This window comes from Nilaparvata lugens, unplaced genomic scaffold, assembly GCF_014356525.2.
Source record: "Nilaparvata lugens isolate BPH unplaced genomic scaffold, ASM1435652v1 scaffold2359, whole genome shotgun sequence".
In the NCBI taxonomy this organism is placed as follows: Eukaryota; Metazoa; Arthropoda; class Insecta; order Hemiptera; family Delphacidae; genus Nilaparvata; species Nilaparvata lugens.
The window spans coordinates 1-53396 of NW_024090297.1; the positions used below are offsets into that span (position 1 = coordinate 1).

Below are 53396 nucleotides of genomic sequence, written 5' to 3' on the forward strand. Positions count from 1 at the left end.
AGGTTTATCCACGTATACACACATTCATGGTTTTGTCAAGGCATACATTCTATTTCTAAATAAATTTTCCACAGAATATTTTTCATCATTGTGGAGATCGTTCCTTGGTGCTTTGGTAGAATAACTAGCTCACACAGAATTTTGTGATGACATATTGACCTATTATTCTCATTCTTCTTGTTTTGTCAGAAATGTTTGTTTTCTCATTTTCTTGTTTAGTCCTTGAGAAGCTCCTTTCTGTATACAATAGCCTACGGCATCATATTATATCCAACTCCCTTATAGCAAAAGTAACTAAGAGCCGTGAGAGTATAAATCTCTGGATTTTGACGGAAAAAATATACAAGGCTTGGTTGGCATGGCAACCAAACCCATTATAAATCCAACAATTGAGCTTTCAGAAGCCATGGACTCGTGAAGCACTCTAATGTATCTTCTCATGCATCGTTACTCAATGTGCTTAAAATCTCCCACTGAAATTTCGGAGTTGCTCTCGAGCTTTTAATCGCAAAAATGGACATTATAATCCACAGCTCTGACATCGAGCATTCTACTAGGTATGGCGATGGCGAATGCGCAAATCCTCGTTCGTGGATCAATCTCAACTGTGCACTTCTCAATATAAATGTCAGATTCATCGTTAGAATAAATCACAAAAGCAACGTTTTGAATAATATGTAATTCATAAATTGCAATTCTCATGGAATGAATGTCAATATCAATATTAACTAGGTAATCAATCAATCTTCATGAGATAGAAATGCCAAATAAATTAAAGTTCTCAAGAGCGACTATTGTTTAAAGCTGTGTTCATACCAAAAAAGTTATCAACAAAATGTAATATCTTAATCTATTATATAAAAGCGAAATGGCACTCACTGACTGACTGACTCACTCACTCACTCACTCACTCGCATAACTAAAAATCTACCGGACCAAAAACGTTCAAATTTGGTAGGTATGTTAAGTTGGCCCTTTAGAGGCACAATAAGAAATCTTTTGGCAATATTTAACTCTAAGGGTTGTTTTTAAGGGTTTGAAGTTCGTCCTTTAGCATGTATATTCTTCTTCTCCCAATCTCTTAATTATAATTGAAATTTCCATATCATATGTTACTATAGATAGAGTACCTCTTCGAAACAGTTGTTATCTTGCAACTAAATTAACAATTTTGTCAGGTTGGCATTAAGTTGAGTTGACTTTGTTAGGTTGGCACCAACTTGAAGATTTAATGCATTTATCGCGGAAAAATTGATTGGGCACTGCTACTTCAACCCTGGGAATATTATATTACTAGCAGTCATGCTCGCTTCGCTCGCCATATCCGTTTAGCCAGCCGTTTAGTCTGGACCCCCGACTGGATTGTCCTAACATATGATAAAAATGCCCAAATGAAAAATGCAGGCGAGCGAAGCGAGCCTGCTGATCTCATTCCTGGACGATCCAGTCGGGGGTCCAGGGGCGGAGCCCCCTGGCTAGACGGATATGGCGAGCGAAGCGAGCCTGACGGCTAGTCCTTATATAGATTCGATTAGATTGAACGGAACTTGACAAACACATATGTTCATCATGTGTATGATAAGTTATGTTCAATCTAATAGAATCTATAAGGATTAAGTAATTAACATTTTGTTAATAGCTTTGGTGTAAACGCAGATTAATGATTTATGATCAAGAATAACGTAGGTTCAGCCTATAATATAACAGATACCAATCGATGCATCATACATTCCAATATGAAACTTATTCTACAAATATTATAGAGTTTCCAAGTAACTTTTCACTGTGAGTACCTATCTTCGAATTGGAAATGTTTCATATTATAAATAGCATCTACATTATCATGAGAACACAAACCGCATCCGATTAAGAAAGATCGGAGGTAGTAATTAATTTGAAATTGTGAATTATATAATCTGAAAATAGTAAATTTTATAAATATTTGTAATTTAGGAAAGTAAATCTACCTCCCATGAAAAACATGAATGTGTAGTAACGAAGCTCTTCGAATATGATTTAATACATTGTTATCCGCAAGGGTACTATTTAATGGTATCCGCATTGGTATGAATGAGCATGAATGAGCACCACTCTCGATGTGAACATTCCTCTCCTTTTGTTCTGCACAGTTCCTCTCCAATTACGCACTGCACTGTCACTCATAAAGCTTTCACCATATACTCGTTTCATTCTACATGAATTTCTGCTGCTGATAACCCTTCAGCTTGCAAAAATGAATTACACTTCACAACTCAAACTTGGCGGGAGATTCTATCATATTAGCCATGTTTATGTGTCGCTAGATGAACTGGTAATGACGACAGATGGCCGAAAACGAGTGAGGTTATAGTGTGAGATGTGCATAGTCAGCTGCCGCGCATTGTTGGCCAATGCCGCTCGCATTGCCATCTAGCGGCACGATCGGAAGTTGAAAAAAAATAGCCCTCGTAATTATCAAGTATCGTTTTCAAGAACATTTCCATCCGCATAAAACTGGAGATCTTCAAGAATTCCTTGCTTCATAATCTATATAATTATATAAAAGCGAAATGGCACTCACTCACTGACTGACTGACTCACTCACTCGCAGAACTAATAATCTACCGGACCAAAAACGTTCAAATTTGGTAGGTATGTTCAGTTGGCCCTTTAGAGGCACACTAAGAACGGATTTGGAAAAAATTCCAAAGATACGCCCAAAATCTGCATTTTTCCACCGTTTTTAGCGCTTTCTCAGCTTTATCGAGAACAAATAAACAGAAAATGTTCAAATTTACTCCCGAAGCTCAGTTAGGGTGTAATAATGTTGTGTTAGAAGGAATTTGCAGTAACGTCAAAGATACGCCCAAAATTAGCGTTTTTCCAGCGTTTTTTTTTTCTCAGATTTATCGAGAACAAATGAACAGAAATTGTTCAAATTTAGTACAGAAGCTAAGCTAGGGTGTAATAATGGTGTGTTAGAAGGAATTTGAAATAACGCCAAAGATACGCCCAAAATTAGCGTTTTTTTGCGTTTTCTCAGTTCTTTCATCAAGTAATAGACAGAAAATGTTCAAATTTGGTACAGAGGTTTAGCTAGGGTCTGAAAATGTTGTGATGTGGTGACTTTAATATTTCTTCAAAGATACGCCCAAAATCAGCGCTTTTCTCAGCTTTTCTGCGTTTTCTCGGTACTTTGACTTTCTGATGGAAAGAAGCATGCTCAAATGAAAAATGCAGGCGTGCGAAGCGAGCCCGCTGATCTCATTTCTAGACGATCCAGTCAGGGGTCAAGGGGGCGGAGCCCCCTGGCTAGACGGATATGGCGAGCGAAGCGAGCCTGACGGCTAGTATTATATATTTCTATTGCTATAAATATACTATTATGGAGCAAGGAATTCTTGAAGATCTCCAGTAGCCTGTTTTATGCTGAATGAAATGTTCTTGTAAACGATGCTGTAAATATACTTCAATGATGACAATAGTATAGTAAATAATTATCAAGTATCGTTGCCAAGAACAATTCATTCAGCATTGCACTCCTACTAAATTCTAAAATTACTGGAGTAGAAACACACCATAATTATTGTTATTTGCGAAACCCGTGTAGGATGCAATCACCAATTGAAGTGGATTCACCCAACTAACAACGAGCCAACCAATTTGTATTTACTTTCTGCGAGCAAACTCGATAGAAAGGCAAAGGTGGAGTAAACATCAAGTATGTTTGGATGTGGTTTATTTACTTGTCGTCATTTGTCCCACTCTAATTGAGACAAGGCAGCTTGCTCCTGAAGGTACAACGGGTACTAATAAGTCAGAGCTCAGAAAAACGAACGTATGTAAGTTATATTATAGGGTATGCTATTATTTTGTCGTTGCTGGTTGTAGTTGACATAGTTGAATTTGAAGAGGAGCACTAATTTGTTGTACCTTGATGTTGACTGAACATTTATTTTCTCATCGGTTTCGAGTAGTGTGTTATTTGAAGTGACATAATGAATCATATAAATATATAAAAAAATAAAAATCTCAGTACCATTTTTATTTATATTACAAGTAGCCCTATACAGAAAAGAGACAATTAATCATATAAATCTATATGTACCGTAATTATTGCTCAACAGAATAAATGAATAGATTAAAAACAAACTCTTTTATTAACTGTCATGAAAAAAATTAAAATATTTTTTATTCAAAATCTATCTAACCTTGTATCATGGTCTCATAAAATAATACTAGCACTTTATCTTCGCCTTTGATATGCTATTAAATACCTGTGAAAGCTTTTTGATAGAAATCGAGAATCTCAAGCTTTTACCTATAATAATAATAATGTCCAGCTATTTGGATTAGTGCAGCTATTATTATACTTATATACTTCATTATAATCATAAACTATTACAATAAAATGTGTGAAGTATCGATATAAGAATTTTCTTATCCATATACTAGGCCTATATTTGGCCATCTACATAATAATATGTAGATAAAGTATTATTTTATTCATTTATTTTAGGAAACTTCACACCAAGTTCAATGAATAAATTATTGAAAATGAATGTTAAATTCAAAAAAATATTCCAGAAGAATAACAATTATTTTAATACCTATCAACTGTAATTCAATATTGGAATGAACACAGTGGCGTAACGTTTCCAAACCGGGCCCCCCCCCGCAAAAAAAATTCCGGGCCCCTCTTCTAAAATCGTACCACCTTTCTCCCCCCTTCTTACGTTTTAGCCCCCTTCTCCCTCAATCCCAAGCATTGAACTCTAATGTGAACGTACATCTTTCATGAGTGAATTACATGAAAAAATTAAACTTTTTCTCGATTGAATTCTACAATTCAAGTCAAGAATTATGTTTTAAGCTACAAATATAGAATCCAACCTTAGAGCTAGAACTAGAGTTAGTAAGAAGTAGGTACCTAGTCTTAAGATTCATGATTATTAGAATAATAAAGATAATAATAATTCATAAAAAACTCTGATTTGATGTCTCCTACAAGCCTCCAAGTTCTGCAATCACTGCTTTCTGGGTACAGTATGTAGCACCTTGGTTCTTTCTCCCACATGTCTATTTTCTCACATGTTTTTATTCTGATTCCTTGTTCGCGCTCTTAAAGAAGTTCAAGTTTTAGGTTTTGGTAAGAAGTTTAAATTCTTCAAGGTTTCAAATTAGAGTTCGATTGATAATATTATTTATTTTATTGATTTGAGAAAAATGTTCAGAAGAAATAGTAGCCTACCTTTGAGTTGTAGGATTTATACTTTTGATTTATTCTGTCGTCTTGCTTTTTGAGGTGCAAATATTCTGATAACTTCATCGAATTCTATTTCTACTTGTATTCTCTTTATATTAATTTATAATCAGACTGATAACATTGTTCTATGAAACCTGCTATTTTCCACAATAAAACTTCTGCTTTTTTGTCAAAAGTTACTTCCATGATTATTTAATTTTTATTTAAAGTATGCAATATGATTATCATTTCGGGCCCTAACCCGGGCCCCTAGACTGGGTAATTTTATTTTTTCAGAAAACCTATATTAGCCAACATATTAGCTGGGCCCTAGCCCGGGTTCCCCCGCGCCACGGGGGCAGCGGGGGTGTACGTTACGCCACTGAATGAACACAATTCGTTTCATCAATTTATATCAATATTTTTGGGAATTGCTTATTTTTTACTTATTCTTACCAGCGTTCATAACTCACTCACTCACCATTCATGTGAATTTTAATCAAGGAAGTTTTGATCATGAGCATTTTTTCCTCCCTATCAGGAAGGAAATCAAAGTAGAGATTTATTTGCAGATTATTATTTTTGCAATGATAAAAGGTTTCAATCATTACTTCATGAATAATGTGGAGGAACGATTTTCATATTTTGTTTTTACAGATTGTTTGCGGTATTTCGGAAGTGGTGATGGGAGCAGTTGCTTGCATAGAATCGAGGGCGGCATTCACAAGACTTGGGCTGGGAGTGCCGGCTGGACTTCTCACTGTCATAGCTGCTAGTGAGTTCAAAAAATCTATTTTCCTACAGATACCTTGAAAATTGACCATTTCTGCACTGATTGCAGGCCGCAAAGAATCACTTTTCCGCACTAGTGCGCAAAGTGAGTACTTTGCGTACTCCAGATTTGCAGCATGACAACACAAAATAGTTAGTAGGTTATATGGAGCATCAGTGCAGCAAAATCAAAATTAAGTTGGTAATACTCATAGTGGTATAGTGAGGCCCACGTTATAATGGCAGTGGAGAACAGCGTTGCCTTGCCATTATGTGCCTTGATTATAGTCATTTCAATGCTTGCATAAGATAAACCCCCTTCAAGCAGTCCGATGAATTTTCAATTGAATTACTAATCATTTTTATTCAATTATTATTATTCAATTTTAAATAAATTGAGGTTTCTATTAATAATAAAATTACACAGGAGAACATTTGATGGATTTCAGGGAATTTTACCCAAAATTACCCACTTTTCATATTCAATGGTAACTGTAGGAAAAATTTAATGTGAAATACAAGCGCAAAGTTCGTTTGCTGCACTCAAGAAACCATAATTCCGCACTCGCCTGCGGCTCGTGCATAAACGATTCTTTCGGTGCAGCAAACTGTCACATTGCGCACTAGTTCCACAAATAACTATTAATTCCTTCCTTATTTTCTTTTCAAAATAAAAACTTCATATATCTTCATACATTCAAGTGTAATTAAGTAGCCTATGTAGCCTATATTTTCGTCAATGTATAGTGTTTTCTACACTTACATAAACCCCTCAGTTCATGATTGATGTTACTTCCGAAAGTATACGGGGTTGAAAGCTTGGAATTGTTTGGAGCTCCATTGTTTGCAACTGCTGAGTGAGTCACTCAAGTACTGTGGTGCGGTAGTCCGCACTTCAATAGAATTCAACCCTCGAACCAGAAACTATCAATCTGTCCAAAATGCCAGGCTAAAATCGATGCATACTGTACGTATGTCAATACAATAGACCAGTGAGCTTTCCGAGCTTTTAATGAGAGTTCATTAGCTGCTGCAACTCATACATTCGTTGATCTGTTGTTAGTATAGTGACAGCTCTTTGCTTTTCGAAACAAAGGGGATCCATGATGATGGATTCATCTCCCAATCACAGTATGACAGAATCAGAACAGCGCTATTTTACATAGGCTACTAAAACCCGCAAAAGTCCTGAATCCTCCGGCTTTAGTTATCAATGTTTCTGTTGTGATAAGGTACAAACTTTTCAACGCATGTTGTGTTGATTTACTGAATTGAAATATTATATCTCTCAAGACCTATATAATAGAATAATATTTGCAATTTTATCTTTCCCTTTGTATGTTATTAAATACCTGTAGGAGCTATTTGATAGGGATCGAAAATCTCAAGCTTTTGCCTACCAAAAATTTCCTACTATGACCTCATTTTTGGTGTCATAAGCACTTTGAAAGTCCTCTATATAGGCCTATATAGTCTACTTTGGAGTAAACATCTGATGTATTGAAATTCATTAGAATTTGATTTCAATCAATCCTAGTTATATTTTAGCAAATTTTGTAATTGAATGTTGTGTTGAATGTAAGTTAATGAATTATTATCATTTTCGAAACTAGACTTTCCAGATAGATCAGTTATTCATAATCCATTAAGCTTACTCATTCATTGATTAAAATTCACATTATAGAGAAGAGAAATCAGGCTTTTCCTAAAACATCTTAATTCAAATTCTCACAATTTGATGGAAAAAATATGTTGAGCTCACCCAATTTATTCACATTGAAGCGGTGAATTTATCTCTAACATTTTTTATCAGATATATTTTTGTTGATTCTCCTTCAGTAAATGTGGGTGTTTAGTATTCCCATGAACGATGAATTTATAAAGGTTTCGTTCGTTTTTTTATTCAGAATCTAACGATATGGATTGAGACCAGAGAGTATAAAATGTCAATTATATTACGCATTCTATACAGCCTCTCATTGAGACTAATATGGCTCTCTTGCTAGAAGGATGAATACAAATAAACATTTCGTTCGCTTTTTTATTTATTTTTTAAAAAAGGCCAATTATATTATGCATTCTCTCTCTTGCTAGAAGGATGAATACAAATAAACATTTCGTTCGCTTTTTTATTAATTTTTTTACAAAATGTCAATTATATTATGCATTCTATACACCATCTCATTGAGACTAATATGGCTCTCTTGCTAGAAGGATGAATACAAATAAACATTTCGTTCGCTTTTTTATTTATTTTTTTATAAAATGTCAATTATATTATGCATTCTATACACCCTTCCATTGAGACTAATATGGCTCTCTTACTAGAAGGATCTATACAAATGAACGTTTCGTTTGCTTTTTTATTTCTTTTATTCGGAATCTAACGATAAAATGGATTGAGACCAGAGAGTATAAAATTTCAACTATATATATAGTATATACTATACACTCTCATTGAGACTAATATGGATCTCTTGCTATCATTTGATAAATGCTTACCCATCCAACATGGAGGAAAGAGATCAGTCAGTAATAGAATGAGGAGAGGAAAGTGTATGTTGATAGAAGAGTCTTGAGTTTATTTCCGTAGTGACGTCAAACGCGGAATTTTTTTGTCCTGAAGTTTGCACAGACAGTAAAGAATTTCTATTTTTATTCCCTCATCGGCGATATATCATCGGAATTGACTCATTCGTTGAGGCAAGAATCAACAACCATCAATCAATTTTCTCATCTGTTTGAATAAGCCACGCTTGACAGGAATGTTTCTCATCAGACATTTCGCCTTTTAGTCCTGCATACATTTCCGTGAAATACCGGTTTAAACTGAAGTTTCATAGATGTTACATCGAGAAAATGTGGTTGATGAATTGGAGGCTCTTTGTTGAAGAGCCAGCCAGTCTGAATAAATATTAGGGAATGATTGATTATCCAAGGAAACCATATAACTTTTGGCTTGTACGCTACCTTGTACGAGAGGTGTTTTCACTCTGGAAACAGTTCAGTACCCTAATTATAGGAGCAACCAATTTTACTCAATTTTAGATATAATTATTCACACTTGAAGGTAATAAACTATTATGATTTTTTTATTCAATTTATTAAAACACACAACATGACGAAGAATTACAAAACAAAAAAAAAATACAATAAAATGTTACAAATATAAAAAATCATGGGCTTTGTAGTTGGGTGTGTTGGAGAAGGGAAAAAAAGAGAGGAAAATACCTAGCCAACCATGGTTTCCCATGTAATAGGCAGGCAAAGAAGAGAAGAGAGAAGTGATGAGGAAAAAAGGGAAGGGAGAAATGGGGGAAAGGAAGAAAAACAGAGGAATAGGTACGCAAAATAAAGGTAAGCGAGTCCACTGAAAAATGAAAAAAAAACTAATGTAAAAACAATGCTGGAGCAGAAATCTTGAGTCTTCTATATCAAAATTGAAGAAGAAATAACTGTATGTCCAGTTTTTTATATCCAGTTTAATTTTTCCGCTGATCTTATTGTCCATGAGAAAGTGATTTGAAATAAGATTTATTATTTTAGTACCTATGTAAATTAACTGCCTCCTTATACATTCAATATTAGTGTTATAGGTTACATATTTGTTAGCAGTGGCCTTTAGATTACCTAATAATTAAGGGTAGAGTTTAATGTGAGAGGAAAATCGGATCTATATTTTAGATAATAATTTATTATTATCATCACATAATAATTAATCATGAACCATTGATAAAAATAATAAGTATAGACCTATATAATGATTTCTCTATTCTCTATTCATTTATACAATAAGTACATTATCAAATAATGGGGAGAGGAAAAGGTAACCTTTTGTTATTTCTCTCCCAGTTCTTCAATTCACAAAATGTTCAGTCCTCAAGTATTTTCACAAAGTAGATTTTCAAATTTATTTCTCTTATGATATTAATATTCTACTGGGCCAAATTAATATTCTTCTTCTTAAAATGTATGAATTGAGGGCTACTTATTTTTATTTATAAAATACAATTGTATTTTAAATCTATTATTTTATTAATTAAAAAAAGTACCTACTTATATAGTTCTATTTTATGAATAATATTTTTCTGCTTTCTGTTGCTCATTGGAGAATCAATGAAGAATGCTCCATTATATTTCAAGTTATTATTTATAAGTATTAAAATTAATATCAATTACCTATACTCGTATGCGATAGAAGAAATGCAATGACTCTAGTTATGTGAATTATTCACGGTACTTCTCTTTCCGAATAAATTTTCTTCATTTTCACAAAAACCAATAAATAATATATTGATGAAAATTTGCTTCTGAGAGTTTCCAAGAGTCATTGATTTATATAAAGTGGCCAAACTGAATAGTGCCATGATTGATTTTCTTCCATTTTTTTTGCTATTTGAAATTAAAATTGAAATATTCTTCATTAGGCGGAGAACCCGGAGAATTCCACGAGTTGTTAAAATCAAACAACATGAGTAGGTATGCTCTCAGAATTCCTCGTTCAATTGGAGCTGATTTGATTTTGGAATTGGACAGAAAAAAATCATCAAGCAACAATGGATTTTTCATGTCTGATGCAAATGAAAATGCAAATGTAGCATTCATTATCATTCATAACCTTTTTCCTAAGAGGCGGTAGCTCAATGGAGTGTGCGATTGGTTCGAATGCCAACTGAACTCATATTTTTTTTTAAAAAGCATGGCTTGACTAAAAAGAAAATGATGAGGAAGGAATATTCTGTTTCAACAAAGAATTATCAGTTCGTGCTGCTCTGATGAGACTTCAAACATGTCAGAATCGATTTCTAAAAATATTTCTGTTCGAAATTTCCATAGGATTTTTGTGGTCTTCATCTGAACATATTTTGAGGTTTTTCTTCCTCTAATAACAAAGCAAGGCAGAGATGGAAGAAAAAACTAACCAATGATAATCAAAATTCAGTTCGGGACTGAACCTTTCAATCAATCCTCTTGTCTTATGCCTGTAGGTATAGGCTATACCTATTAAACCTCGACTTTCATGAATATCCCAAGCGAACAGATGCGAAAAGACTGGTTATATTATAATAAAAATATCACGGTTATATAAAATAAGACCAAACCTTCACATTACTACTAAATCTGTGATGAACTGAATAATTTAACCGTTTCAAAGTAGCTCTGATCTTCCATAGTTTTCTTAGTTGCTCTTTCCTATGATTATTTGTTGCAATATTTTAAAACGAATATACAAAAATTCGCTTGAACAGTGAGGAATACTCTTCCAATTCTGAAAATGAAATTTCCCATGCTATAAAGCCTGCTCTTTTATAAGAACTGCTTTACACCTAAGTTGGTTACTTCTCATCTCTCACTCAAGCCCCGAGAATTGTATTGTGAAATATTCAAAGTATCCTAGAACAGGGAGTTTGATATAATGAATTTCAGTTCACGATCTTGAAGATCAAACTCCGCACATTGATTGCTGTCCTTATACATGTGTATATTTAAAAATATAATGTGAACTCAAAAAATAGAAGGAATTTCTTGATAGAAGGAATTTGTTCGCACACTTCTTAGTTATTTGCAATGATAATTATCTTAGGGAGCAATGTATGAATTTATTGAGAATATGGATATTTAATCAATCAATCATTTTATTCAGTAAAAATCATTACAAAATCGGTCCCGCTAAACCTAAAAGATTTTACAGCAGGTGCCTACAAATAATAAAATACATAAATAGAATGAATGCTAACTTTAACAATAAACTAAGGGAAAAAATTTCATGTAACTGGGATTTTAGGAATTTAAAAAGGAGTATGGGGTATTAGATGAACTAAGGATGATTAATGGGGTGGTATAGGGTTGATGGAAATATTGGAAAAAATTGAAAACTCAAAAACTTCAAATCATAAAACTAAATTAAATTTAAAATAAAATAAACTTGATACTCTATAGTAAGTAAGCATCAAAATATATTAATTAATCTTATTCAGAGTTAAGGATAATACTAAACAAAAAATACAATAAGTGATCGGGAGTCTCAACGTTAATTATCCATCCATATAGTATATGAAAATGTTTGATATATTAATATATATATATAATACAAAATTAGTTAGTCACTCTAATGCGGTGGTGTTTCACAAATACTAAAATTCATTTTACCAGCAAACTAATATTTATGTAGGTTTATTCAATAAGTTTATTTTTTGTTGAAAATTGCGAAATTTAATAGCTAATCGCAGTGGTCGAATAAAATGAGTTCATTCATACGCTTGACAGAGTTTGTATTTTAATGTTAATGAAGTGGAAATGGGAAAAGTAATTGGTCGAAATGCCAGCATGTGCAGATGAGTTGCTCGATGTTGACAGCAATGGAATTTGCTCAATGCGTCTGGGGTGAGGGCGGAAGGGGTTGGTTGTGCTAGGGGTGGTTGAGAGGGAGAATGTTGACAACCTACTGCCAATCAATTTATTCGTGTCGTTCCACATCGCTTACGATTTCCTACTGTAGAGGCTGAGGTTTTCCATCGGCTTCTATACTTCATGCATAATTATCGACGATTTGGCACTCGGAATGTTGGGGTGACTGCTCAGTATTCATCGCTGAAATTATTCTCGTTCATGTTGTAGTGCTTGTATGGTACTGCAGCAACTCAGCAGCCACCACCAGGATAATTAGGTGACACGATGTCAGTTCATTCAGATGTTAGCGTTGATTTATCATAGAGTTCTACTCTGATAAACCTGTCAAAAATATTTGTCCTCATGCTACAATTACTCATGTAAGAATGTACTTATCATGTGTAACCTTATCTAAATTTTGATTGATTGAGTACTTTATTTATGTAGATTACAATATTTACTGGCTTATACACTTATATACAATAGCTTACAATACAGCAAAATTATGGATGAATTTACAAAATATAAATTAAGAAAATAATTATTGAGCTGTATATAATATGAAAAAAAAAACAATTTGTAATAACTATACATAAAATAGATAATATTGTTATGCATCTACATAAATTGGCGGAGCTTTGGATACATCAATGTCCATTCTTTGGAGAGAATATTCGAAGTATTCTTCCCACTAACTCTCTACCAAAATTGGGAGAGGAATAGCAAAAGGTTACCTTATTTTTTCTCTCATCCCTGCCATTTTTGATGATGTACCGTAGCCTACTTATTGTATGAATCAATAAAGAATAAAGAATTCATTCAATAATATCCATAAGTAATATAATTAGATTTGTATTGCATAAATTCCAATATTTATTAAATTAACAATAGGCTACATTCAATTTGGGTGGAAACTGCAGGCATTTGACCAAACTGCTTCAAATTCTAATTTATGCCTCAAATTAACAATATTGGTAAGGGTCATTGTTAAAAGTCATTCTTAATTCTCGAGTTGCAACTCTATATGAGAGGTATTTTTGTTCTACTGAGAGATCATGTACTTTTCCATGAACGTACAATGTAATTTAACTTAATTTCAGTTTCTTCAATATTTCCCTTGAAATAGACTCATACTTTCTTATTAAGGTCTACTTGCACGATGCACGTAAACGTAAAAATTTGAAATAAAAAAGTTGGTACCCTATTGACTTCTATTTTTATACAACATTTTTCGAGCTTTTAAGTCATTTCCAAATAGTGTGAATGAGCGAAATAAACTATTAGTTCATGAATTATTCACCGTAGTTTGTTCATTCACACTTGCAAACGACTTGAAAGTTCAAAACATGTTTTGTAAAAATGAAAAATGAATGTTGAAAGGGTACTTTGATTTTAATTTTCATGTAAGTCATACTGTCTCTTAAATTAGACGTTTTAAATAATTAATTTGTCACTGCAGTTCTTTAGTCATAGATACCATACCTATTTCAAATCAAGTGAATTTCCATTCAAAAAAGGACGAATATACATTTGCAGGAATAAATTATCATTAATGTGAATGCTCCCCACAATGAGTTCAGTAATCCCATATATCCCATCTTGTCAGATTGAAAACGTGCTATCTTATTAGTTCTATTAGTTCAAGAATTTATGGATTGATTGAAATATTAGTGTGTATTACCAATACCTACTATTACTTAATAATAGTAGGTATTGGTATTACTATTAATATATATTTTTTAAATCATACATATATAGTATTGCAGATTGAGTAGCATAACTACAGTTATGTGTTTACAGCTAAAGACAAAAAATTGTGTCTGTATGAAATTTCCTATACAGTATTCTAAATTGAATACAGGTAGCCTACTTATCTACAACATTCATCCATTTTTTTACGCCTCTGCGCATATGTGATGAGTTGAGATAATTAAGGTGAAATAAATGCGATAATACCAAATCCAAATTATGTGTAGAGTTGAGATATACTGACGTATATATGTAGCCTACTGACTGATATATACCAATATAGAGTTGAGACGTATACTGACACTTGATGTAATACTTGATACTTGATAGACGAGTCTCTGAGAAACTTCACAGACTTGATAGTTGATAAAATTATCACTTTCTAGACTCTGGTGTTTAAGCAGATTGCAGATTAAGGGTTTCCTCTAGCCGATTGTATCTATTCTATGAAAGGTACAAATTTATTTGAGTTGCTGTTCGCATACTGATAATATGGAGATGCCGTTGAAATGGATTGAAAGAGTGTGACTAGAGACTGGCACTCAGAAAGTGCCAGCTTTGAATGCGCGCATGCGCAGTTAGGAAAGGAATCGCAGACTCTCCATTGTCCAAGTGGACGGGACTCAGGACTCGGCACAGTAGTGCACTTGCCAGCCTGATTCCCCTTCTATTGTGCTCAGGAATTGGTTTCTGTTGAAATCGAATTCCATCCAATCATTCCTTGTCCGCAATGAAACCGGAGAAGGGTCACACGCAGAGAGGCGCCTTTAAAAGAAAACTCGTCCAAAGAAACTGATTTTCATTCAAAACACCTACTTTTCGATTCTACACTTGTTTCTACATGTCAGCCTATTAAATTGATAGTCATGATTTATGTACTAAAGCTGCGTTTACACCAAAGTTATTAACAAAATGTTAATAACTAAATCCTTTTAGATTCTATTGGATTGAATATAACTTATCATATACACATGATGAACATATGTGTTTTTCAAGTTCCGTTCAATCTAATAGAATCTATAATTAACAAAATGTTAATAACTTTGGTGTAAACCCAGCTTTATATAATCTCATATATTCTATTTTATTGTCACAAAGAAAACGTGTTATTTTTAGTTCAAGTATTTATGTATTGATTGGAATCTTAGTGTTTGTTTACTATTTATTCTTAAATCATACATTGGATGATTGTGTTGTTTTCATTCTGAGAAAATAATTTTGATTATTTTTTATTTATACTGCTTTATCGCAGTTCTGTTTGGAGCCAAATACATGAAACCTGTATGTTAATATCATGTTTTTGATTGAAAGAATGTTTTCAAAAATCTATAATTTTTCCTCTCATCCAAAGATTTCTAAAATGAGCTACGGTAATTTTATCTAACTTAACAGTCATAACTATCTTAATTTGGAATATTTATAAACTTTTACAATATGTATTGATTTTGAAACAATCTTTATTAAATAACTATAAAGATTAATTACCATTTAGAAGAAATACATGTAACTTTAAAAAATAACGTAATTCAATATAGAAAATTAATCACGGTAATGCTCTTTTTTCTTCTTCGTATAGTATTTCATTCACAGAACATGCTTATAAAGTATTCCGAATTCTATAATCAGATAAGTGCGACTAAAATTTACTATATGAAGACTATTTTACTGTCAAGTAACATGTAGTACAGTTTCTCAATACAGTGAGTTGAACAAACCTGAATACTTTCTTTGGACGGTCTAAACTTCAAGGACCATTTAACTCAATTAGTAGAATAATAATTTTCTAAAGCTTTCAATGAAATAAACAACATTTATATTCTATTTTCTTCATCATGGAACAATTACACATCTCTGACAACAATGTTCAGTTCATTAAACTAATTAAGAGCTAGAGTGAAGTCTATTTGTATATTTTTTACTGTTTAGTTTCTTTTTCAATCATCCAATGGAAGCTTTTACTAAGGACTTCCACTAATGAAAATATTGGCTACTTCCACTACTGAAAAATAACTGATTTGAATAGAATAAGGAAATTTGAAGAATGAAACTGTCCAAAAACTGTGCCTAGACCGGGAATCGAACCGGCTTTATTTTCATTCTAAATATTGAGCATTGAGCTATTTGTAAAATATTACATGAATAAATGTGATGAAATAATGATACTCTTCATTGCACATTTTAAGGTGTGAGGTGATTAGGCTAATATTATCCACGATGGGTGGATGAATAATTAGTTTTCATAACTCGTTGGTTGATTTCAGGCTCGAGTATCCAAACAAGCAGAGGCTTTGGTGGCTATAGATCATCTAGTTGCGGAGAGGGATCCCTACTTCGTTTTTTGGGGCCCAACTTTGTTCTGGCAGTTGTCCTCACCCTGCTCTGGGCATTAGCATGTGGTCTGCAGTTTCTACTTCTCGTACAAGCTCTACTAACTGTTAAACATTCAAGGTGAGTTGTCTATTGGGTGAACTAATAATTATTTCATAGTACCGTACATTATTTTCTCAATACTGAAATCACCTCAGAGAAATCTTATAATAAAAAATGTATTGGTCGAATAAGGTTCCTCAAAGATTCAAATGTGGAACTGAATCAACGATTCAATAACTTGGAAGTTAGAATTCAAACAAAAATAAGAGTTTTGGAAAATAATGCTGATATGTAGAGGAATTTCTTTTTGAATTACAATAGGCTATTCTGAAATTCAAGTGATAGTAATCACTTATAAAACTCAACGACTTTCGTTTGCAGTTTCGGCTTGAATATTCCATGAATATTTTCTGTCATGTTGTCGAGCAATCGCCGTATTATTATGTTATTTTTTGAAAGTGTGGAAATTCAATAATATAAGCTCTATACATCACATACCTAACTTACACAAGAATATTTATTTATTTATTTATTAGAACAGTCACAAACACGATATTTGGAAAGAGAAACAGGCAATTGCCCAAAACTTCTTCAATTCCTTGATTTTTGCACATAAATAGTCCAAAGTGAGGTAAAGTTTAAAATTTCTGTTTTCACCAAAGATTAACACTCAGAGAATACGTATTCGAGATATGACTGATGAATTTTGAATTTCGAAGGGTTGATAAGAGCCGGAAATAACACTAAACAATCCGAAAGTTTCAATAATATTGAATTATTCATATTAATGATATTGAATATCACATTATTTGTTAATTCCTTGAAGCTCACCGTATGTCTTGTAAATCTATGGACCGCTATTAGTGCTCTAATATCTAGTCAAAAGTATGGTACCTGTAGCAACTGCCATACAGTATAATATATTTATATATATTATATTCACCAAAAATATTTACAGTACAATGTATATACAAAATTAAGCCACGGGATACACCCAAAACGGCTTACATAAACTTATCAATGAAATACCAAGGATATACTTCCCAAGGAAAGGGGGTCCGGGGTTTTTTCCACAAACATGTTAAAGATGTAGCCTAGTTCATTTTTCCTATTCAAAGTTTCAATACAAAAATGCTATGAGTGGTTTAAAATGTCAAGTTTTTCGAATTTTGAATAAAACAGAGAAAATACTATACTGACTGGAAAATGGGGAACCAAATTCTACACAGTCTATAAGATACTTGATTCGAGCATAATATGCTCTGTTGCCGTATCGTCTTTCAACAATGTAGAATTTATAATTAATTAAAAAATATTCTATCTTAATTATGAAAATTGATTATGAAATTAATTGAAAAAAATCATTTCTTGCTTAATGAAATGTATTTGATTATTTTAAACGAGAATGATCAGTTAATATTACATCAATAAACCTGTATCAGGTACCGTCTATAGAAGGCATTGTCAAGACAGAGGATCGGCAACGTTGTTCTATCCTTTTCCACTGCCATTATAACGGGATCTCGCTACAGTAATATTGCTCCAGATATACGATTGTTTGCCAAAACTTGGAGACTATCTATTATTATTTTTGAGTAGCTTATATCATCCGATTATTCCACATATTTTATCAAATTAATAACCAACCAATAACTTAATAACCAACCAATAAGATTATGGAATACAATGGAGGAATAAACTAATGTTTGTTTGCAAAGACAAGATATAAGCTACCTACAAAAGATCATACACTTGTATGAGCTACTTTATTGAAATTAATAAAAACCTACCTTTTCTATTTAAAACATTTAAGTACATTTAAACTTAAAATACAACATTTTAAAACTTCAAAATGTTCTAGATAAAAAGGGCTCTACATGTTTTTAATAAGCTACAAAAGCTATGAGACAAAAAGTTTCAATACAAAAATGTTATGAGTGGTTTAGGGCCGGTTTCCGAGCTCGGGTTTAGCTAAGTTCTAGACTTTTAACAGCTGGTGTCAGAAAATTGGCTTTCCAAAACGGGGCGTAGTCGTAGTCATTGTCAAAGTCACGTTTGAATTAAATTTCGAAAAACTAGAAAATCGAACACAAAATAAAATAAAGAGAAAATAGTGTAAAGTTTCAGCTATTTTGAATTATTCAGGAATGTTTAATTCCCTCGAGGAAAAACGTTTCCAATTATAGAAATGAGAAAATAAAAACTGCAACTACTGTTATGAAAGCTGCAACTACGCCCCGTTTTTGGAAAGCCAATTTTTTGACTCCAGCTGTTTAAAGTCTGGAACTTAGCTAAATCCCGAGCTCGGAAACCGGCCCTTAAAGTGTCAAGTTTTTTGAATTTTTATTTATTACACGTCGTTTCTGGTGAGCAATTCGTCCTTGAATAATGAACGAAAAAACTGAGACTGTATTATCCAATCATTTTACATAATTTATCTAGGCCTACTAAATAACCAACGAAGACTGTTGTTATTGACTGTTTTGTGTGTTTTGTTATTTTAATGTATGACGTTATTCAATGTATCTGTACATTTGTTGAATAAAAATATTTTGAATTGAATTGAACTGTGCATGAAAAGTACTTTGAAAGTATAAAAACGAATATAATGTATTTGTTGGCAGAGACAGTCACACGTCGTTTCTGGTGGCAGTGATACAACTAGTGCTGTCGACTCTGACGCTGCTAGCCGTGTTACTGGTGCTTCGCATAGATTGCATCTACGACCCTGACTGACCCGAGGCGATGGGCATTCACGCCGGCGAGTACGGTGGCTCGGCCACTGGTGTCTCCATGGTGCCACTAGCCTCCAGCTCCTCTGACAAGCCTGAGCGCAATGACTAGATGCAATCATACAGAAAATATAGCACAGGACTTATATGCTATCTTATTTCTATGGTGCAATATATAAACGAGAGAAATTCAAACTCACAATCTGTTCAATTCCATCAATTTTATTTTTTTTAAATCAATTTATTTTAAATAAATTATTTTTTTATCAATTTAATTCCATCAGGAACTGCGATTATCAATTGAAAATGTTTTATAACTGTTGTATAAATTAACAACTAGCAGATTATCTTAAAACTTTTTGGTTTAAAAGTCAACTTACTCACTTGGAAATTCAAGGTATGGTACTCAAGTTGTCAGAGTAACTTTGAAAAGTTCACTTTGAACAATTAATTACGATATAGCATTCAGTTATTTATATAAATAAAAGCTATTAGCTTCTACTTACATTAGTGTAGCGCTTTCGGACACTAGGCCCTTCATCAACACTGGCTGTCACTTCCGTTGTTGAATACATATGGTTAGTAAGCAGCAACAAGCTAATAGCTTTTATTTATATAAATACCTGACTGCTATGTCGTAATTAATTGCTCAAAGTGATTATTTAACAAGCAGTTCGTAATGGAATCAAACATTGAAGAGTTTGAAAAGTTGCTCAATATTGTCAAATTGAGTAGAATTTGAACCTGGAAGTTTGAAAAATAGACTGCTAGTCGTTCATTTATAGAAATGAGCTATTTAATCTCTACCACTGGATGATACTAAATCAGGCCTTATCACAATATTATTCATTTGTTCAAGTGTTATCTACATCGATCTAATTAAAATTGAATAATCGAAAAATTGTCTAATGAGAGTAGAGATTGAAAAACACGATCTAACTTAATCAATTTTTCCACTACTCATTGGGTCTAAATCACGCCTTATAACAATTTTATTCATTTGTATTAATATGATCTACATCAATCTAATTTGAATTGAATAATCGGAGGATCTCATAATGGAATAGATTAAAAAATCAATCTTTTCAATTTCTACTATGTTACTGATTGTCTCTAAATCACGCCTCATTACTGTATAATTAAATATTAGCATATTGATTAATTTACATCAATCTTATTCCAATTGATTAATTAATTATATTATGCATATTATATAATATAAATATGTACAAGTATCGAAGTAATAAACTATAATTATCTATTATATCACTCTCATGCTTTAATTACCATGGTTGTTGCTCGTTTACCTCGCCATCCCCCTATTTTCTTATTTTAGGACAGGAGATTTCAGGTCATCTCATTCATTATTGATGCCTTTACCATAATAAACAATTCAATTGGGGCCGTGAAGTTGCCTACAATTGAAAACATGCAATACTATAGGCTACGAAAACTTTCCTTGATTTATCATTCAAGTGTTGTTACAAAGAAAGTGAGATTTTCAATATTTATAGGCTAATGGGATACTGACTGAGTTATTAAACATTTTTGTAAAGACTATAGGCTACCTATTTCAAGAATGAGTGATATATTGATGGATCAGTATCAAAACAGTTATAAATTCTGAATTATTGACAATATGGACCAATATTCAATGCTTTAGGCCCGGTTGCACAGTGCTCGGTTAAATTTCAAATTTAAACCAATAATAGTTCAAGAACAATAACAATTATTGTTCACCAATTTTTAGAATAGGCCTACCATGAGACTTAGAATATGAAAGAAAGAAGAATACATTTTTTTATTTATTTATTAGATTTTATCAGAGACAAGAAATATAGTTATGTTTATAACATGCACATTATTACACATTATTACTTATGGAAGCACATTATTAATCATGCATCTTATGCTTATCCTTTATCCATGATTTTATGATTCCATTTATCATTGCCTAATACATTCAGGAAAGCCTATTTTTTGATTAAGATTTTTGTAATTGAACGAGCGTTAGTAAGTTTCTCACTTTTGACTTACTGAAGGCAAAAGACGTTTCCCGTCTGTTCGTATGTTCGACAGTAGCTTCAGAAATAATTGATCAATCAGCTTCAAATTTTGAACAAGTATTTATTCTTCGAACCTCTTTACAGTTCAAGTTCGTTGGACAACAAAATTGACTCACTCCTTCGTCCTTTGTCAGGATATTAAAATAACATTGAGAGTGCATAAGAAAAAATGTTTTGATTTATCATTTATACAGCTGGAAATAAGTGCATGCTATTTCTGTAATTTTTCCATTCATTTAAAAAAGCTGATGTTATTTGGGAGTAATAACACATACTGACAGACCTTATGCACCAACAACTAATGATTTCAGATGAATAATACACAACATAATATATTTCATTTATAAGTACTCGCTTCCATTAACGTGTCTGTTTGTAACATTAATTTCACGAAATTAATAATTCTAGCCTACTACTTGTGATAGCAGTTGCTATGACGTTGACAAATTTGCTATGAAAATTATTTTTGTTCAAAGTGTTTTTGAGCAGAAGCTACTATTAGTGTTCAATAACACTTGATTATCCAATGTACAAACTCATTTATTTAATTTTTGTATAATATGACCTAGCGAAGTGAGGTCTAAGATTCAATTCGACGGTTTGGCATTTCTCTTAATGTTTAAATGTTTATATGTTGCGCAGTCTCGCCGGAACGCGGAAATAGATTTTCATGAAATTTGACAGGTATGTTCCTTTTTTAATTGCGCGTCGACGTATATACAAGGTTTTTGGAAATTTTGCATTTCAAGGATAATATAAAAGGAAAAAGGAGCCTCCTTCATACGCCAATATTAGAGTAAAAATCTGGTGTGACGCACTCACACAACTTTCCTTGCCGTTGAGAGAATTGATCACCTGACGCTAGTGTTCACGCGCATCTCAAGTCTACTTATAAACAAAGATCTGAGTCAGCTGGTGACAGGACAATAACGCTGGAGACATACGAGGTCTGCTATCTCTTCATAGTGAATCATGTAATAGAATTAATAGTTGCCAACAGTTTGCAATTGGATAATCACATTTTCTCGAATTTCGAGCTTATTTTCAATTTTAGGTGTCAATGTTTCTGAACTTTAATTGTAGAGATTTTCATGCTCAATCTTCTCCACTTTAATTTTTTTGTTTGAATTGTATCTGAAGCCTGATAATTGAAAATATAAAATCAAACTTTGCATGGATTGGGCGAGGCTCCTGAAATTTTTACAGATATGGGACTTGTGGCAATTGATAGAGCTTATAGGTATAAATTTGATCAAAATTGTTGGAGCCGTTTTCGAGAAAATCGCGAAAAAACCGGTTTTTGACAACATTTTTGCCATTTTGAATTGCATTTGATCGAAATTGTTCGTGTCGGATCCTTATATTGTGAGGACCTTAAGTTCCAAATTTCAAGTCATTCCGTTGATTGGGGGATGACGCACATACACTCATACACACATACAGACCAATACCCAAAAACCATTTTTTTGGACTCAGGGGGCCTTGAAAAGTATAGAAATTTAGAAATTGGGGTACCTTAATTTTTTTCGGAAAGCAATACTTTCCTTACCTATGGTAATAGGGCAAGGAAAGTAAAAAAATCAGACTTATTCATCATAAATCAGCTGACAAGTGATTACACAGATGTGTGGAGAAGCCAGTCTATTGCTGTATTTCCATAAACCTAGCGCCGCAGTGCAGGATGGTTTCTTACAGCTTGGCGTTGTTGTCATTTGAGATGGGTGTCTGGCTTGGAAGTGTTTCGGCCGCATTGCAGGATGACTGTTAACAGTTGCCGGAAGATCAACAGCTGGGTTTTTTCGTGATAGAGAAATTCTGATTGCAGATTCGTTCTCAGCGACCCCAAGTTTAGCCTGAAGGCTCAGAATGTCAACAATATTTTTAAATAATTGAAAATAATCATGGAAAGTCATTAATAAGGTAGTAACACCACGTTTCTGGAAACTTTTCACTGGTGACTGGAGTTATTATTGACACAAAAAAATCAAAATAATCGTGAGAAAGAAAACTGCTGATGAACGCGAATAAGACCGCTGAACCGAAATATTCTTAGTACGAAATAGTCTTAGTATGCTACGTCATTTTGACGTCACCGCCACTCCATTGTTCTATTGTCTCGGCTGCTTGGCTGAGCCTGGCTGGAGGGATCAAATAACCGACTGGATTGATCTTTCGTCTGTCCGCTAGGCGGAACTACGCCGACCATTGCTGGGTGGAAGATGTTACTGCGGCCACTCGCATTCCCACCAACGCTGCTATTATTTGCTGTCTCAGCGCCTAGTCCGAGTCAGACAAGCATCCAGCCTGCTCTGCGGAGCTAGGTTTACTGCGGCCGCTCGCATTCCCACCAACGCTGCTATTATTTGCTGTCTCAGCGCCTAGTCCGATTCAGCCAAGCAACCAGCCTGCACTGCGGAGCTAGGTTAAGGTCTACAGTTTCAATCAGGTACTTGTAGATTAGAATACTGTGTGAGGTCTACTGTTCACAGAACTACTATAGTGAGGTCCACGTTATAATGACAGTGGTTAAAGATAGAAGAATAGTGATGCCGATTCTCTGCAATAATTAATTACATTTCTACACTGTCAAAAACATAATTGGCATCGTTGTGGACCTAGAAAAGGATAGTACCAACGGCTTTGTCGAATGATAGACAAGGATAGCAAAACCAAAGTTGATCAAATACTGTCATTATAACATGGACCTCACTATAGTTTATTGACCAAGTGGAGTGAGGTCCAAGATTCAAGTCGACGGTTTGGCATTTCTCTTAATGTTTAAATATTTGCGCATTTACGGCGAAACGCGGTAATAGATTTTCATGAAATTTGACAGGTATGATCCTTTTTCAATTGCGCGTCAACGTATATACAAGGTTTTTGGAAATTTTGCATTTCAAGGATAATATAAAAGGAAAAAGGAGCCTCCTTCATACGCCGATATTAGAGTAAAAATCAGACTATAGAATTATTCATCATAAATCAGCTGACATAAGTAAGTGATTACACAGATGTGTGGAGAAGCCAGTCTATTTCTGTATTTCCATATTAAGATCTATAGTTTCAATCAGGTACTTGTGGCTGAAAATACTGTGTGAGGTCTACTGTTCACAGAACTACTAGTATTATAGTGCCTAAATTGAATCTTTCGTTACGAATTTTCTATGCTTTTACACTCCAGAGCGTAGCTCGATCGGTCCTTCGATATTTTCTTTAATGTGATGGATTGTCAAATTTTAATTCATTTTATTGAGCCAAAAAAGAACATACAGGCCAAGTCAAAACATAAAAATAGACATTTGTACAGGAAAGAAGATGCTGCTTCAATATCAGATAGCTTTTTGAAGGGTCGCCTGAATTGGGAATATCTGGAACTCAAAATGTCTTGCAGCTGGCCGGAATTGGAAATATATGGAACTCCGAATATGTTGACAGGCGGAACACCGAATATCGTGCAGGCCGGCGGAACTCAAAATATCTTGTCAGCTGGTGGAATTGAAAGTATGTGGAATTGGAAATATATCGAACTCACAGTATCGATCGTTATTAGCGGGACTGTTAAATGTGTGATGAAACAAATTTATCTCAAAACAAATATGAAGGGTTCTATAGTGAGGTCCACGTTATAATGACTATTAGATCAACTTTGGTTTTGCTATCCTTGTCTATCATTCGACAAAGCCGGTGGTATTATCCTTTTCTAGGTCCACAACAATGCCAATTATGTTTATGACAGTGTAGAGATATGTAAGCACGATATGGACGGCAGAATAAACCTCCACCAAATATGTAAGCAAGATCTGCCTTCACCGAGTATGTAAGGGTGGGAAAATGAAAAACAAGAAATGATCGTACAGGTTTTTGATAATTAAAACAAAACAATAAATTATTTGTACAAAATTAGAATTATAATTAGAAAATAACGAAATAATAATAAACAGATGAAATTTCAAGGGCTACTCGCTTGGCTGCTAGTGAAGATTAAATTTGTTGTGGTTATGGGAAATTTAAAACAATGACTCAGTAGTCACCTACCTTTATGATAATGGCTTCCCAATTTGGCATCCACTGGTTGAACGCGACGTTAATTATTAATTAAAAATAAAAAAAACTGATCTAATAAGTGGGTCAGATCCCTTCCTATTTAATAATACAATTCTCTTTAAACTGCCCGAACTGTGACAGGAAAACTGTATTATAAAACAAGAACAAAATCTATCCCCTTCACCAGAACAGCCGGACTTTACTCACAATCCTAACGAACGAGCTCACACACCGACACACTAGTAAAATTTTGGGTATTAATATATAACTCAGTCAATGCCAAACATGAAGCCATTTCAAATACATATTTTTATCAGTCGCACAAGCGAGCACGTTTGTTATCAAAAACAAAAGAGAAGCTACAATAATTTCGATAACAAATGAAATAAACAATCTTCTGTCGATGACAAAAACTGTTCAAAGACAAAAACATTGTTCATTAAACTTTTCTAAATTAAAACTCTAAAATCCTGATCAATATGAGATAAATATATGATTCATATATATGTCCCATATGACCAGGTGACAGATATAATTAACTAATGCAGAGAATCGGCATCGCTATTCTTCTATCTTTATCCACTGCCATTATAACGTGGACCTCACTATATATAGTTAACCTAGAATAAATCAATAAATTCATCAACAGTCGTCAGTCTTGTTTGAAACAGAAACAGAGTTTTGAAAACTTGCATAATATGTACATGACTATTATTTTATAAACCACTATAATTTTAATTCGTGTTTTTAGTGTTGGTTATGGTATTAGATTTAAAATGAAGTAGCAATAATGTAGCATACCTAGGCTAATAAAAAAATCTTTATTATAACAAGAAAGAAACTGACTTATATGTTGGTAAGTATTTCATTATTTAGGATTTGAATTTTCCTATTGAAATATTATGTTGCTATTCATCCATGATAACAATTAATGTTTATTTTTCAAGGTTGTTGGTCATTAACTTAGTTACATAGGTACAGTATTTCCTAATACATTTAGAGTTAAACAATAAGCAAGTTTCACTGTGAATGAGATTGGTTGATTAACATTGTTTCATTGTTTATCACTTTATTTTATAATCATGGGTATCACATAAAGTAATATAATAAGAAAAACAACTTTATATTTTCAATGTTTTTAATTAAAAACATCAAACTTAAAACTAGAGTAGCATACCATATTTTATTGATTTAACTTATTTTGGCTATTTAGTTTTATTCTGATGATAATTCACTTAGCCTATATTTATTTAATTTATGCTAGGCCTAATTGGAAACTATTTTTCAGATAACAATAGCAATTGCTTTCCTGCGTATCATCATTACTACTGCCTATATCGTATCTATATTTTGAGTTTTCTGTGGAGAACGAATGGCTCAAGTTAATGAAGCTAATGAAATATCAAAAACCAACCAAGTAAGTTTTCTTTAATATCAACCTATTAAAACTAGATGTAAGCTACTTAAGTTTTGTGAAATGGTTTATTTACTTCTTTATGATTTAACTTCTTCAGCCCTTGTCAGTAATGCCAGGTCTTCGGGAACATTAAAAACTAGAAACTTTATAAAAGCTATAAAATATAAGTTGATGTGTTCCAATAATCTAATGAAATTAATTAACATTTGCAATAAGTATACGTAGGTAGCCTACTGAGGCACCCATACTTGATTTGCTATGTTTTCATATAGAAAATAAAGTTTTCCTGTAAGGTAGCTGTTTTCCTATTATCACAGATAGCTTAGCCCCTTATCCTGTCTCGCTTTCTGTGTTTTATTGGGTGCACTACAAGCTTTTTTGTGATCTATAGCAATGATTATTTTATTTGATATTTTTCCTATTAACTTATCATTAGTTAATACAATAATAAAAAAGAACTCTACATAACCTCATTTATCATAACTCTACTTATATTGTATCATTTTTCATCACCTAGGCTTAAGATACTTCTAGAAAGTCGCCTTTGTAAAATACCGGGGTGACTTTGACCCACGTCGCGGAAAAAGATTCAAATCATTTATCTCCGATATCTGTTATCCGAAATCGATGTTTAACATTATATCCGTAGCCTTGATCATTATCTAGGTTTTACAATCAATATCTTGTCAAATCTCGATATATTACTTGAATTATCGACATAAAATCTAGCTTCTTGCTTCATCTTGTGATTTTGTTGTCTGAAAACTTCTTAGCCTATTAGAAAAGTCATTTCTAAAAGACTTATAATATCGGCAAGTACATATATTTTTGTTTTTTATTATATTTTAATTGTTATACATAGTGATCATTTAGAAAGTCATTTTAGGTTAAAATTATGGTGACTTTGTCCCAGTATAAAAATTGTGGTTTCCATTTACCATTTTTTGGTTCTCGCATAAAACTGAAAAATATGTATCAATTCTTAAGGACTACCATAACTATCATATAACAAATTAAGCTTACATGATCTCCTACCAATATTCATTCTACAACTTTTTTTTATCTCCTCTAGTTTTCGAGATATCCGCTCTTGAAGGTGTGACATTAAAAAAAACACATTTGCCACCAATTTTTTTCTATTTTTGCTTTCATAACTTTTTAAAAATCTATGGGAAAATCCATGTTGATTATGAGCTTATAGAGCATTAAATTCTCCTCAATTTGATGTATAATTTCACACTTTTACAAATTTCTCAACACCTTTTGCAGCAGCTTTAGTGTTGAGTGTGAAATATCCATTTTTGCAACAATAGACCAATTGACAAAGGAATTTGGAGGGGATGTTTTAAACAACATTTTTGACTTTTCAGTTAGGAGGAGAACATATCAAAAGTCCCCATTTTATGATGCATTATTGGAGAGTTATCAGCCCTGAAAGAGCAAAACATTGGATAAAAACCTGTTACTTTAACAATTACACATCTTCAAGAGCGAATATCTGGGGAACTGTTGGGAATATCACAAAATTTCACAAAACAAAAAGTGTAGAGAATGTATCAAGCTTCATTTTTGAATAGTTAGTTATGCCGGTTGAATGCATTGTTTTCAAGATTTGAGCGTGGAATCAAAACGCTGAAAAATGCAACTTTTAAACCTTTTTTAGGTGGTTTGGTTTGAATCATCATGACTGGCTTTCTGATGAACCTATGCGACGCCATTAAGGAATGGTTTACTACTGTATGGTCGACTGGATCTGTACTTCCTGTATTTACTGATCCTACTTACTTACTTACTTTCATTGGCACTACAGTCCGATGTGGACCTTGGCCTCCTGCACAATTCGCCTCCAATCGTCTCTCCTCTCCGCCACATTCTCCCATCCTCTGATGCCCAACACGCAAATCGGCACTCACATCTCCAGCCATCTCCTCCTGGGCCTTCTCTTCTACGCGTACCAATCATTTTACTTTTTAACAACTATGCGGTAGTCTGCAGTGCTCCATTCTGGACATGCCCCAACCATCTCAAACGTTGCACCTTTAAAACTCGTACAATATCTTGGTACATTATCTATTTACTGACGGAGACGTGAAAATATGGTTCATCTGTAGACCACTGAATAGTATCGTGTTGCACAGAGGTTAAGAGTGCGTTGCAAGCATCTGTATGCTTTAACCAGTCGTCTGAAACAACCATAATCTTTTAGGGGTGTAAATGGAGATCGAAGTGTAAAATTCGCCTTGCCTTCTGGACGATATCCAAGTGGAGCTGGATGTTTCCGCACAGAGCGCGATAGGGATTGTTCAATGGACGCCCTCACTGCCGCGATATTTTCAGGTACCCCACCTTTTTTAGGTTGCCCAGCTTGTTTTCTAGGAAGTGCAGATCCTTTCGACCATACAGTAGTAAGCCATTTCCTAATGGTTCTAGCATCAGGAACTGTCATGAAGATTCAAACCAAACCGCCTACACAAAGCATCTGCGTCGCTACCACATTGTCATTGTTTTTAAAGAACGTTCCAACAATAAAGCCTCGATGCTCACCTTACCACTGCATGATGAACATGAATACTTAAAATGACATAGTTTCCGCCATATAACACCACCACTCTTATTCCACTATTCACCTGCGCACTCTTCACTGATTTGAAAGTAGGGAGTCCATTCTGACCAAACTTTTAGGCTTATCAAAACAGGGAATATGTCGGCCATGATAGCTAAGACAACTAAAGCTGCACTCTTTAGTCAGCTAGTGCTCTATACGATACGTGCAAAATGGATGCAACCCTAAGAAATAAAAATCAATATAAATTTCATGTGGATTGAGAGTAGATTAATCTCTAGTATGATGCATTCAATCTTTTTAATTATTATTTCTTCTACTTAACTCGTTCTTCTACTAATACGTTTTTCTTTTTAGAAATAAAAATGCCATTTATGTCTGCCTGTCACCACATAGAAAGCTTTCCGAAAGACACAATTCCTTGGTAAGTAGTTCCTCACTTTACTTGATTATTGGTTTATATAGTGTCCCAAAAAGGATGTTAGGTTTTTAGAATTACTGTGAAGGTAGTGATTTCAATGTTTCTACACATCCAAGTCTCTATTGTTCAATTAGATTGTCCTATTGTCCAAATTAATCTCACGTTTATTGTCCAATTGAGGATACATCATAATTAGAGATATATTAGGGTGAAGAGTTCTGACTGAGGCCTATAGCTGAATTATGCCACCTGATTGAACGTCTGGCACTTTGAAGCACTGATATGTTAAAAGTCTGAAGTCACTATGTTAAACGTACATACTGCATCAGAATAAGTGCTTGACTTTCAATTCAGTGGTTTTATTCAGCTTAAGACCTTGGTTACAGCTTTTTTCAATAAAACCTTTCAAATTACCAAGTTAAATAAGATGTTCTCTTGAATTGGATAATTTCACATACTCGGAAATGTAAAAATATCAATGTTGTTACAATTGAACTGTTAAATTAATTTGCATTTTATTATTTGTAAAAAATAAATTGGAATTTACAGTTTCAAGAAGTTTTATCGATCATCTGCATTTCTTCACGTGAATTGAAAAGTCCGACGTAGGAAAAGTCCATTGAGAAATAGAATAGAATAAATAGAAAGAATGCTTTATTATCAAGATTACACAATACAATATATATATATATATATATATATATATATATATATATATATATATATATATTATATAATATTATATATATATATATATGAAAACTCATTAAGACACGCTACACTACTGCAAATAAGTATTTTACAGATATCAAAGAGAGCGCTGAAAAGAATGAAGTTTTTGATCCTTGAGGTGTCCTTATGCGCGTCTCTCCTCTAGGAAATACTGGAATGAAGTGCATCTAACGGGTGATTATCATAGAACATAGTCTCATGAACTTATATCAATGTGATGACAATTTAGTCGGTGTGCTACATACTATTAACTCGCCTCCTACAGGAGAAAATGCATAATTTACTTTTCCAAATAAAGCATAATTACAATACTAAATTACACTATAATATTGATTTCTGATTTTGTCCATTATTTTGATTCCAGGTGAACCTATTGTACTGCATCATAAAAGCGGAAGAAGGAGGTGAAATCAACTTGCCGACTGTTTAGCTGTGGTAAAAGCTATCAAATCCATGAATCCAGGAACCTATTCAATTCTCAAGAACATCTCTGTCATAATGTGGTCGGACCCGTTCACCAAGGAAGGTCGCAGTAATCAAAGCATTCATTTTACTCCTATTATCAAGTAATTGAAAGCTTTGAGGATCGAAATAATTTCTTGAAATATGTTAACTATTTCATGATTCAATGTGATTTCTTGACTATTGACATTTTAAATTATGGGACATCATGCAATTTTAGGCATTTGCCTGATGCAAATGGTTGAGCATTGCCCATATATTGTGATGAAGAAAAATTTGTTTCAAATCACTTCAATGAATATTAAGATTCAAGCATTTTGATTATACAGATTCAAGCATGGGAAGCGGTAGTTTTTGTCTCAAGTTACATATTATACATAATTTAAGATTTTTTATTTTTTCCTGTTTCATTATTATGTAAGTTCTGCTGAAATTAACACATGTGGTTTATTGGCTAAAATTACTTCCCACTATTTTACATTAATTTCTTCCAATTTATCGAATTTCAAAGTTTTTTAGCTTCCTCAACACCTGTCAACTCAAATTTTACTTGAATTTTTATTGCAATCTCTAGGCTTTTAAATTTCTAATAATGTATACAAATAGGTTTGAATGATAAATCATTCTATTCAAAAATTACATATCACTATACTGAGATTTGCTTTGCTTTTACTTGCTTTGCTTTTTCAAACTGGTTGTACTGACATTAGGACAGAAAATTTGTGCATCGCACATTAGCGAAAACTTTTGCATGTAGATAATAGAATAGAATAAATATAAAGTATGCTTTATTATTCAAGATTACACAATACAATATATATATATAAAAACTCATACAATTTACAGCTTGATTGAACAATCGCTAGCCGGAAAAATTCAATAAATTTTTTTTCAGTCAAACACAAATCTTACAAATGCGTAGAACAAATTATTATCTAAAAATCAAATTTATTAATTCCGAACAAAAGCTCATATATATTAATCAAATAAAATTACCAACACAATGTTCTCCCATGAAAATCATACCTAATGCTGCGATAGTAACTACTCAGATTAAGGAATACAATAAAGGAACTTAAACAAATTACAAACATCTTATCTCAAATAAATTAATCATTCCATCAAATAAGGTATTTTGTCCTGCCTTACCAGTTTGAACCATGAGCCTAAAAATAACCTAGTAACTTACATTGTAATATGCCTGTAATCCCATACCTGAGCTCCGTGACACAGTACAGCCCTTTCGCAAGCTTTAAACCATTTACATTTAGCTGGAAAGTCTACCTCAGCATTATTAAAAATGCCTCTCCATGCCAAGTTCAACCCCAGATTCGCCTTCTCAGATTTACCTTCACTTGAGCTTCAAAATTCAGTTTTGATGTCAGCACTACTAATACCCAATGAAAATAATATTGTTACTATTATATATTTCATAAAAAGCTCATTCAGCAATAAATACAAACTTATTTTATTAAATGATTTTTAATGTTTTGCAGGACAAATTCTGACATTTTACAACATTCTACAGCACATAGAAGACTGGCTTATGATGGCGAAAGACTTTTGAAGGCGGTTACCTTGATTGGGATCATATCTATTAAACCTTCGAATCCTGCACTCAAAAGTAAATGTGATACCATTCAAATGGAATAAGATTGATTTGAATTGGAATTTGTTATTCCTGTATCATAGTGCATTTTTCTACTAGTTACCCTACGTATTGTACATTATTGTAATAAAGCACTAGCTGTTCCATAGTAGAAGTCTTTGAAATAAAAGGTTTCTTTTCAAGTTAGTGTCACATTTTATATTTTTTATCCATTGTATACCGTATATCCATTTAGTTTTAGAACATTGTATTAACACTACTATTGTTTCAAAAAGAGTCTGAATGTAATTAGAATATGATTCTATCGTATGATTCTTCAACGAATCCATCATAACTTACAAAAACCACAGCATTTGTTCTATTTACTTGTCAATAATCTTAGTTGCAGAAGCATTTGTATTTCCAAAACAAATTTGGTATTAATTATGAAGTATGAGTAAAGACATATTCGCCTACAAGACATAATTATTATTCGTTGAGCATTGTTCTGATGCTTCACTCCAACTGTACTTCTTCCACTACGAACTACTATACTCGCGTACTTACTAATAATAGTAAAGAGAAATAGAATAACATTTATTATCAGGCCTACATTTTTCTATTGCACTACCATAGAGGATAGAACAGAAAATATTGTTATTTCCTACTATGGTATGGTAGCCTACTCATCAAGCTAAATTTCAACCAATAAAATACAGTACAACCACAATCACGTACAAACATAGAAAAATGCGACTCAATAGAACGTATATTTTATTCTATATTCGATATATGGCCGATTTTCATTGGGCCATAGTGACGAATATGTTGGTCTTGATCGAAATTAGCCTTGTTAATTAAAGCTACTGGATGTTACTTAGTTTACAACCAAAATTAAAGCATCTCAGCCTCTATAGCTGGATAAATTAATCGTTGAATAAAATATTAAGGAAACATAGAAAGTAAAATAATAAGAGAAATAAGGAATGCTTTAAGCTCCGTTCACACCAAAGTTAATAACTTAATCCTTACCGGTATAGATTCTATTAGATTGAAACGGAATTAACAAAACTTGACTTCACTTATAATGTTCATCATGTGTATGATAAGTTATGTTCAATCTAATAGAATCTATAAGGATTAAGTTAATAACTTTGGTGTAAACGCATCTTTAAGTTACTTCTGACACAGTGTTTGATGAGATGTAGAAATATCGATTACCTATCATAATGAAAACACAAAGGTGCTGTAGTCAACATCATAATGTTGATAGTTGACAATTTATGTGTTACCGAGTTGCCTATGCTTACCGTAGTTGACCAAATAGAGTTAGGGCCAAGCCTAACGAAGCGTTTGAAACAAGTCGGCAAGGCAGAAATATCTCCGATTGGCTGATTATCAGGCCAATTCCCGAACGCAAACCCTATCTGCCAATCGGACAGCTTCCTGTCTGTCGTGCCGACTGAAAATATACTCATGTGGCTTGGCCCTTAGTTGTGTTTATTAAGCATAGGATTACTGTACCATATTGTTCGGGTCAAAAACAGGCACTGGTCAACGTCGGGGAAGGGGGGTGTATTCCATACGCCCAGACCTCATTTTTGTTGAGATGATTTTAGAAGATGAAAGAGATTAAAGTTGATCCTTTTTATTGGAGATGATAAATTTATTATATCTCCTGTGAAGTTGATCAAAAAAGGCGTATTAGATTGAAAAGAGCAATTAACCATATTATTTGAAACCAAAAATGGTTTGGAATCAGTCGAGCGGTCCTTTTCATTAATTAACGTAGATACCGTACTTACAGAAACTGTAATGTAATCATTTTTTGTGGAATTACCTATAAAATCTTTTTCCTGCTCGCCTGAGGGCTTGAAAACCCATTATAATTCAGGAATATAAATTATGGGAAGTTTTGAATTGTAGGCTACACCATTACTACATATTATTTGCACATTTGAAATTTCATTGGATAAAAAGTTAGCGCGAAGTAGCGCTATTGGGTGGACTGGAATGAGCGGGAAGTTTTAAACTAGCGTATTCTATTTTTCATAGCGACGACAGTTCAATCACTCAGAAACTTTATTCTGCAGAATTCGATCACATTATTATGATATCCGGCTCTTTTACCGTTTCTGTTCAAATACAGATATAATTAAATTCTGAAAAAAATTGCTCGTGTTCGCGGTGCGTAAATCTGTACGCACCTCTAAGTGGGTCGTCCACTAGAACCGTTTTCGTCCGAACTTGCATCGGCCGAAAACTACCGAACTCGTCCGAACGATCCCCAAACAAAGAAAGCTATAGACGGTAATGTCTAAAAATTATTTCATTGTTTCAAAAATACATTTTAAATCAATTATATGACTTGTGTACTCAAATATTTTGATAGAATGAAGAAAAACAATGGCGGCTGAGAATTGTTAGTCTACTTTTGTACAGTCACTCTCAAAAGTAAAAATAAAATATTCTGGAAAACGGACAACATTGCAAAGCGAGAGAGAGATAGCGCTATTTGTTTTGTTGTATGATAGAAAAGGACAGCAACAGTATTGTCAATTGTACACTGCCATTATAACGTGGACCTCACTATAAATGTAGAGCTGCGTACAGACTAAGGGTGTGATTACATTGAATCCCTAACATATCACTATTTATCTATATAAGATTCATGAGCTGACATCATAGAAAAATTCTTTCTATTAATATTACTTATTACAATAGGTAATAACAATAGAGAATACTGCCCGTGGAGCTGGTGCCAAATACTGTAATAAGGTAAGTTGATCACAGTAATAATCTAAATAAAGGTATATTACCTTGACAACTGTAGCTCCTCAATACTGGAGACTCCTCTTGGTCTGGATATCCTCCAGTATCTGCCTGAGTTCCTCATCCTCGAATCGGCCCTCCAGACTGGGGATGAGCGCCTTGGCCTCCTCGGGGGTCTCCGGACACAGATTCGCAATCGACGCCAGCTCGAATTTGTGCAACTTCTTCTGGGTCAGCAGGTTTCGCACGGCTGCTATCGTTTCCTTCAAAATAAAATCAACAATAAATTTTGTTTCTCTCACAATTAAAATAATTTGAATAAACTTTTTTGACCGAGCGAAGTGAGGTCTAAAGATTCAAGTCGACGGTTTTGCATTTCTCTTTATGTTTATATGTTACGCATTTACAGCGAAACGCAGCAATAGATTTTCATAAATGTTCCTTTTTGAATTGGGCAATGGGCAATGTGCCCAGCTCCATAATACCTCAACTTGTCAAGCAGAATCCACGAATCTACACACTCGAAAGCTCGACTCAAGTCACAGAAGGTGGCTTGAGTGAAGCTTCGCTGCTCGAATGACTGCAGTACCCTTCTCGCCACTTTTTAAAGAGCATCCACTGTGGACCTTCCCCTCCTAAAGCCAAATTGACACTCATTCATTAGTTGGAACTCCTCGAAATGCTCAGATAACTGTATGTACATAATCGTTTCCAATATTTTGGCCAAGACCGGAACAATAGAAATAGGTCTATAGCTGCTTGGGCAGTTCTTGTCACCTTTTTTATAAATGGGCACAACCCTCGCCTTCTTCAGCTCTTCAGGGAACACTCCTTCCTTAAGACACTTGTTTAAACAGTGAGTCAGAGGGTCCACTATACTATCAATTATCTCCTTCAATAAATTAACAGATACTCCATAGACGTCCCTGCTACTCGAAGTCTTGAAACCTTTTACTATACTTATAACCAACTCAGGCAACACCTGACAGAAATTGAAACATTGTGGCAAACTTGGCCCGTTGATTGCTTGCATATCAATTCTAAAAGTGCTGGGTCCATCCACAGAGGCTCTGATTTCTCTAACTGACTGAATGAAAAAGTTGTTAAGTGTCTCCGGTTGCATAGTTATTGTCCATCTTGATTCCTTGGCTACATTATTTATTGTCTTCCAGGCAGCCTTACATTTATTTTTTGAGTTTTCAATGGAGTTCTTATTATGTAACCTTTTAGCCTCTCTTATAGCGATTTTATACTCATTTCTACATTTGATATACGCTAGTCTAGTATCTATAGTTTGATATTTGTCATGTATAGTAATATTAAATATTCTGGTAGTTAATTATATTTCTTCATAACCTATAAATGATCTGGTAATCGTGCAGAATTACAGATATTTGCTTTGCCTAATGACGGACAAGGATAATAGCAAGCCAATGTTATTATCAGGTGCTAACTTTACAACGTCAAACTCACTATAAAAAACCAGAAACTAATGCCACAGTAACCAATGAGAGAAGCGGAATAAGTCATAGATCAGCCGTTGATCACGGATTTCAATATTATAACTGTATGATTTGGAAGATGTTTCTATTTTTCCAACATACTTGAGTCAATCATTTTTTCGGGTAGAAAAGGATAGCGCTATCTGCTTTGTCAAATGATAGACAATGGTAGCAACACCCATGTTAATCAAGGGCTGCCATTATAACCTGGACCTCACTATAGTCTGAGCGTAACCAAACACAAGCTGCGTCGCCGAGTGAGCAAGTATAGCCGTTTTCACACTCACCGTTTGTCGGCCGACACTCAGAATTTACTGTCCTCCGATTGGCTAAGAATCAGCTGTTGGTGAGAATTGACCAATCAGAGGAAAATTCTGAATGTCGGCTGACAATCGATAAGTGTGAAGATGGTCTTTTTCAAATATTCATTTATTCATATGCAAATACAATGCAGGTAAAAACAACAGGCATTTTCCCAAAACTGCTTCAAACCTTAATTTTGGAACACACAGTCTTAAGGTTATGTTACTTACGTTACTTAACTGATAACTTAATTCGCACACAATTTTGAGTCCAAATAACTGATAGTCGGCCGACATTAATCGTCACGACACCAAGAATGTCCTCCGATAAACTGCGAATCAGTTGAGATCCGTATAATTCCCGGTCTTCCCGTCCTGTGGACACCCTGAGAGAATTAGTCAATCGGAGGATAATGACCGCTTTCACACTTGGGCTCAACTCACACTTACGCAACTCAGGTCGAGAAGAGACTCGACTCTAGTCGAGAGCATGTGTTTCCAAATGGTGACACTCAGACCAGGGACACTATGACCTTTCCTTGTTTGTATATCTATTATAATTTAATCTCTGTTAAGAAAAATCTGTCCAATTTTAATAAAAATATCTCTGTACATTCACATTACACTAGACATAAGGATGATATAACTAGACCTACAGTTAGATTGACTAAAACTCTGAAAAGTATCTACAAATTCGCATGTTTAATCTTCTACCAGATAATGTTAAGCAGTTACCATTGTAAACGTTTTGTATTGCTGTTGATAAATGGTTCAAGTCTGAAGCTTTCTATTCTGTAAATGAGTACCTAGAATATTTTAATGTGTATGTGTAAATTTGATTGTTTGATATAGCTTACCTTGTGATATTTTACATATTATTGACAAAGCCTATTGCTTACATTTTGTTATGTTGTTTTATGGCCAATAAATTTCTTGATCTTTGACCAGTCGATTCTAATCTCCTCGACGTCACCATTTGCAAACACAATGCTCTCGACTAGAGTCGAGTCTCTTCTCGACCCGAGTCGCGTTAGTGTAAGTTGAGCCTTACCGATTTTTTGAAGGCAGGGCACGACAGGACAGAAAGCTCTCAAATTGGGTGATTGGGTAAGCGTATCGACGACCAGAAAACCAGAGAGCTTTTTGTATTGTGTCGTTCCGTCGAGAAATCGTTTAGTGTGAAAACGACCAATCTGGGTGTCATGAAAGGTAAATGTCGGCCGACAATCGTTACGTGTGAAAACAGCCATCAAAAACAGAATTGAATTGCTTTGCGTTTTGAGTAGCGCCAGTGTGATTGAAGCATTTTCAAATACTGGGGAAATATACAAACTTAATTAGAATACATACTAATTATTGAACAAAAATAAAAATTACTCGAATACTCAGGAAACTTCTGCTATGAAAAATATCGACAAGAAGGTGGACGGACAGCTCAAAGGAGATTCGATGAGAGATAACTTACTATGCAGACAATATTACCATGGAGAAATGATAAGAAGATATACCATGGCATAAGTCTTTAATATGTCAAATTTCAAGAGTTCTTTTGTTAACTCATGTCGATTACTGTCAACAACTGTCTATTATTACTGTATTATCGGCGTGAGAGTGTATTGAACGGCACAGTATGAGAGACTATCAGCTTCATATAGCTTAACGAGAAAGAACTACTAGGACTATCGGTTTCAGTTAACAGTGAAATTTGCAACATAAACGTCCTATACCATGGCATATCTTCTTATGCGATCTTTTATCTATGATATTACGGGTCGATACCAAACGAGGCAAACGATAGGAGAGTCCTGCGTCAGTCGAGGCCAGCGACGGTAGCGGACGGTTTCTATCGTCATAGAAATTAATTTAAAATGAGCTATTGGAAGAACCCTTACATCAATAAAATATAAAAGTTAGAGAACAAAATTTAACCGAGATAATTAATACAATGTGCCTTTAAAACAGAAATAATTTATAAGTGGAATTACAGAAATCGTTCACTCTATAGTAAGCCTTTGCAGCAAGAAAGCTGTAAAAACTCTTTTTCATTAATGAGGTATGTGGAACGCCAACATTTTTCTGAGTCTAGTGAGTTCTATTATTATGAATGGATCAAGGAAACAATTTAAAAGACAAACCACAAATGTTGGTACCTTATTTTTGAACTTGCGGAATCGTTCGGTGTAGGTGTCGGTTTTCTGGAAGACGTTGGAGAAGCCCTGCTCCTCCTCGGCACTCTCGTTCTGCTGCTTGCGGTGTGCAATCAGCATATGAACCTCACTGATCAGCAGCGTCTCTGCGTTCTCAAACTCCTTGGGAAACTGCAGGTCGGCTGCGTCCTCTTCGGTCAGGTCTACACTGCCCGCCGCCATTTTTAATCTACAAATCAAAGAGAACTTCTTTAGAAACAATTATCAGTGTTAGGTAAGTATTGTTACAATATGTGTAATCTTATCTAAATTCGGGAGAGGAATAGCACAAGGCTACCTTATGTTTTCTCTCCCTATCATTTTGATGATGTACTTATTGTATGAATCAATGGTGTAGACTGAAAAAGACACAAGATTGGCTTGTGGGTGGTATAAAATTATATAATAGTTTACCTCTCCATGTAAGAATAGCTCCTTTCAATGAATATAAGTTAGACTTCAAAGGTGTTTGAGAAGAAACCTTTCTACTCTATTGCTGAATGAAACTGAGTTTGACATGTAGGCTGTGATTCTTGAGTTGAACTGTGATATGGATGTTTTTTGAATGTATGTTTCTTGTTTGCTGTGCTTTGTTTTCTGTCTGTATTGTCTGTTTACAATATTATTTTAGCTGTTGACTTTGTTTTGTGACACCCAACTGTTGATCTTGACTAGAGATTTGATAAAAATGTGATGTTTCTAAAACTGTAAGACTGAACTGAAATTGAGTAAACAATAACTTAGGAATAACTGAAAATAATTAATTGATTGATATTGTTCTATGTCTAACAATATTTAATTATTATTATTTCTTATTCTTTTTATTAAAAATACTCTATGTTTGAACCAAATTATTGAGTTAATAAAATTTGTAATAAATAATTAATTGATTGATATTGTTCTATGTCTAACAATATTTAATTATTATTATTTCTTATTCTTTTTATTAAAAATACTCTATGTTTGAACCAAATTATTGAGTTAATAAAATTTGTTTATTTTATTATTTAATAAAGAATAAATAATCAATCTATTGTATCAGTACTTTGTAAATAATCGTAGCTCATATGCTTTATGTAATCAACATGTCTTTAGTCTGTATTTTGAAATGTTGCATTGTTTAGTCTTCTAATATTGTAAAAAAATCTTTAGTAGGCGACTGTGGTCTTGGCTCTTTTGGGACAGTCCTACACTGACGGCACAATTTTGAATCTACAAAATCAAGGAGGAATATTTTATAAACAATTGTGGCATTGTTGTCTTTATTCGTACAAGAAAAATGTTTAGTACGTGACTGTGAGAAACAATTCTTTAGAAACAAATATTACTGTTGGATAAGTATAAAGTAAGTAATGTTACAGTAATCAATCTATTTCGAATTTTATTCAATCCAATTCACAATATTTACAAATTATGAGAAATAAAATCATACAGCTTAACAATATTAGAGTAATAAGTTATATTATAAAGTAGGCTTACATAAAAGTCTAATTTATTAAACAATAACTTCAGACAAGAATTCGAACATGCTAAATCAGGACTAATTTGTGAATTTGGATAGAAAAATACTGCTTGCTGATAGTACAAAAACTCTACGTCTGCGAGCAGGAATGAGTATCTGATAATTTATTAATTTCTGGAGAAGTAGAAAAATAGAAAAAGAAGGAAGAAAGAAAAATTGGCAACCAATCACTCACACATTCACACTAACCATGCTCACTTTTCAAATCCGGCTCATTTTCCCAATGCATAACCACCATTATCTGTATTTTAATATGAAACCACATTGAAGTGGTAGATAGTCCGGCATAAGACCTCTGAGCCATCCAAGAACTTTTGTTTTAAAAACAAGTCGATTTTGTGTTCTCTTAATTTCAAGAGGAATATTGTTGAAAACTTAGGGCCGAGAAATACAAACGATTTCTGGAAACAAGTGGTATACGATTTAGGAAGACCACCTCACAGTCACAGTCAATACGCGCACAGCTACCATGTATCAGTACTCTGTAAATAATCGTAGCTCGAATGTTTCATGTAATCAACATGTATATTTATTCTGTATTCTGAAGTGTTGCATTGTTTAGTCTTCTAATATTGTAAAAGAATCTTTAGTAGGTGACTGTGGTCTTGGCTCTTTTGGATCAGGTCTACACTGCCCGCCGCCATTTTGAATCTACAAAATCAAAGAGGAATACTTTATGAACCATTGTGGCATTGTTTAGTCTTTATTCGTACAAGAAAAATGTTTAGTACGTGACTGTGAGAAACAATTCTTTAGAAACAATTATTACTGTTGGATAAGTATAAAGTAAGTATTGTTACAATAATCAATCTATTGAATGAATGAATGAATGAATTTTATTTGCCAAAAACAAAATACAAAAAAGCTTTACAAAAAATAAATATAAGTATATGCTACTGCACTTAAACCAAGATACATACATTTATTTAATTAGATATAATAACGAAATGATATCCTTTACATTACAAACAATAGTTTTAAAATGAAGATTCAATTTATGATCACATGCATAAGTACAGTAGGTGAGGCAAAAACACCGGCAAAAGGAAGATTCCTTGTGCGCCAGTGTGAGTCGTAAATCAGCTTAATCAGGGATGTAATATATAAACTTGAATCTAGCGTATGAAGTGTTCGAAAATATAATTTATAATATGAAGTTGATTATTGTATAAAAGTCAACGATTGGAAATAATTCAAGTTTAGCCATGCCTCCATGGCTCTTTTTCTGTGTTTATTATTTCGGAAATTATTAAGTGGAAATTCACTTTCTAGTACATTTATGAATTTACTGCTAATGTAGTAAAGTTGCCTTCTATTGTATCAGTACTCTGTAAATAATCGTAACTCAAATGCTTCATGTAATCAACATGTCTTTATTCTGTATTCTGAATTGTTGCATTGTTTAGGGCCGGTTTCCGAGCTCGGGATTCATCTAGGTTCTAGACTTCAAACAGCTGGAGTCAGAAAATTGGCTTTCCGAAACGTGGCGTAGTCGTAGTCATAGTCACATTTAAATTAAATTTCGAAAAACTAGAAAATTGAACACAAAATAAAATAAAGAGAAAATAGTGTAAAGTTTCAGCTATTTTGAATTATTTGGGAATGTTTAATTTTGTTTCCAATTATAGAAATGAGAAAATAAAGATTGTCATAAGAACTGCGACTACGCCCCGTTTCGGAGTCAGAATTTTCTGACTCCAGCTGTTCAAAGTCTAGAACTAAGCTAAATCCCGAGCTCGGAAACCGGCCCTTATGCCCGGCTGCAGAGTCGTTACATAAAACCAATCATAGCTATGTGAGCCATAGTTTAAAATCACTGACATAAATGGTTGGTCGTTGTACAGTCGTTTGCCGAAGCTCATTTAGTTGTATCTCGAATTAGCATCACACATAAGTCACACTGCAGCTCTATTCACTTTTTTCCGTACATGCTTCTATCCAACCAATGTCTTGGCATCGGGCAAAGTTTCAATCGACATCACTGTGAACAGACTCAAAAGACCTCAAATAAAATTGATAACCAATATGTCGACTCTTGGTGTTTGGCAAGATTTCTCACCATATTCAGCGATTTGGAGGTTATAAACAACTTGAAAAAACTAGGGAGAGAAAAAATAATTTACTTATATACAGATGATTTTTCTTTAAAAACAAGCTACCTATCACAACTCTAAAATGCATCTGGCGGGAGTAGATATTGGATTTAACAGCACGACTTCGGGCCCATAACTTAACTGACCGTTTTTAGCTATTGGAGACATAAATAAGCTCTTTTTGACGACTGTGCAACGAAATCATGTGTCTAATAGGGCGTTTTTAGTTTTTGAGAGCTATAGTTTACTTTGACATCCGTGCAACGAAAAGTGGAGTTATGGCTTCATAAATAAGTTAAATGCCTAATTTTATCTTTATGTGACGACTCTGCAACCGGGTATAAGTCTTCTAATATTGAAAAAAATCTCTTGTAACTTAGGTGACTGTGATCTTGACTGTTTTGGATCAGGTCTGCACTGCCCGTTGCCTTTTCGAATCTACAAAATCGGGCAGAACCTATTTAGAAACAATTGTAGCATTGTCTGGTCTTTATTTGTACAAATAACATGTTTAGTTGGTGTCTGTGGGAACCACACATTTTTGAAATGACTGGGTGAGCAACCCCTGATGTTTATTTTGATGAGCTAGATATTGACTGAATAATATAGCAAAAATAACATTTGAATTGTGCGTGAGTAATGAGACAGATGATGAGAAATGTGTGTATCTTTATTCTTTATTGATTGATACAATAAAGCTGGGTTTACACCAAAGTTATTAACAAAATGTTAATAACTGAATCCTTATAAATTCTATTAGATTGAACGGAACTTGACAAACACATATGTTTATCATGTGTATGATAAGTTATGTTCAATCTAATAGAATCTATAAGGATTAAGTTATTAACATTTTGTTAATAACTTTGGTAACCAGCTTAAGTGCATCATCAAAATGATAGGGAGAGAAAAAATAAGGTAACCTTGTGCTATTCCTCAAAAAACAAACTTAATATTTTAAAAGCACAGCTAAGATAGATCTATACACAGATATTTCTAAAGCTTTAGGCGGATTCCGCACAACTATAAAGCAATTTTTAAACACATACCAAAATAATAGTTTTTAGAGGAGTTCGGCTCTTGGTTAACCACACAACGTATCGCATCGATAGCTTATCAGTAGGCCTAAGACCATAATCAAATCGCCCCTAATATGATAGTGAACGCAAACAGAATGAAACGTAGTTCAGCTATAAATTTGAACCTACTTGTTGTTATAGATCGATTTAAGATGGGAATCTAGCTTAAAACACGCTGGAGACAAACCAAGATTTTCAGCCGGGCTGGTGACCCGAGTGAGAAATTAGTAAGGTTGTTAAAATATGGTTGCCGGCTGCTAGAATTTGGCGACACTACAATAATATATCTCGCCGACTCTTGCCAATTTTTTTTGGTCATTTGCATCTTTAATAATGTACAGAGTATGACTATTATAGAGTTTGTGTTAACAACGCACACTACATAGGAATGCCTGGTCAATGATTTAGATAGGTATTGGAAATTTATAAGCCTAATAACAGATTATAGAGAAACAATAACATAAGTATTATATACGCTATTGTTTAGAATTGTTATTCTTACGCTATTGTTTCTCTATGAACAGATGTTCCCCGAGGCTTCCCAACCTGCTCGGACATGCCTAGCGTTTGCCGAGACTTGTTGAAAAATCTATTACAAACCTATGATAATACAATAAATATGGGTTCAAATAATTTAAGAGAAAACCTTTCAAGGAATTCAGGAAAATATGAATGGTTTTTATTAAAAACTAATATGGAAATTGAAGCACTTCTTATAGGTTATGTGAGATTGAGATCAAAGTATACGGAATTATAATGCTTCAATTGAAGATTCTATAGACAATGAGTTATTGAATTACCTTTGGATAAGATGTCTTGACTTTAAAAAAGAAGGATCGCAGCAAAGCCAATAAAAATTATTTAAATTGTGTAGAGACAAGATTACTGTACAACGATCGCCAAGCAAAATGCAAATTGAAAGCGTACACAGGTTAACCAACAATGCAACAAAAGAATCGTAAAGTAGATAAACCGTTTTCTATGAAACCTTGTTTTTTATGATCAATTCAATTGTATGATTATTTATGAATAGTAATGATCCTTGAAAAATTTGATTACAACTCATTGATCAATTTCAACATTTCTTTTGGTCTTCAAACTTCAAACGTTCAAAGAAATAAACTTTATTTCCAGTTTACTTTACTCCAGCTGGCGACGCATTCCAGCTGATTCCAGCAGAAGGGTCCCAATGCAACATAACCTTAAAAAAGTAAACAAACACTGGAGGATACATAACCTGAAAATTAAAAAACTAAACAGAAGATGAGTCAAAAAATGATATTGAAATCTATTTCAAACATTGAGGAAGTCACGACAAGATAGTACAAAAATAGGAGAGCAATATAACTTGCTGAAATTAAACGTTGTTTTAGTTTTAAAAGCAAAGTTTCCAAAGTCTTATAACATTTTACAATACGGTGATGGTACTGTGTATGATTTTTGTTTAATTAATATTATTAAATAATTTTATTGAAATAAGATAGCTTCTATATTATTCTACCCATTGATCCAATATTATGGGTAAAGGATGCAGATTTAGGTATAAAGACTACCGCATTAACTAGTGATTTTATTTCTCTGGACTGTCATATTCTGGTTATCTTCAGATAATCAATTACATGACATGAATGTAACTTACATCAACAAATAGAAGCAGAAACTCTAAATATTAATACAATCACTTCTCCAAACACAAGATTAGGGTTATGCACTAGTGTCTCATTTTCAAACATTTGAAACTATTAAAGGATAAAGTTTCAAACAAATTCATTAATCATCATAATAAAAAGGGTTCTGGATGCGATAAGGTGACTGGATAACATCTTCAGAATAAAACCTAGGTTTTGGCTCACTGATAAGCATAATGTCTTCTTTGAACTTTGAATGAACTCTTTAGACATCTAATAGCCCACACTTGAAGCAATCAATTCAGCCCTGCTGTTGAAATATAAAGTATCAATATTTTAAAGTATTAATTATTCATGGAAGTACATTAGTGATTAGATAAATTCATTGGAAGTTTCTTTAGTGACAATAACTTTCATTCACTATCGAATTGGAATGAGTTGTCATCAGTCAGATTTATAAGAGAAAGTTTTATCCTAAAAGTAACTATAACTAGAATTTTAGTTTATGTTTCTATGCCAATTTTACCCAGGAGAAACAATTATTGTTAAGGTACTTGCAAATAACTTGGACATATTTCTTACTTGGTGACAGATATCTCTATTTCAAAGTGTAATATTTATCAAACTGACATCTATTCCAATTTCTCTACAAAAATCCACACTTCTTTAACCACTACTAATAATGCTTTCGATTTTTTATCAGTTTTTCAAATATTCGTTTGAAATATTCTGATACACAAATGTTACGTATCAAACTATGGTTCGATTAATAAGCCATAATAAATTCGTTAATTATTGTTTACAAAATTATACAAATGATTACAAAGATGTTAATTTGTCAATTTAAAATAAAATAAATATTTGGCTCATAAATAAATAAATAACTTCTAATCTATGAACAGTAATTCATCAATCATTGGTTTGACACGAGCAAAATGGTAAATAAACCTAGATGAACTGAAACCGAGAGGAACTGACACCCTCCCGGTGAGAGTATAAAAGCAGAGCTGCAGCAGCCTGGGACTTCATTTGCGTCGAGACAGTGCTGAGAGAATGATGTTGAAGTGAGAGCGAAAATACTTTCAAGTTTCTTTCAGTTTCTGAGCTCAAATAGTTGATTTTATGATTCTATAGTGTAATTAATTTGATAGTTTAGAGGTTTTATTAATGATCGTGATCCAGTTTGTGTTTTAAGACAAGATTTTTTAAGCCTTGGGACTCAAGGTTAGTCGGTTTCTATTTTTTTATAAGTGAATAATTTTGGTTTTGTGCATGCACTTATCAGCTCAGACCTTTTGAAACTTCAATACAATTTCAACTATTAAATATGTGATGGATAATTTTTAATAAAAATATTTTTCCAATATTTTTGATTCTTTTGAACTGAAATTTTTCAGTCATCATCATTATTAGTATAGGCCTACAGAATTATTAAGAAACTAGCCAATTTTTTTTCATTCATTGTTTCATTATTGCTACTTCTCTGTAAATTTCCAGATTATTAGTTCTTTAGAATTTATCAATACTATGAAATTTGACTATTAATGAATTTTTTTCCAATTGAAAAAATAACTCAGTTTCAATTTTGAGATCTTCAAATACAGGAATCTATTTATTATACTGTATCATGCAATTGATTTTATTTTTCAAACCTACCTTTAAATTTACCAAAAATTATATGTAGCAGCTTAGTTGCAGTCCATGAATTAATTAACTATTTGATTTAATAAGTATTATCATTATTATTATAAATAAAACTATTCTTTTTCTGAATTAATTTTTACAAAAATTACATTCTTATATTTTGAATCGGCATGATAATTAGATTGATATGGAATCACTTATATATTTTCCTAAATTAATATCTTATTTGGTCTAACGAACTTTTAAGAATCTTTATTTTAAATAATTTTTTATCTTATTTGATTCTTTTGATGTTAAACTAATGCAAGTTTGAACTATTTTTTTTATTCTTTTGATGTTAAACAAATGCAAGTTTGGACTATTTTTTAAAAATTATTATAAATTGATAGTTTTTTAAATTGATAGTTTTTCATGTTCTATTTTCACATCGAGTCATACCAATCATAATTTATTCATCAACTAGCACTAGATATATCTTCCTTGATATTATAGTGACCCTCATTGCTCCTTTGATTGAATAATGTACTACATTCATTGCATTCAAAATTATTATTATTATTCTGTAGTCAACGGATCTATAAATAACTATAGAGCAAGATTAAATTTTCATTTTTCTAATTTTTGTTTATTTGAACAAGATTGAGGAAAGTATATTTATTCAATTCAGTTATATCAATCACAGTTGAAAGGTGAATTAATTATGGATAAAATTATTAATCAATATTTGTCTTTTTCAACAGGATTGATGAACAACTAAAGAAAAAGTTGTGGAGATACATGTGAATTATTATGGAGATGCCACCAGTGCTATTCAATGCATTGGAGAGCAGCTCTACTACCAAAGTGGAGATATGGATCGCTGGATGTGGTATGAGATTATCTGGAATTTATATTTTCATTAGTCTAGACAGGATAGAATTCTCTAACACTTCCCTATTCTAACACAGATATCAAGCTAGGGCCGGGATGTTTATGGTGGTTACTATTATGACACAGTTCATCCCGACCCTTTCGGCAGTGCCATGTTCTATCCGGTTGGTTCTGAGTCCAATGGGTGCTTTCAAGTTAGAGTCAACTGACCTGCAGATCGCATTTCCGCGTGCCAACAACTGGACGAACATGTGCTACTGTTAGATTGTGGTTTATGGATGGCTGTGGAGTAAGAAAATCACCTTGAATAGGGTTTGAGTTGTCAGGGTCCCTGTAGGATATTTGCAGTTGTCAGTCGACTATTACATTTCTGATCAGTGCCCTTTGTGGTGGTGCCACAGCTTTTTCATGATGGTTGCGGGCTCAGTACAGCACTAATTTGATGAGCAGGTGGTACTGTTACACTGTGGCCTGGTCTGACTTGTTCTATGAGACTGGCGATGCAAATATTAGATTGTAGTGCCTTCAGCAAACTTAGGGATGGGGGTGTGAGAATTATCTGTCTTAAGAATTAGAATTAAGAAAAATACGTTTATATCTGAGGCTGGAGTGATATTAAGTATAGTCTCTAGCCTTTGCTAGTTGGCGGGGTTAAGCCTCTAGCCTTTGCTAGTTGGCGGGGAAGGGAAAATATAGCCTCTAGCCTTTGCTAGTTGGCGGGGTTAAGCCTCTAGCCTTTGCTAGTTGGCGGGGGATGGGAAAACGAAGCCTCTAGCCTCATCTACAGTCTTAAATTGCATGCATTTTAGTTTTAGTATTTAGAAAATACAAATATAAGTTGAGAATTAAGATTGAAGTATGTGAAATATAGCCTCTAGCCTTTGCTAGTTGGCGGGGTTAAGCCTCTAGCCTTTGCTAGTTGGCGGGGGATGGGAAAACGAAGCCTCTAGCCTTTGCTAGTTGGCGGGGTTAAGCCTCTAGCCTTTGCTAGTTGGCGGGGTGAAGCCTCTAGCCTTTGCTAGTTGGCGGGGTGAAGCCTCTAGCCTTTGCTAGTTGGCGGGGAGAATGGAAATCACCGCTATCTTGTGATAGCCTTGGGTTAATCTTAGTTTTAACATAATTTTAAGTCTTAACTTGCATGCAATTTACTTAATAGGTGACACTTCCCCATCGGTAGGGGAAATGCACAAGGTATTTTGCATCAAAGAGGGTGTATCACCCTTGGAGATGCTGGGAAGTGGAGATATTCTTGAGAAATTCAAGAGTTTTTTACTTCTCTACTCTACTAAGTATCTTTAAGAGTGAGAGACTCTCATAGATACTGTAGAGTACAACATTCACGCCTGGCGGTCCTTAGTTTAGTGATAAGTTCAATCTATGATTAGCAACTATTTATCATCATTTTTTGATACTTTAAAATTAGAGATATTCTTGAGAAATTCAAGGGTTCTCTAATGAGTATCATTGAGAGTAAGAAACTCTTATTGATACTGTCTTGTACAAACATACACTCCTGTTGATTCAGGTATTCTCTTAGTTCAGTCCAAGTTAAGATTTGTAACTGTTTATCTACATTATATAAAATTGCTTTGTTTTGTAAGTGCTTTACAAGTTTGTTGCAGCTTAGCCTACCAAATGAATCCAAGTGCACCATTGTAGATATTTTTTAAAAGGTTAGTAGACTCTTTCATTGATTTTTACTCATCCAGATATCCAGACTCAAGCTCCATGATATTATATCTCATTAATTTATTTTTTGTTTGGAATTATCAATTCTTATTGTTCCTAGACAATTTGTAAAGCATATTCGAATTTTTTCAGTTTGTATCTTTATTCAATATTCACTAGTTCCTTTTTTGTGACACAATTTAATATCAAGTGTTTTTGAATAATATCAAAATTATAAATAGAGAGAATAAATAATAGATTGGATAGATTAAATAATTAGATTACATTAGATTAAATAATATCTTTTTTTAATATCAAGATTTTTAAATTTGTATCTTATTCAATATTTACTAGATCCTTTTTTGTGACACAATTTAATATCAAGTCATGGCAATTTTTTAATATTATTCATCTTTAACAATGTATGGTGAAATATTTATTGAACCAAGTTTGATAATTCTACTTGGCACTATATCTATTGAATTTTGTTATTTAAATTAACAGTTAACCTTCAATCAATTGTGTATAAGATTATCAATGAAAGTTTTGTCATTTTCAGCAGGATTGATGAACAACTAAACAAACAATATTGTGGAGATACATGTGAATTATAATGGAGATGCCACCAGCTATTCAATGCATTGGAGAGCAGCTCTACTACCAAAGTGGAGATGTGGATCACTGGATGTGGTATGAGATATCTGGAATTTATATTTTCATTAGTCTAGACAGGATAGAATGCTCTAACACTTCCCTATTCTAACACAGATATCAAGCTAGGGCCGGGATGTTTATGGTGGTTACTATTATGACACAGTTCATCCCGACCCTTTCGGCAGTGCCATGTTCTATCCGGTTGGTTCTGAGTCCAATGGGTGCTTTCAAGTTAGAGTCAACTGACCTGCAGATCGCATTTCCGCGTGCCAACAACTGGACGAACATGTGCTACTGTTAGATTGTGGTTTATGGATGGCTGTGGAGTAAGAAAATCACCTTGAATAGGGTTTGAGTTGTCAGGGTCCCTGTAGGATATTTGCAGTTGTCAGTCGACTATTACATTTCTGATCAGTGCCCTTTGTGGTGGTGCCACAGCTTTTTCATGATGGTTGCGGGCTCAGTACAGCACTAATTTGATGAGCAGGTGGTACTGTTACACTGTGGCCTGGTCTGACTTGTTCTATGAGACTGGCGATGCAAATATTAGATTGTAGTGCCTTCAGCAAACTTAGGGATGGGGGTGTGAGAATTATCTGTCTTAAGAATTAGAATTAAGAAAAATACGTTTATATCTGAGGCTGGAGTGATATTAAGTATAGTCTCTAGCCTTTGCTAGTTGGCGGGGTTAAGCCTCTAGCCTTTGCTAGTTGGCGGGGAGAATGGAAATCACCGCTATCTTGTGATAGCCTTGGGTTAATCTTAGTTTTAACATAATTTTAAGTCTTAACTTGCATGCAATTTACTTAATAGGTGACACTTCCCCATCGGTAGGGGAAATGCACAAGGTATTTTGCATCAAAGAGGGTGTATCACCCTTGGAGATGCTGGGAAGTGGAGATATTCTTGAGAAATTCAAGAGTTTTTTACTTCTCTACTCTACTAAGTATCTTTAAGAGTGAGAGACTCTCATAGATACTGTAGAGTACAACATTCACGCCTGGCGGTCCTTAGTTTAGTGATAAGTTCAATCTATGATTAGCAACTATTTATCATCATTTTTTGATACTTTAAAATTAGAGATATTCTTGAGAAATTCAAGGGTTCTCTAATGAGTATCATTGAGAGTAAGAAACTCTTATTGATACTGTCTTGTACAAACATACACTCCTGTTGATTCAGGTATTCTCTTAGTTCAGTCCAAGTTAAGATTTGTAACTGTTTATCTACATTATATAAAATTGCTTTGTTTTGTAAGTGCTTTACAAGTTTGTTGCAGCTTAGCCTACCAAATGAATCCAAGTGCACCATTGTAGATATTTTTTAAAATTATTCATCTTTAACAATGTATGGTGAAATATTTATTGAACCAAGTTTGATAATTCTACTTGGCACTATATCTATTGAATTTTGTTATTTAAATTAACAGTTAACCTTCAATCAATTGTGTATAAGATTATCAATGAAAGTTTTGTCATTTTCAGCAGGATTGATGAACAACTAAACAAACAATATTGTGGAGATACATGTGAATTATAATGGAGATGCCACCAGATATTCAATGCATTGGAGAGCAGCTCTACTACCAAAGTGGACATGTGGATCACTGGATGTGGTATGAGATATCTGGAATTTATATTTTCATTAGTCTAGACAGGATAGAATGCTCTAACACTTCCCTATTCTAACACAGATATCAAGCTAGGGCCGGGATGTTTATGGTGGTTACTATTATGACACAGTTCATCCCGACCCTTTCGGCAGTGCCATGTTCTATCCGGTTGGTTCTGAGTCCAATGGGTGCTTTCAAGTTAGAGTCAACTGACCTGCAGATCGCATTTCCGAGTGCCAACAACTGGACGAACATGTGCTACTGTTAGATTGTGGTTTATGGATGGCTGTGGAGTAAGAAAATCACCTTGAATAGGGTTTGAGTTGTCAGGGTCCCTGTAGGATATTTGCAGTTGTCAGTCGACTATTACATTTCTGATCAGTGCCCTTTGTGGTGGTGCCACAGCTTTTTCATGATGGTTGCGGGCTCAGTACAGCACTAATTTGATGAGCAGGTGGTACTGTTACACTGTGGCCTGGTCTGACTTGTTCTATGAGACTGGCGATGCAAATATTAGATTGTAGTGCCTTCAGCAAACTTAGGGATGGGGGTGTGAGAATTATCTGTCTTAAGAATTAGAATTAAGAAAAATACGTTTATATCTGAGGCTGGAGTGATATTAAGTATAGTCTCTAGCCTTTGCTAGTTGGCGGGGTGAAGCCTCTAGCCTTTGCTAGTTGGCGGGGTGAAGCCTCTAGCCTTTGCTAGTTGGCGGGGTGAAGCCTCTAGCCTTTGCTAGTTGGCGGGGTGAAGCCTCTAGCCTTTGCTAGTTGGCGGGGTTAAGCCTCTAGCCTTTGCTAGTTGGCGGGGTTAAGCCTCTAGCCTTTGCTAGTTGGCGGGGTGAAGCCTCTAGCCTTGCTAGTTGGCGGGGTTAAGCCTCTAGCCTTGCTAGTTGGCGGGGTGAAGCCTCTAGCCTTGCTAGTTGGCGGGGTTAAGCCTCTAGCCTTGCTAGTTGGCGGGGTTAAGCCTCTAGCCTTGCTAGTTGGCGGGGAAGGGAAAATATAGCCTCTAGCCTTTGCTAGTTGGCGGGGTTAAGCCTCTAGCCTTTGCTAGTTGGCGGGGGATGGGAAAACGAAGCCTCTAGCCTCATCTACAGTCTTAAATTGCATGCATTTTAGTTTTAGTATTTAGAAAATACAAATATAAGTTGAGAATTAAGATTGAAGTATGTGAAATATAGCCTCTAGCCTTTGCTAGTTGGCGGGGTGAAGCCTCTAGCCTTTGCTAGTTGGCGGGGAAGGGAAAATATAGCCTCTAGCCTTTGCTAGTTGGCGGGGAAGGGAAAATATAGCCTCTAGCCTTTGCTAGTTGGCGGGGGATGGGAAAACGAAGCCT

At 33.9% G+C, this 53396-nt stretch overlaps 2 protein-coding genes and 1 long non-coding RNA gene across 5 annotated transcripts; 2 read left to right on the top strand and 1 right to left on the bottom strand.

The window, feature by feature from the left end:
• Nucleotides 1-5878: 5878 nt before the first annotated feature.
• On the top strand, nucleotides 5879-20647 carry LOC111054463. Its single transcript, XM_039443973.1, has 3 exons — nucleotides 5879-5999; nucleotides 16396-16582; nucleotides 19129-20647. The coding sequence occupies exons 1-3, from the start codon at nucleotides 5909-5911 to the stop codon at nucleotides 19238-19240; spliced, it is 390 nt and encodes a 129-aa protein (XP_039299907.1). The 5' UTR covers nucleotides 5879-5908; the 3' UTR covers nucleotides 19241-20647.
• Nucleotides 20648-35348: 14701 nt separating this feature from the next.
• Nucleotides 35349-45094, bottom strand: LOC111054467 (DNA-directed RNA polymerase II subunit Rpb4-like). Of its 3 annotated transcripts, XM_039443970.1 has the most exons (4): nucleotides 44786-44909; nucleotides 42635-42794; nucleotides 39256-39481; nucleotides 35349-35564 (listed from the first exon to the last, which is right to left on the bottom strand). In XM_039443970.1, the coding sequence occupies exons 2-4, from the start codon at nucleotides 42673-42675 to the stop codon at nucleotides 35367-35369; spliced, it is 465 nt and encodes a 154-aa protein (XP_039299904.1). In that variant the 5' UTR covers nucleotides 42676-42794; nucleotides 44786-44909; the 3' UTR covers nucleotides 35349-35366. The 3 variants fall into 3 exon arrangements, with proteins under 3 accessions (XP_039299904.1, XP_039299905.1, XP_039299906.1); XM_039443971.1 differs by lacking the exon at nucleotides 42635-42794 and having other exon boundaries at nucleotides 44786-45094; XM_039443972.1 differs by lacking the exons at nucleotides 42635-42794; nucleotides 44786-44909 and adding an exon at nucleotides 43956-44751.
• Nucleotides 45095-48794: 3700 nt separating this feature from the next.
• Nucleotides 48795-52800, top strand: LOC120355518. Its single transcript, XR_005573548.1, has 3 exons — nucleotides 48795-49800; nucleotides 50355-50485; nucleotides 51934-52800. It is a non-coding gene; the product is annotated as an uncharacterized LOC120355518 (long non-coding RNA).
• Nucleotides 52801-53396: the final 596 nt, after the last annotated feature.

Coding starts and splice junctions, on each gene's coding strand:
- LOC111054467 (XM_039443970.1), bottom strand. CDS start 42,675: ATGAGCTTCGGCAAACGACTGTACAACGACCAACCATTTAT. Junction 39,482..42,634: donor TACAACGACCAACCATTTAT/GTCAGTGATTTT, acceptor TTTGATTTGTAG/ATTAAAAATGGCGGCGGGCA. Junction 35,565..39,255: donor TCCGCAAGTTCAAAAATAAG/GTACCAACATTT, acceptor TTTATTTTGAAG/GAAACGATAGCAGCCGTGCG.
- LOC111054463 (XM_039443973.1), top strand. CDS start 5,909: ATGGGAGCAGTTGCTTGCATAGAATCGAGGGCGGCATTCACAAGACTT. Junction 6,000..16,395: donor TCTCACTGTCATAGCTGCTA/GTGAGTTCAAAA, acceptor GGTTGATTTCAG/GCTCGAGTATCCAAACAAGC. Junction 16,583..19,128: donor CTAACTGTTAAACATTCAAG/GTGAGTTGTCTA, acceptor ATTTGTTGGCAG/AGACAGTCACACGTCGTTTC.